Genomic DNA, 62,069 nt, shown 5'->3' on the forward strand with positions numbered 1-62,069 from the left:
TGTCGCATTTTCTGATGAGCTCGACAGCTTCTGCCTTCATTGTTGGCCAGTAGTAGCCTTGTCGAAGTGCTTTTTGGGCGAGTGCTCTGCCCCCCAAGTGTCCGCCGCACAGGCCTTCGTAAGTGTCACGGAGTACAAACTCGGCTTCGACAGGTTGCAAGCAATGCAAGTAGGGGAGCGTGTAGGACCGTTGGTATAACAGTTCATCTATTATGACGTATTTGGCTGCCTAGCGCTGCACCCTCTTGGCCGCATTGCGTTCTGCAGGGAGGGTTCCATCTATCAGGAAGCTCGCGAGTGGGTCGATCCAACTCGGCTCTGCTTCGATGACGGGAGTGACCTCCTCTGCCCCCTCGAAAATACTAGGCCGAGGTAAATCCTCTATGTACACGGTTCTCATGTTGTTGTGACTTGTGCTGGCTAACCGGGACAGAGCGTCGGCCTCAGTGTTCTCTGACCTCGGGATTTGTTTGATGAAGTGTGACTGGAAGTTGAGCAGGGCCTCTTTTACTTTCGCCAAATATGCGATCATGGAGAGCTCGCGTGCTTCATACTCGCCCGTAACTTGGTTGACCACGAGCAGGGAATCGCTGCAGATGACCAAGTGCTTTGCCTTTACCTTTAGCGCTAGGTTCAGTCCGGCTATCAGTGCTTCATACTCTGCCTTGTTGGATGCCGCGAACTCAAAGCGTAGTGTGTATTCTAATTTTGTGCCGCTCGGGCTGCATAAGACTATTCTAGCCCCGCTGCCTTGCTGGTTCGATGAACCATACAGGTGAAGGATCCAGGGCTCCTCATCCCAGTTCGCGTTTCGCCTAACCAGGAGAGATGCCACATTGGCTGCTACTTCATGGGGTTCAGACCTTATTGGCTTGGGAACTCCAGGTTCGCCCGAACTGGGGACCTCGGGCTCGACCTGTAGGGCTTCGTGGCTGAAAGTGCACTCGGCGATAAAATCTGCCAAAGCTTGGGCCTTAATTGCGGTCCGGGGTTTGTATTGGAGATTGTACTCACTGAGTTCGATGGCCCATTTCGTCAGCCTACCAGAGACCTCGAGCTTCAGCAAAACTTGTCTTAGGGGTTTGTTGGTTAAGACAACGACGGTGTGAGCTTGGAAGTACAGGCGGAGTTTCCGAGCTGATATCACTAGTGTGAAGGCAATTTTTTCTATATGCGGGTACCTCGTTTCTGCTCCCTGCAAAATTTTACTAACATAATATATGGGCCGCTGGACCCGATCTACTTGTTTTACTAATACCGAACTGACCATTTCGTCGCTCGCCGAGAGGTACAGTTCTAAGACCTCGCCTTCCTCAGGTCTGGCTAAGGTTGGTATGGTGGCGAGGTAAGTCTTTAGCTCGTCGAACACGAGCTGGCAATCTCGGGTCCATTCGAACCCTTTGCCTTTGATTGCCTTGAAGAAGGGCATGTAGCGGTCTGCCGACTTGGACATGAAGCGGCTCAGAGCGGCTATGCGGTCGTTTAGCCTTTGAACTTCTTTTACTTTCCGAGGTGATCTCATATCAAGGATGGCCTTTATTTTGTCCGGGTTGGCCTCAATGCTGCGCCGGTTGACAATGTACCCTAGGAACTTACCCGATGTGACACCGAAGACACACTTGTTTGGGTTTAGTCTCATGTTGTACTGACGTAGAATTTGGAAGACAGAATCCAAGTCTTTTATTAATTCTCGCGAAAACTGTGTTTTGACGACCATGTCGTCTACATAACATTCGATTTTTGTGCCAATTAAAGGCCGAAAAATTTTATTTACAAGTCTTTGAAAGGTCGCACCAGCATTCTTTAGCCCGAAGGGCATGACCTTGTAACAGTACAGGCTGAATTCGGTAATGAAGTTGGTTTTTTCTTGGTCAGACTTGTCCATCTTAATCTGGTTGTAGCCTAAGTAGGCATCCAGGAAGCTTAGCAGCTCGTGTCCCGAGGTTGCGTTCACCAGGCGGTCAATTCGGGGCAGGGGGAAGCAGTATTTTGGGCAAGCTCGGTTCAGGTCGGTGTAGTCGACGCACATGCGCCACTTGCCGTTGGCTTTTTTCACCAGCACTGGGTTGGCTACCCAGCTCGGGTAATGAACTTCCCTTATGAAGTCCGCTGCGAGGAGCTTTTCGACTTCTTCGTCGACCGCCCTCCAGGGCTCCGGGGCTAAGTTGCGTTTCTTCTGTCTAATAGGTCTGACTACAGGATTAGTGTTAAGCTTGTGAGTTATAAGGTCGGGGTCAATACCGGGCATATCTGCCGCGAGTCATACAAAAATGTCTAAATTTTGGAGTAAGAAACTCACCAGTTCAGTTCGTAAAGGTTCGTTGACAGAGGCACCGATCTGTAGTGTTCATGCTGGATCTGTAGCCGAGGCCGGGATGACAACTGCTTCCTCAGTGGGCGAAGCACGTTCCTTGCCCTGCTCCGTAGGTCGCTCTAGTTCGAGATCGTCGGTTGCCTTGGTTTTTCCCTTCAGGGCGGCAACATAGCATTTGCGGGACTCAAGTTGGTCACCCCGCACTACACCCACATCGAAGTCCGTGGGGAACTTCATTGCTAGATAATAGGTGGAGACCACTGCACGCAGAGTATGCGTAATTGGTCGCCCTATTATGGCGTTGTATGGGGAGGGGGTCGCGACCACCAGGAAATCGTGGTTGAGTCTTACCGCGCACGGCCATGTGCCGACTTCCACATGTACTGTTATTTTTCCCAAGGGCCTGACTTCCTCTCCGTTGAAGCCTACCAGAGGAGTGTGAGCGGGTTTCAAATCGCTTTTCTGCAACTGCAACTGGTCGAATGCTGATTTGAATAGTATGTCCGCCGAACTGCTTGAGTCTACCAGTACGCGCCGGACTTCGAAGTTGCTGATCCTTAGCTTTATGACGAGCGCGTCGTCGTGGGGGTAATGAACACCTCGCACGTCATCTTCAGTAAAAAAGATCGGTTCTTCCTTCTTCGGACTCTTGGGAGGGTTCTGCTCCTCTCGGGCTGCTTCGCGAATTGACGTCCTTGCTGCCGCCGAAGTGCATCCTGCCACCACCGAACCGCCCACTATCACGTGGATGGTTCCCCGGACTGGCCTTTCTTCTGGGGGAGGTCGCTGCAAGGTTTCGGCCGGTCTGTTGCTCGACTCGGGGACATCCTTTCCGTGTTCCCCTTGCCGGCCCGCTTTATTACTATTGTCATAATGTACAAAATTTCTTAAGTACCCGCGACGTCGTGGGGGTAATGAACACCTCGCACGTCATCTTCTGTAAAAAAGATCGGTTCTTCCTTTTTCGGCCTCTTGGGAGGGTTCTGCTCCTCTTGGGCTGCTTCGCGAATTGACGTCCTTGCTGCCGCCGAAGTGCATCCTGCCACCACCGAACCGCCCACTATCACGTGGATGGTTCCCCGGACTGGCCTTTCTTCTGGGGGAGGTCGCTGCAAGGTTTCGGCCGGTCTGTTGCTCAACTCGGGGACATCCTTCCCGTGTTCCGCTTGCCGACCCGCTTTATTACTATTGTCATAATGTACAAAATTTCTTAAGTACCCGCGACGGATGAGTCCTTCTATCTCGTCGTGGAGATTATTACATTGCTCGGTGCTATGACCGTGATCTTTATGAAAACTACAATATAAATTTTTGCTCCTCTCGTTGGGGTTGCTCTTCAGGCGAGGTGGCCACTTCACGTAAGGGAGCTCGGGCCGCCTTGTGTTCAATGGCGTGTAGTCCGTCCGAACTGCTAAGGGAGCTCAGGTTGGCTGGCTTGGCTTCGCCTCTCGGTTGTGGCCTCTTCTGTCGCCGGGGTTGGAGGCTTCACCTTCTCTTTTTCTTTTTTCAACCCCGCCTTCGTTTTTCTGGTTGATCTCTTCTTCTGTTCTCATAAACTTGTCCACGAGCTTGAGGAAGTCGGCCATGGTTGCTGGCTGGCTGGCTACCATGTGCCATTTGAACTCTTTGAGTCACTCCTCTTTTGGCCGCGGTGAGTTGTACCGCAGGGTCTAACCGAGGGATCTGCAAACATGCTTCATTGAACCGTTTGATGTAGCTCCGGATGGGTTCTCCCTCTCTTTGGATCACCCCAAAGATACTTTCCTCGGTTTTCGGACACCTTTTGCTGGTAAAAAAGTGTGCAGTGAAGATCTGCACGAACTGGGGCCAGCTTTTTATTGACCCGGAAGCTAGGTTCTGGTATCAGGTGCGGACCACCCCTCTGAAGGTGGTGGTGAAGGCCACGCACATGCACGACTTGCTTGCCCTAGCGAGGTGCATTTGCGACTGAAACGCGTCTACGTGGTCGTTGGGGTCAAAGGACCCATCATACTTGTCCAGAGGAGGGAGTTTGAAATCTCTAGGCAAGGGGACTGCCAAAAGTTCTGCTAAAAGGGGGGAAGAAACCGAGAGAATGGGGGCGGTTTTTACCTCGCCCGAGCTCATTTCTTCCTTGCCTCTGAGATCGGGTAGCACGCGGGTAGCAGTTCGGCGACTTCGCCGGCGCCTTCTTTGATTGGGCCTGGTGCTGGCGCTGCTTGCCTCTATGTTGCCGAGCTTGATGGGCCCGGATTGCTGGCCTGCTACTAAGGCACTGAAGCGGTTCTCCGTGAGTGGGAACTCGGGCTTGGAGCGCTGAGGTGACTTTGTTGGCGAGGTTCTTGACCCACCCGCGGGCTGCGAGGCTGGTGTGATCTTTCTTGGCTTTCGGCCGCGGGCCGCCAGTGGGACAGCGATTGGTTCCGCGAAGTTCGTTTCAATGGGTAGTGGGAGAGGTGCCACCGCGTGTGGCACATTCAAGCTTGGGATCCCATCCACTGAAAGGGGGATGGTAAACTACCCAATGCACACCGCCGGAGCCTGAAGTTGCTCTCCGGTGTTGGAGTTTTTGAAAGAAGGGTAGGTAGAAGAGATTTAGAGGGAGGCTTTTAGAAGCTTTCCCACAGACGGCGCCAATTGATGGAGCGCAATCCAGTCGGTCTTAGCTGTCAACGAACTCGCCTCTGAGCTGGAGCGTCAGGGAGCCTGAAACGAGAAAAATGAGAGAACTCTGGGGGAACCCGGTGTGATAACTCCAAAGCTCAAGTCGATAATCTCTCAAAGGCTTTAAGAAGCGAAGCGAGCCTAGAGTAGCAGCCTATTACGTTTTTCAGGCTCCGCGCGCTAGCGCGCGCAGTAGTTTTGAATCATGCTTAACGCGCAACGGCTTGAGCGCGTCAGCGCTCAAGCATGCGAAGAAAGCCGGAGTGCGCGTTAGCGCACGGGAGGGGATTACAACCAAGAATAAGTGCACTGCATGGCTACAACTAGAAGACCTAATTTGCTCATTCTGTAAACAAAGTATGGAAACACTGCACCACCTCTTCTTTTAAGTGTCCCTATTCGAGAGCAGTCTGGTATCACAATCACACGGGTCTGAACCCAGATAAAATCAGCGAGAAATCCCCTCATGAAATCTTCTCTTTTCTGCAAGGCTAGCATAACACTATATCTGATATGGAAGGCTCGCAACACCTTGAATTTCGAAAACACCTTACAGAGTCCTCTAGATCTGCTAAATCATATACAAAGTTACCAACAAGCCATCTTCCCTCACCTCAGAAATACATGCATTGAATTATATACAAAACAAATTACAGGTTGATGGCTCCTTTGATCCTTTGACAGGAACTGCAGGAAGAGGTTTTATATTCCAACGAATTACTGGTGAAACCATTGCTGAAGAAAGACCATGCTGGGCACTCTCAAGCTACAAAGCAGAAATAAAGTCGTTAATAGTTGGTCTCGAAGCAGCTTCTACCTTAACTGATCAAGATCTCTATGTATACAGTGACTCTGAAAAGCTAGTACATTTTCTAGGAAGCAAAGGAACACCATCAGAATGGATTGAGCAGCTGCACTGGACAAAACTCATGACACTTATATCTTTTTTTGCAAACATATCTTTTGTTCATGTAAATAGAAGTTTCAACAAAGCTTCTCACACAATTGCATACTCTGCTTGTAAAGGTCAAATGATCATCAACTATGATCCTATACAATCTGTTACTGTACAGTTATTACCTATCAAGTAATTGATATGAAGCTGCTTCTTTTATTTATTTTTGCCAAAAAAATTAAATATTATTAGGGTAATTATCTGAAACTCCCCTTCACTTTTTTTTTTTTTTTCCAATTGTCCTGACGTTTTGAAATCTCCAAAGACCCATGTTAGAGTAACTTTCATATCAAATGTTCACCTTCCGATAGATCACCATTACTGACCATAACAAAAGTTGTTCATATGGGTCATTAAATATTTTTAATGACCAAAGTAACCCTGGATAACAATGCATGAAACAAAACAAGTTTCATTGAACTTCCCGGTGTGATCCACTATTGCACAAACAACGGTGTCCTTGACATCCCTAAAAACCCCGTCAAACCAGATCTTAATGCGGATGAGAGGTCAAACTCTACCACTTCAATCGGTACTGAAATCATCTGAGGTTGCATTTAGGTTGCTTTATTTGAAGGACTTGTCTAAAAACTTAGCGTTCATGGGGATATTTTAACTCCAAAAAAGGAGATAATTCCTTAAAACAAGGAATGCTAAGTTCATCCTAAACTGCTCCAGTTAGGTCCTCCAATAGCAATGCCAATGGAAGCTATTGAAATCGTCAGCTTTAGTGTTTGTTGGTACTCATCTTTCCATTTCTTCGGATTTGATCCTTCTGAAATGAAACCGGAAAACAGGTTCCAACCTAGTCCCAGTAGAGTCCCAAAAGAAATGCATTGTTGGCTACATGGTTTTTGAACCTTTGTTGATCCGAAAGGTAGGACCGTTTGGCCCGGGAACCATCCAGTCAATTGGTTTGTTTTACTTCAAACCTAGTCCCTGGTAAAAAACCGTTGAATCGGTTAACGATTCGTTGATTCAGGCAATCAAATCGTCGACCTGTTCAATAATTTTTGGCCATTTTTTTATTTTTTTTATTTTTGTTGTCAAAATGTGTCGTCCATTCGAACCAGATGATCGAGCCATTAACCCAAAAACCAGTGGCCAGAAAGATTCCATTTCTGGGTATTTTTTTTAAAACCATGCATGATTGACTTGTTTGCTCATATTGGAATTGTAGCTATGGCTTTCATTTGTTTGGTTGTAGAGTAATCTATGGACTTGAGTTGTTTTCTTAAGTATCTAGCTCAGACTCTCAATCACATTACTTAATTAGTGCATCCAATTAAACCTCATGGTATTAATATCTATTGGAATCCGAACAAGTTAAGGGATTTTTTCAGTGCATGGATGGCGCCCCATTTTGAGATGACATTTAGGAGGAATATTTGGAGAAACAAGTGACTGATCATTAGCACCTGAGGATAATTAGACTGTACTCTATCTTAGAAATCTAAAATTACTGCCCCCCTCTTGGTTTACTAATAGCCCCCTATAAACTGCATCCTACCTGTGGATTTAGCATTGATCTATGGTCAGGATTCATCCCACCTGTAAGGTGGGGCTAAGATTTGTTTAGGTGGGATGAACAATAAAATCCACTAGCATATAGTGTATTTGTTTTAGAATGGATGGGAGTTTCTGGAAGGTTCCTCATGTTAACTGCCTAGCAAATGAAGTTAGGGTGAATTTAAGACAAATGATAAATAGAGAAGGTGAATTTTAGATAATAGCCCATATATTATTATCATTATCATTTTTTGCATGAGAATTTTAAGGGGGTGTTCTTTTTTGGGATTTTGAGGGGGGGGGGGGGAGTTGGTCAATGGGATTTTGGTTCCCATTGACCAAGAATCTCATGTTCTTTTTTCAAATTTATGTGGGGATCAGAGGAAGTTTATTTTCCTAGGTATCACTTATCAGGTAAGTGATACCCATCTCCTAGGTGGGTAAATAACTTTCCCACCTAGGGGGAAGTTGTCAACACTTGAATGAGACAAAAATGCCCATTTTAATAATAGATTTTTATGGCTAAAATGCCCATTACATTATTTACATGAGAAATTAAAGAACATGGGTAAATGCACTTACCTAGGTAAATGTTTCCCAAGAAAAGCTTACCCAGGTAACTGCATTTACCCGGATAAATAACTTACCGAAAAGCAATCAGGGACTAAATGGTAACTTACTAATCACAAAGGTGCATGTGGGTTTGATTGGGTTGAATCAGATTCATACAACATTTCAGGCTCCAACAAAAAATAATGATCTTATTGGTTAACTTAGGGTGGGACCTTATGTATATAAAGACTCTGCACATACTTTATAAGCATGAGCATTTAGTGGTACATTGGAAACATTCCCTATGAATTAAACATACATCTACAAGAGAGAATCTTGATGTGTGGCTAAATGTCATGTGTGCGGATTTTTTGCTTATTGGAGATGTGCTCTTAACTAGGTGGTTACCTTGTTTTTGTTGGTTTCAAAAGCAATATCATGTTTTTAATAGTTGATTATTTTATGAAGAGATTTCATAGTAGTTAATTACTATCAGTATCCTATTCCTAATAGTTGACTTCTACACGAAGGAATTTCCTAGTAATTGACTACTACCTCAACAAAACTTAGAATAGTGAGAAGAATAAGTTAGAAATAACAGAAAATATCAAGGCAGCCAAGCAAAGGCAAATGAAACAAGCACTACCAAGAATGCAACGTGGTTTGGCTTTATTGCTTACGTCCATGAGAGAGATGAAAACCGTTATTCACTATGAAAGAAACAAGAAACAATAGATATATCTTTTGGCTTGCAACCCAAACCAACCCTTAACCCTTGTACACTAGTTTTCCATTTATTCTCTCAACCCGAAGAACAAAAAACAAGAGAAAAACTCCACTCTTATATTAAGAGCATTATCTTTCTCTCTTTCTCTCTCAACCCTATATACAAAACAAACCTTTTATATGTAAAACCTTCTTTAACTTAAAGAGGAATTACATCAACCATTAGATTAAAAATAATCCAACGGTTGAAAAATAAAACACAATTCCCAATAGTTTTGATTACGGAAACCATCAATTAACTGAGGCCTGGATAGGTCACTGCTCAATCAAATAGTCCATCATCAATTTGACAATGCTGATTGTTGGTTATTGGATTTTCTGTTCATGAAAAACACTATCAATACATACTCACAAGACATTTCAGCCACACATTAGGAACATGTCCCATAAATGACAACTAAGACATTTCCAATGTGCAGTTGTAGTGTATTGTGGATAGGCTTGTGGCTAACATATCCAAATCCCTTAGTATATGTTTGGTTTTGTTTATGTTTATTGATGGTGCCATATAGGCACCCTATTAGCAAATGCCTCATTAATTGCATTTGTGTGTATTGAAGTTTGCAAAAGCAAACTTTGGTTTCTGTGCGCCTCTCCCATTTCAGGAAGCTTTATTTTGGAGCTTCTTGGAATGGATAGGAGTTTATTGGCATTTTGCTGATGTGGTGCCTAATTGTTACGGTCTAACACAGGCTTAGCCTTGCCTACGCTTGGCAGGCTTACGTTAAGGGACATCACCATCATTTTCGCTTGTAAGATTTTTGGGAGAATTGATGTTATCTTCAAGCAGACCACCAAAAACTTAACGTACTCTTTGAGGAGGGGTGGTCAACCTCCTTGGGTGCCTAACCTTGGCACTCCTAGACCAACTTCCCTTGTGGGGCGGCCCTGGTTAATGGCTTGCATGGCTACCTGGGTTCCTCATGGGCGCACACTTGTTCATGGGGACAATGCATGGACCGACACTGCGCTATCGACACTCAAGGGAGGCTTGGGATGTGGGCCTGGCTCAAGCATGACCCTTCACCACGCCAACCCCTTGCCCAAGCTGAGTGAGCTAACCCGTTGCCTCTAGCGCACGGGTGTGTTCCGGCCCAAGCGGTTGCCTATCAACATGGCACACAGGTGCCTAGCATCATCGGCATACAGGAGACCCTTCACATCTGTGCCAAGTCACCTCTTCGGTGCATAGTCGCCTCACTTCATAGCCGTCCCCCTTTAGCACGTAAGAGGCGCCTCCCATGGACCGGCCAGAGCCAACCGAGTGTCCTGGCCATGCGACTTGAGGTCATGATCCAATGCTACTGACTTTGGTAGAGCCATCTCATCGGACAACTCCTAGCCTCCAAGCACATAAAGGCTTGTCCTGGCCTGCCTTGGCCTGGATGCCGCACGGGTTTCTTCCACTGTAGAATTACCCTTGTGACATAATGGCACTATGTGTCATAAACACCCTCATTAAATGCTTGTCTCGGTTTTGTAGTCACGCAACTACAAAATTGATGTTGCTCGATCAGAGGTGGTGCATGAACCAAGGAAAACAGTCAAATAATCCTTGCCAACAGGGCGGAGCCGAGGTGGAAGGATGAAGTCGCGCTTCAAGACCTGAGATCAAGAAAGGGGAAGTCAGAGGCCCGAGGAGTTATCCCTGGGTAGGTACTCCAACACTAAAGTTAGTAAAAGGTGGTGGATGGTTGGGCTGAGCAATAAGGGTGTTGGTTCGAGCAGAGTAACGGTATGGGTGCTAGAAGTTGAGAGCCTTGCCTTGAGCAGGAGGTACCTTTTTATAGCTAGTGGGATGTGTCCTAATCGGGTTAGGCTTCTGGGGTTGTTGGGGTGAGGTTCCCCGTCGAGGTCTTAGGGGCAATCCTGATCCCCGACGGAATTATCCTCATCCCTCTCCTATTCTTGGTCGTACTTATCCGTATGACATAGAGCTAACATGGAAGAGAGGATAAGGTAGAGAGGACTATGGAAGTAGTGTAGCGTGGCCTGAGCTGCGGGGCCGCCGTACATCATGGAGTTTACTGGGCAGTGTCGACGTGGACAAATGATCGGACGATGATTGGGCAGCTACATGGTTTTTGGAGGCCAGCTTAACCATGACCCAAACACCACTCCCCCAATTCTGAAGTAGAGGAATAAAGTACTTGGCTAAGGTGTGACGCGGTAGGGTGATTTGTTCATCGGCTGAAGAACTCCGAATTAGTCTTGGTTGAGCGTTCTATTCCTTGACGCTTGTCAGAATGCGCATGTGGTTGAGGAGCTTTCCTCTCGTCAGCTACAGAACTTCGTTGATTGCAACTTGAGAATCCGAACAAAAACATTTATTGCATAAACGTAAACAAAATCAAACACCCTCTTAATTTACATTCACTAGACTAACCTCAGGATTGTCTTTGAGAGGACTTCTGTGCTTAGTGTGCATTGTGTTAATCGAGATGTAGTGGTTGAATATCCGTGCAACCGGAGAAATTGCTCACAAGCTTCATATTTGATCAATGTTTGGGCCCTTTGTGGTGCCTAACTCGGAATGGCATCCCAAGAACCCTCTGAACTGGGCACTAAATCTGAGATAAACTTTGGATAAACTTAGGATGTTGTTCCTTGAGATTTTGCACTTACTATCTTCCGCGCACAAACTTTTCCCATATGCCTGCTGCGAGTCTGTAGAGTCATGCGAGTAGGGGACGAGAAAAGAGTATGTGGACAACGGATTCAAGCAGAGTTTTGAATGGTGAAAACAAAGCTAATTTGAACATTAGGCTCAGTTTGAAAAGAGTATAAATATAAATATATAGTATAAATATATATATATATATATATATATATTAAATAATATAAAATATAAGTCTTACTCTGTACATTTGTATTTATTCTCCTTTCAAACTGAGCCTTAATTTTAAAAAGTAATAATTAAAACAGGAAAAACATTTTTTTTTGAGTATTTAACACGGAAAACGCTCTAAACCTTATTAAACGAATGCAATAAAACTAAGCTCGAAATACAAGATGGAGAATGAGTTGTTTTATAGATCAGTGTTCCACTATCAAGCAAGGTTTGGCTGAAGCGATGGCTGACTGGCTGTAAAACCAATAATAAAGTTTTATGTCAATAATAAAATACAAAGGTCCCGCACCTATCATGAGGTGAAACTTCACCGTTGATTCTACAGCCAGTCGATCAGCCATCGCATTCAGCTCATCTCAATTCAGCACTAACTGTTGTAAGCTAACCATGTCCAGATGTAGGTAAAGTTATCTGGAAAACGTATCTAAACAAAGTCGAAAACGATTAGACTTCATGGAACCTTCTGGAAAGCCGGACGGGTCAGCCCAAATTAAAAAATTTAGACTAAAATCCAAAGACCACGGACCACAGGCCACGGTCCACGGCTAGTTGCAAGTTTCGTCAACCTCAACCCAAACCCTAATTTTTGCTCTATCGGGGTAGCAACCTAGAAATTAATTAGTCACCCACCAGCACCAGGGCCACCACCAAACTGTTTAAGGGCTTTGGATTTTCTGAGCCCCACCTAAATCTCGTATTCTGGAACCCTATACGTTCAACCACAGATTGTGATTCTTTCTCCATGATCATCAAAAAAATAATAAAAAATAAAAAAGAGAGATCGTAATTCTTAGGGGACACGGCACTAATGAGAGACCAGGGCCATCGTACGGCTGACGGAGCCCGTTGTATCGTGCAGGCAGGCACAAGATATGAAGCTATTGCGTAAATCTTTTTCTTTTCTGTTGCCTTCTCAGCCAAGAGTAACCAGTTGGCATCGCACATGGTTTTGGTGCCCAAAGGCCAAAACTATTCCTCCCGTATCTCGTATACGTAATTTGGCACACGCGAGCCAATACGGATCTCGGGTTCATTGAACAAGAACAACGACGTCGTATTGAATATTGACTATTGATGGCTGATGCCAGTATGTCACGGGTGACTCCTTCATCGTGCCATCAAGCACCTACAGCGAGCCATCCGAGTGCCAGCCACGTGCTTTCATGGTGCCTACATGTGTGTCATGGGTGGGCTTTGCTTGTATTTTGTAAGGGGGACCGTCAATGGCGTAATTGTAATTACTTAGTATGCTTTTCCATTATTTCGATGTTTCATATTGTCACTCCCCCAAAAGCTTAACGTACTCTTTGAGGGGAGGTAGGTAGTCGAGTGAGCTCATAAGCGTGTAAAGGTTAAGCACGAGATCCCCTCGACACTGTACTGTGTGCTTGTGCTTACCACTGATTAATGCAATACAAGTAGCCTTTTGCTAATTAGTATGCCTTCTTGTTGCCTTTTTGTGTGTGTTTGCTTTGTTTCGTAGGCTTACTCGCCCATTTCGAGTGCCGCACGGGGCCCCAAAGATTACCCCCGTGACAAGTATGCCACCACCATAGTCCATAGACCATATGCGTACTATGGGGTAATATCTTAGTTGATCGGACGGCCGGAGTATGCCTTCCTCTAATCAAAGCAACGGTGATCGTTGTGGCTGTTCTTAACTTACGAGGATTAGGACATGGTCCGTAACGCTTTCAGCCCTTATGCTAGAAATCCCCACATTAACACTTCTACTTTGGGTTTTGGTACTTGGCAGTGGGCACGGTGGGGACTGGGGACCAAAATGCCCGTATCACGTCTAAATTACGCGTTCCTCGTCCTCTCAACGCTGGAACTGGATGCTTCTTTTACCGGTTAAGTTTTATAAGATTAATCAACACCTTATTAACGGACGGTGTATTAATGGTTAAGATGGAATATCCACTCTGAAGATATACGAAGCTTGCTTTCTTTCTTTTGAAATTGAATTGAAGGGGTAATAGGTTTTGGAAAACCACGGGCCCGTCGGGCCGTTTGGCAAAAACAAAACTACAGTGCAACGCATCTCATCATGGATGTCGTGTCCTCTACCTCTCGGCTCCCGTCATAATCCTATCATCAGTTTGTACGAGATTCGATTTACCAACATTTCAAGAAACTGAAGCTCTTAATTCGACGGTCCTGATCTTTAACTTAAGTATTTACCATCTATTTGCGTAGTTGAGGTGAGACTGATAGCACATCGATCATTAAACGGACGCGTTCTTCTGGAAAGAAAATGGGCCTTTGCCTGTTGGCATTATTGAGCACCGCCGCACCGGAAAGCTGCTCTCAGAGTGGCGACTAGCGAGAGTGTGAAATTATTAATAAGAAAGAAACAACATTATCGTCAACTGGAACTCGAAGAACGATTACAGAGGGGGTTACAACTTTACTTACCACTCACCAGTCCAGATCTGCTGTAAGCTTTTGCGCTGCACTTGTTGCATTCGGTGCTTGACACGTGTTTAATTACACGTGCAATCTCCATTATGGTATTTACACATCATAATTAGACAACTGTTACACACTGGTTGGAATTTGGAAGTACACAACAAGTGTAGCGTAGCAAAGTGTAGTAGATCCCCAATCTGATCCTTCCTTATTTGTTTTGTTTTTTTGTTTTTAGTTTTTTTTTTTTTGCCGGGAAACATCACAGGTTCCCGAAATTTCGTCCTTATCTTTCCTCCAAAAAGGAAAAAAAAGAAAAAAGAAAAATTTCGGAGCTGATATAAACCGACTTGTTTTCTCTTCTTATTTCTGATTTGAGTAGAATTCTTTCTTCGTTTCTTTAGCTTCTATCATGGCGTCGTCGGCACAGCTTCGTCTCATGTCTGATCTTAAAGCCATTGTAAACGAACCCCCGGAAGTAAGATATTTAAGGGTTTTGATTGAATTTGAGTTTTTTTCCCATACAAGTGTGAAGATTAGAATTGTTTCATTTATTTTTTAGATCATGATCATGCTCATCTTCTTCTTTGCCTAAATCAGGGGTGCAGCGCGAGTCCGTTGTCCGACGAGAATCTGTTCGTGTGGAGTGCGACCATCTTTGGTCCCGATGAAACCCCTTGGGAAGGTGAGATCGGCTTATTTTAATGGGATCAGAAAGAAGACTGGTTTTACTTCTTCTTGCTTTGCTTTATTTATTTTTTTTAATTATCCTGCTTATCGTCGATGAGGAATTCAGGTGGTGTTTTCGGTTTGCGATTGATTTTCGGTGATAACTATCCGGAGAAACCCCCTCGCGTTCGCTTCACCTCCGAGATGTTCCATCCCAATGGTTAGTATCATTTTCCTCTTCGCATGTATGTTGGTGGGCCTACGAATTGATGATTTCTTTTTCAATTCCAATTGATCTGTGTTACATTTACGTGTGCTTAAGGCTTAATTGGTGAATTGAGTGTTTGATGATATAACTTCCCAATATATTTTTCTTCTCATATTATATAACTTCGACTGATCTTCCATTTATCGAAATCACATTTCTCAATAATCGCCCAACCAGCTAGTTATAGATTACAAAGATGGTCAGAATTCGATATTATGGAGTGTTTGGAAGGAAAGAATTGCAAGAATTTTGATACTAAGAAGCAGGCTGTTAGCTGTAGGCAAGTTAATAGATTTGGCGACCATTAGGGTAATACGAGTCCCCTACAGAGTCAGGTCGGGTATAAACATTGATCGCTGCACTGTAAGCAACTTTGAAGTTTTGTATATAGGGGCGGCTCTTAGACAGGTCAAAGTGCGCATCCTTAAGTTCTGTGGATTTATTCATGCTCAATTGTAGAGGGGAACTCGATAAGGTTCTAGCTCTTAGCTTTACTGCAGGGGTTAATGATTTGGGTTTCTTTAGACTTGGATCAGCTAATAGTTGAAATTGACTCTTAGGTGGTATGGTAATGGACTGGATGACTTTCATTACTGAAGGCCTGCGGATGCATCTACAATTCTATATCATATCAGGGAAGCAAGATTTTTGGTGTCTAGGTTGGACTGCTCATTTAGTTGGGTTCCAGGTTCCGCATAGACTAGCTAGAGAGGGAGTGGAAGGGAGAGTTCATATTGTTTTCTTTTTCTTTTTTCATTTTGGGGAGGGGTATTAGGGGCGAGAAAATTCATATTCTGTCACGATGCTATATTTTTTAATTTGTATGGGGGACAGTTGTGGTCTAATCTGATTCTCCTCAGCTGCGGTGGTTGTAATATTATTCTCTTGTGCTATTTTATTCGTATTCAATAAAGTCTCCTTTGATTGTGCAACCGGCCCGAAAGGGAAAAGTGATCAGGGATTGGTGAATCTATATTACTTTGGTATTGTCCTTGAATATTGGCTTTGAGGCAATATATTCATAGGCTGGGGATAGTTACAAACTTAAAATGAATATTCAATTATCTTATCTTTTGTCAATTTCTTTAACACGTTGATTTTTTGAGGCCTTTTCACCGCTGCTTTACTTACTATATGGATTTCCGTGTTTGTTTTCTGGATGATTACTTATTTGCTTTTTAGCCCTTTACCAATTGTACCGAGATCATTTGAGAAGATTTCTGGTTTTTGCAGTCAATGAAGTTTAGGTTGTTGGTGTTTTGGAGTTTCAGGTAAAAGTGCTGAATGTATTTCTGTATTAATATTTATAAAGAATGAAAATTAAGAATGCCAAGACTGGAGACTCTATCCAGGAAAGTATAAAGGTAAGCTTTTAGCATTCTAAAACTCAAAGGTACAACAACAATATAATTCATCAAGAGTCTGATGTAGAAGTCTGCTTAATCTATTTTTTCTACTTATCCTTAAGGAGAAGTGGTTCTCCATTAAATATTTTTCTTGTTTCAAACCTATTTAACTGAATTTCTGCATAAACCAGATTATTCTTTGATATCTATCCAATTTTATGTGAAAATCAATTCATTCAATTGGGAGGATTAATCTGAAGAATCCTGAACATTTGAATACTCTCAAGTGAATATCTTATTTTCTGTTATCTGCTTGACTGAAGTATTTGACTGGAGGAACTCTTTCAAAATTCCAATGCCAGGTGCTTTACTGAACAGGGCTACCCAGTACTAGATTTTGAATATCATTTTCTCAGGAAAAGGAGAAAAAAAAAGATGTGAAAATTTAGTAATGACCTGAATTGAACTGTGAAAGCTATGATGATTTTTATGTATCTAAGATAAACCGATAGTTTGCCGCATTCTTACAATGTTTCCTGGCTGAAAACTAGAGTATGTTTGGTGCTAGCAAACCAATAGTTTGCTCCTGCCTTCACTTGCTCGTGGGGAAAGTGTTGGTTAGAATTTTGCACAAAAACTAGAGTATGTTTGGTTATAGTTTTGCACAAAAATTGGAGGAAGCAGGCGTCCTAGCAAAGGAGAAAACTAGATTATGTTTGGTGCTAGGTTTTTCTGTGATTGATGCAATGATAGATTGCTGATGCCCTTACAACCATTTCTTTTCTTGTAACTTTTCAGGTCGTATGGTGCAATATTCATGATTCATGAATCACTTTTTTTATATGTTTTTTAGGTTGCGCATGTCTCTAGTGCTTAGCAGGATGAGAGAGTAAGATCATTGTAGAAGGAAGTGACCCAACACTTCAGAATAAAATTAAGTTAGGGGACAGATACAACATCCTAAGCTGACATGTTTGATACTACTAGTACTGTAAATATAAATGGTTCACCAGCAAGAGTATATTAGTAACTCTGTCAAAGCACAAGAAAGAAAAGGATGGCATGGTTGGTCTTTATTTTAATATCCATGACCATCCAACTGCAGTACTTCGAAAATGTATAACATATTTGATGCTTCGCTCTTGTGTTGTGATTGTTTTTCCCCCTCTATGTTCTAATATAGATTTTGCCATCTTTGTTTATTCTTGTTATGATTCTCCAGTTTATCACGATGGCACACTGTGCATGGACATCATTCAAGATGCCTGGTCACCTTGTCACAATGTTTCTACAATTTTGACGTCAATTCAGGTATGTTACATGTATGGGTGTGCCAACTTCTATATTACATGTCCATACTTGCCATTGGCAGTCACAAGCATGGTTCAAAGTATCGGGACGTATCGTATCGCATCTTTTGACAAAGATACGGTCCGAAACGCCTGTTTTCAGGTGTTTTGGACCCCCAGTTTTTTTAATAATAAAAAGCATGCTAAAGGCTTCCCAAAAAACCAAAATTTGACAAAAAAAAAACTAAACAAAATAGAGTTTCGGCCGTTTCTAAGTACCGATACGATACAATCGATACTTTGAACCTTGCTTACAAGCACAATCTCACACATAATACACATAACCCTTTTTTTTCAGTCACTTCTTACCGATCCAAATCCAGCAAGTCCTGCAAATCCTGAGGCTGCTCAGCTGTATCAACATGATGTTCAGGCTTATAACAGGTCTGCAATCAAATCTCAACAAATCGCCATTTCTGTTGTGTTGATTAACATTAACTATGGCAACATTTATCCATTCCATCGTTGTATTCTTACAGGAGAGTTCGCCGATGTGCTCGAAAATCCATTGAATCTTGACCGTTGGCAAGTGCCAATTCCTTCATTCTTAGTGATTAATTATCTTGTTGGATTGGGAAAGAAAGCTTTCCTTGACCTACCTGTTTCACTGTTTGTGTCAAAGTGTCTCTCGCATCTTCTGCTTCCACGTCATTATTGTTTACTGATTCCTTGGTCTCAGTTATGCGTCATGTACATGGAATACGTTTTGAGGGATTTTGGAAGAACTGCATCCGACTCTATACTAATTAATACAAACATCCAAATTTGGATAAGAATTTAAATTTCCTTATTGTTCACATTTTTTTTTCAAGCTTAAATTAAATTCAAGTGAGGCTTAGGCCAACTATCTGGCTTAGGGGGGTGGGTTACGGGTAATGTCGCGTCCCAAATGCTCTCTCAAATGGGCACTTAAACAATGAGAAAATGGTAATTTGGGTGTTATAGAATTTTAGTTTTTGTCGTTGACGGAGGTGGGGCGGTTTACGAAGAATAACCATCTCAACCCTCAATGGCCCGATGCCGAACCCAAGGCCTATGTAATTAAAATTGATCGGATCGAGTAACCCATAACTTCCAACACAACAATGAAGAGTGAAGACTATGAAGTGGAAGTAGGTGTGCGTGGGCTTTGAATTTTAGGAAAACTAAGGAGTGCAACTTGGGCGATTAGTCAGATTGGGTTAGGAGTTTGTTAAATTTTGAGCCTGAACCTGAATCCAAGCTGGAAGTATCGAAATTCATCAAACTGGGCAACCAGACTTGCACCCTTGAGTCTCAATTCAACAATGAAGTGGAACCGCCTTGTTACCACAGCCCTCGGAACTAGGGCTGTCAATGGACTGGATATTGGTTCAATTTGATCCAGTCGAGTGTGAATCCATTATAGATGGATCCAATCCAATTCAATCCAATGAATTCTTTTAACCATTATGGATCGGTCTAATTTCATTTTAACTGTTCAAATTGATTTTAATTTAGATTGGTTGCAACCCAAACCTGGTCCATTAGCATTTATATATATATATATATATATATTCTATCAATGGTTGAGATATTGGTTCAATCCAAATTGATTTTAATTCGGATGTATCTAACTAAAACCCGATCCGTTAACATCCATACTCCAAAGTTTTAATGCAACTATAAGCAATGGCAAGTTACAGGGTTTGACATTTTGACGCCCAACTGGGGTGTTTGCATATGGCAATCGGCATGCGCATTTACAATCAAGACCTGAACGCTTTGCTAACGAAATTAGGGTTGAGATGTCCAAGGTTGGGTTCGTGGTACAACCTGGATCATGGTTATAGCAATACACTAATAATATCAATACAAGGAATAAGGACATGCTAACCCGAGTCTGACTTGAACCCATCACGGTTCACGGGTCGACATTTCATAACCCGACCATAATAAGGGGACACCAAACCCGTTCCTTTTAAGTTTTAACTCCTTTTTTGATGTATCTGCCCCGATTAACTCTCTCCGTTGATATTGCTAGCAGAATTCGATAATATTTTGGGATCGCGGAGGTTGTTTTGGTGATTGTGCAACCTCACCAAACCGGGGCTTTTCTGTTTTAGGCTTAGCCACAACTGTAGGTGGGGTGTTTTTTTTTTTTTCTGTTTTGGTAACATGAAGAAGTGGGCAAAGCCAAACAGGGGAGTTGACACTTGCACCTCAGCATAATTGGCCGTTGGAACATGTTTGACAGGAGATCCCCAACTCAGCGTGTACTTCTATGGAATTAGACAGGAAAGGCTTGGCAGTATGGAGCAAACATCCTGGGCTGTTTTGAAGCTTTCTGCACATGACGCATTATCCCAATTAATTCTTTAATCTTTGTAATTTAAAGAATATTGGTTGTAATTACTCTTTTATCTTACACCTATACTAACAAACATATTACATGCACACAGCTTCAAAATGGCCGAGCCTTTCTCAAATTAGAAGGCCCACCCTTATGGGCGGAGTCAAGCATATTGGTGGGGCCTGGGTCCTTGGCCCCTCAAACTTTTGTTAAAACCATTGTTACTCAGTGGAGGCTGGGTTAAAAATATAATAAAGTGTATTCTTGGCCCTTCAAAATTTGAATTAAAATCGTAAACGATCACTTTCTAAGGTTCCTCCAACTCAAAAAAAAAAAAAAAAAAAAAAAAAATTTATTTTTTCTTTAAAAATTCTATAAAAAGCTCAAACTTTCTGAGGCCATTTTCCCCAAACCTTACAAATCAAGCAATCAGCACTTTGGGGAAAAGGGGGTCAAGGTACATGGCACCGAAAAACAAGAAAAAAAAAGATTAACCGAATTTGATGATTGTAATATTGGGTGTGGGACCAATAAAAAAGCCCCACTCTGATTATAAATGCAAAGAGGAATTGGGTGGTGGTGCACCATATGCAATTTATGGATGGCTTGAGATATTACTATTGAATATTGATCCCACAGGCCACAGCCCTGTAACATAGCCATCCACTAAATCATAAAAATATATTAATAACACTAAATATAAGACCTTAATAAGGTGTATATACATTAAATTAATATATTTTAATAGTTTTATGAAGAAATATATTATAGCTAATTATAATTTCATTAAAAACCCTATGCTTAACTATAATTTATAAATTATAATTATTAAGTTTTAATGTTTTATGGAATGAGAAAAACCCAACTCTCTTTGAAGGGATGGGAGATCCATCATATGGATGGCCGAACCATGCAGGGTGGCTGGGTAAAATTTCAAAAATTTCTTTATTCTATTCGGGCCCTAATTTAGAAAAACTACATTTTCAATGTTCGTTCTTGAAACAAACCGGACCAAATCTGAAACCAAGATTAAGGAGAGGAATACCTGATATGGAATCCATGCAAAAAACTTCTCCCAGGTAGTTGTTCATGCCCAAAAAGGGTACTAAATCCTTGCTCCACTGAAGATAACACAACTTAGGGTGAGGCAGGATCAATCAGTGGATTTTTCAGCAAGAACCCAAATTCTTCAATAAGAATTGTGTAGGGATGTGAGCACAACTTCAAGATTGTTTCTTCCACCAAGAAACAATATTAAGATCCAATCTTAATCACTCCAAGAGGTGGAGATCGAACAGGGTAGGGCGGCAAGAACAAAGAGAGAGAACTAAATGCATAAAAGTCAGTCAAACTGTGTGTCTTTTCCAGTTTGCCCTCCACTTTATATATAACCCTTAAAGAGCCCAATCTCCTAATTTGATTAGGAGTTTCTTTATCCAAATATTTAATTTGATCTGAACTCTTTAAGTGATAAGGATAATCCGTAATCTTATCTGCAGATCAAGATCAACTACTTCTAATCAAATTAGAAGTTTCCTGATCCAAATCTCTATTTGGATCTAGACTCTTTAAGTGGATAAGAGTTATCCTCTTATCCTATTATGCTAATTCATACCCAGATTCACCTCCTTATTTAATTAATCATATTAAGCCTAGTTCGAATTGGGCTTTAGACCCATTAAGATTTCAGGCTCACTTCTTTTAATGTTGACTAACTTGCTATTTTTGTATGGCATAAGACCCTATCAATGATCTCCACATAAGCCACATAGGTTCAACCTAGCCTCTGTTACAAGGCCTGCCTGAATTTACTAATGAATATAGTGAACCCCTGAGTCCATCAGTATGGGCTCTTAATGGGCCCAACATTTACGCTAAATGATCATTAGGTCTGGCCATCTTATGAAAGTCCAAGGACTATGGGCAGCCGTGAGATTAACCCATCTTGTTTACTATCCCTAAATGGTCTTACACTTAACCTCTCATCCTTTAATGGTCATATACTACCCGATAATATATGACATCTCCCTTGGCGCAAGGTACAATGTTGCATTCTCTACTCACATGGATCCCGAGAGTTAAAACATTTTGTAAATATTTTGTTGAACCATAATATATATATATGTATATCTCTGTATAAATATATTTTGCAAGACAAATTTTAATAAGTTTGAAATCAACCACCGACAGTTTAGGTTTTCATCAGAGAGAGTGCATTCCTCGATCATTCACTTTGTTTGACAAATGAGCTGATCTTGTCACTATGATCACCTACTCAGGTGAATTCTCGGACTGCCCCAACATACCTAGGTTTTGACCCCCTTTAAGGATCTCACTGATTGGCATATCAAAGATAGCTCAATCCGACACCTAATGCAATACCATAATCGAGTCTAGGGGTTAAGTGTATCATTCCAGTTTTTCCCATCTGTCTCCAAGGTCTAGGGCAATATTGAAATTTGGTCTGGTTTAGGGTTTCAAGAAAACCCACACTATATGTGCCTCAGGTCTCACCCTGGCAATTGAGACAAGCCACCCCACCCCAATCCACTTAATGGCACATTAGTGTCAACCTTGACAGGATAAATCTCCCAAAATCTATCCAACGGTTGTGAAGATTCTAAACTAACACGAGTCTCATAAGTGTCCAATTTAAGGGTATTACATAGAAACACACCAATATAACATGAATCAAATATGCACTATTAGTCATTTACAATAAATGCACCAGTACATCAATTTGATTGGAGCTAAGGGCATATATTGTCTAACACTCCTATCCAACCATAAAACATGCATATATTGAAAATATAATAATAATTATTTATTATTTAAATAATTATTATTTTTTATTCATTTCCAAAAGTTATAAAAAATAAATAAACATTATATAATATATTAGAAAAATAGTTATTAAAGAAGAAATTTCAATTTCTTTGTGGATATGATAGATCATCCATAGAATTATAATATATTAAATCATTGTGATCAAATGATAAAATATAATTAATTATTTACTTTTTAATTGTAAAAAATAAAAAAATAATTATTAATGAAGAAATTTCAATTGGTTTGTGGATATGATAGATCATCCATAGAATTATAATATATTCAATTATTGTGATCAAATGATAAAATATAATTAATTATTATTTATTTTTAATTCTAAAAATATAAAAAATCAAAAAAAATATTAAAGAGAAATTTCAATTGCTTTATGGATATGATAGATAAATCCATAGATCTAAAACATATTTAGTCTTTAGAAGTAGAGAAAAAATTTATATTTTCAAAGTTTTTCTTAATTTATATTTTCCCCAAATATCCTCATGAAATTTCCATAAATCTACTGATAGCACAAAAAAATTGTGATTTTGAATTTAAGAAATGTAGATCAACATAAATTTAAACATTTAAGAAAAAATCACAAGATATTATAAAAGATTGAAAATTTTACCTAATTTTGTCATTTTTTTTTAAATTTGAAAAATCTTTAAAAAAACTTAACGATTCACACTTGTTTCTTGCAAACTTTTGCAAATCTAGCACTCTAGAAATGAAATTTGGAGTTTTAGAGTCATTTCGAGGAAAAGAAACTTGTTTTTCCCCTTTAGTCTTTTTTTTTTTAAGTTTTTGGCCGTATCTTTTTCGTTGATACGCTACTAATACACCCTAATACACCCCCGATACGCATAAAAAAGATGAAATGTCTGATTTCCATATGTATCCTGTATCAATTTTCAAAGATACAATACGATACACCCCGAAATGCTCCATTCCAGTCATAAATGCAAAGTGAGATTAAGGGGCTCTTTGACATCATTACTGTTTCCTGGAGCAACAACGCCACATTGGAAAAAATGGTGCTCCAAGAAATGGGCATTTGTTTGGAATCGTTTTTCCATAAAAAATGTGCTTCAAGCCATGCCTCGAAAATCGGGAAGCCATGGTTTGGAGCAACGCCAAATTTGGTATTTCTTGAAGTTGCAGCTTGTTGATGCCAACAGGGCAGTGATGTGGCACCGGATAATGGGTATCTGTGCTGAAAACATTTCTTGGAGCAATGGTACCAAACATAAAAAGTTGTTGTTACAGGAAACGTCCTACCTGGCAGCAACGATTCAAAGCAAAAATAAAGGCACCGTTTTCTTAGAAAACGGTACTGTAACTACAGCATTGATGCCAAACATATACTAAGTGGTTGCAAATCCTATGCACTTGTGAGATATTTTCAATGCACAAGTGTATTATGGGTAGAAATATGACTGTTCAACCCACCTCAGAATTCTTAATCTTACCGTATAGGTGGAATGAATGAATCGTGACAGTGGATTGATGCCAAATCTATGGGTACGATGAGGTTTTTAGGAGGGGCTACTAATAAAATATGGGGGAATGTAATTTCAGAATTCTGCAGTGTACTTATTCTGTCAACCCGTGTCTCATCCTAGGATGAACACTGGCATCCGGTAACAAATTGGGATTAGCTGAACACGCTGGTTGTGTAGTGGCCTAGGCTGTGAAATCAATGAACTGTGGTGTTCAATTAATCCCATCTCTAATTCTCTACCATAGCCGCCGGGTTGTTTCATTGTTTGTATATTTTGTAAATGTAACAGGGCGTGAAGGCGATGGGGCCTCCTAAGTGACTCATATACTAAGTATCAATAAGGAGATGATCATGCTGATGCTGTTAAGTTGATCCGTCTCAGAGTTCCTAACCCCAAATGACCATTCTGGCTACAATTGTTACCACATTCACACCGAACCAGATGGTTACTTGCATCATTTGGACCAGAAATTGAAGCCAAAACAGTTATTGAGTTGTTAGATTTATTTCTGGAAATATTGATTTGGTTAAACTTATTCCATATGCACGTTACTTTGTTAGCTTTAAATATTTATTATTTTATGTTTGTTTTGATGTCCAACACCTTTAAGGCCCCATTTTGTTTTTCCTTTCCGATTAAATTAGACAATTGACCATTTTTTCTTCATACATTTTATTATTAAAATGGGTAATTTTATGATAATATTTTGGCAAAATTTTCCATAAATGATATAGTTCATTACCCATTGGGAGACTAGTACTCGTGGAAAGATCAATTTACCATGGGGCCTGTAACTACTGAATCCGGATTTCCTGCTTCAACTAAACTGATGATTTGCTTCTTTAAAAGTGAAACAGAAAAAGGAATCCTTTCTTTTCTAATGCCTTCACCCTCCATCGTCATCTCTGAACCAACAAACCTGAACAGCCATAGCAACAAAGCTACCGAAAGTTCGAAACTGATCAGTTAATTAGCAAACTGAATTGTTGAAAAAACTCAAGCAATCTAAAATGTAAAATTCCCCGATTACCAAATTCAAGCAAGTATTTTCCGCATAGAAATAACCCAAAAGATGATTTATGAATTAATAAGATAGAAATAAAAATCTTTAAACCTACTTTGAAAAGAACGGTCAATAGGCCCAACAACAGATAAAAAGGTTTAAAATATTTATTAAAAACAAAAGAAGACATTACAGAGTAGACTGATAAACCACAAAAGAACCTCAAATATGAAAAAAATGGTTAGAAAAAATAAGAAAAAGAAAAAGAAAAGAAAAACCAAGAGTTGAGAAATAAAATGGTGAAGATGAAAGGCCGGTCTGCAATCGCTAATGGTGTTTGCACAACTCTGAGGTTCGGTCTGCAAAAGAGTTCCTTGCCTTGTTCTCTCCTAACTCTCAAATTGTTTTTTTTTTTCTACTTTTTCTATCTTATTAATTTATTATTATTATTATTATTATTATTATTACTATTATTATTATAAAAATATAATGGGCCGTTTAAAATTTCTAGATAGGTTTGCTGGAGGGTCATACAAAGCATGACGTGTTACAATCTCATTGGGTGTGCACCACGGAACACACCAAGCGAGTGCAGGAAATCCGACCTCGTAATTACCGATATGCAAATGCTGATAAGTTGGTCAACTTATCCCCTCCACTTATTGATAAACAAACATGGTCTAAAAATAATATTAAATTATTTTTCTTAATTTTTTTACATATTTATTTGAGATAGTCCAAAGTTCAAGTTCAATTGTGGAACCGTTTAACTTATGACCCCAGTGATAAAAAAACTTTCATTTGTCTATATTTGATTTGAGTTGAATTGAAATTGCAACCGGAACTTGGATAGTATTAATAAATTTTAATTTTAAAATGACCAAAATATTATATACTATCAATAAAATGAATTAGAAAAACTTTGACATTGCCTATGATGAATAAAGTGTCGGAGGTTATGGGGTACATTTGTAATGTAGATAAGTTTTGAATACTTGTATGTATTTGTGTGTGAAATAAGAGTTTGTATGAAATTCTTATATAATTTGACCTTTTGTTTATTTAAGCCATTGGTTTGTTGGGTTTAGGATTGAGTGAAAGTGAATATTTTGTTGTGAATCTATATAAAATTCAATCATGTATCTCTTATCCTCATAATAGATATTTTTCACTCTCTTCCGTGAATATAGTGGATATTTAATTAATGAGCCAAACTACATTAAATCTTGGTGTTTTCTTTCTCTTCTTTTTTTCGTCTTATTTTTGTCTTGATTAGTTACTGTATCTTATATTAGTTGACAAAAATGAGTTAAAGAACTTGGACATATGACTTTTTTTTTTTTTTTTTTGATATTTGGTGATACCCATCACTAATTACCCCCTCTCCCCAATGTCTAGGTGGTTGTGGGAATTGAATCCATGTGGACCATGTCTGCTAGATTGAACCAGCTAATTAACATACCAATTGAGTCACCCCTCAATTGGTAAACATATGACTAATAAAGAAACAAAATTCAAACCACCTATACTAAGAAATGCAATACAAATTTTAAGAATATATATCATTAATGCAATTCATTAACGAAATCAATATGTACACTATTTGGTCGAGAATCAAATCAAAATGGACTATTTCAGATTAGATAGGTGTGGATCCATATTCAATAACCAATTATAAATGAATTAAATTCGGATCCATCAACTTTAATCGGATTGAATTAGAATTTGAATTTGAACAAATGTCCACTCATTATCTTTGATTCTATTTCAGCATCTTATATGTATATTTCAAAATTTTAATATTTTTAACCAATCAATTTACTATATCATATATGTTTGTGATGAATCTATGATGTTGGAAAACTAGCTATCAAGAGCTTTGAACCTTTGACCAATCAAAACTAGGGGTGCAAATTTAGTGGCTTAGGGTTGGGATTTTGTCAAAATTTCAATGGGTCCAACCCAAAGCCCGGACCTAAAATAGTGTAAACTGTTAACTTGGGCCAACCCGAGTTGCACCCCTAATCAAAACCCCTGTGAATTTTGATGAATACCATCAATTGCTTGCTACTTTTATGATGTCGGTTGTTTGGTTACAGGTTTTTCCAGTATAATGGTCGAATCATTTGATTAGATTTTTGTTGTAAATTTTTATTTTTGAAACCATATGGAATATTACCTTTTTTCTAGGGGTGCAACTCGGGTGGGTTTGGTCTGGTTGAAGGTCAACCTAAACCCAACCCTAAAGGTGCCAGTCTAAGCTTAATCAAATACAACTCAGATTGGATTGAGCCTAGCTTGTCAGATTGGACGAGTTTGAAAGAATTTATGAATACATTTTTATATAATCATCTTTCATTGAGTTTTATAGCCCAATTTAAGAGTAGAATTGAATGAAAATATATACAAATTTTATTTTTTTCACTTTATTATATAAATTTTATTTAAAATGTGTGTATATATACATGTTTCATACACACACGCACACGTATATCACGCTATCAACCCAAGACCAGTCCAAGGCCAGGTTCGAGTTTTTTTTTGTCCGAAGCCTTTGTCCACAGCACGAAAATGCAGGCCCAATATATGCAAAAACTCAGATGAGCCCACCCAAATTGCACCCCTACCTTTCCTCATATCATATTTTTGCCGTATGCAGATTTACTATGTCTATGGCACCAAGAGGTCCAAGAGCATCAACAACATTGACAATTTGAGCACAGTTTTAAATGAATGACATGTCAATAAGCTTAGTTAAATTTTACGAAAATTTGGTTGTGTGGAATCGCGGACATGAAATATGAAATATAAATATAAAATTAGTATTATAGGATAATAATAAAAACAATTAAAAAATACCTAAATTTTCAAAAATTTAGAAAATTTAATCATGACCCAAGGGTTGGAAAATGACCTAAGTTTCCAAAATTTTAGACCTTGCAACAACCTACCATTCTACCAAAAGAGTAGAGAATCAGAGAAGAGCTATGTTAAGTTGTTAACCACCTACCTTCACCTAACCTCTCCCTCGCTGGGCTAAATAGCTGCCTTTTTCATCGTCATGTATTTATTAAAGTTTAAATAAAGGAGGAGGCTTTTGTCATCATCATCAATTCTTATTATTAAATCTTAAGAAAAAGGAAGAAAATGATTCAAGAAAAATAACATTAAGTAGTAGAATACCGAAATCTTCTATTGCAATACAAGCATATAGGAGGAGCAGAGGAGGAGAGATACAGGGTTTACTAAAACTGCAAGACAAAGTTACTCAAAGTATCAAACAAGTTATTACCAAAAATATAGTATCAACCAAGCAAACGACAAAGCTTTTGCAGAAATAGCTCTCTGCGAATTAAGAAGGTAGTAATAACGGTTTGTCAGGATTAGACAAGGTATTAGTGCTTGTGGGGTTTGGATTTACCCGAAATGATACAGCTTTCTCTGCTCTAGAGTCCACGGGATGTTTGATAACTTTGATTGGCTTGTGAGTTTGGACGGTCCCGCGCTTTTCGTAGGCTTCACTTGAATTTCCCCAACATCGTATATATAAATAATGAAGAGGTTCTCGACTTGCTGCTTCACAGGTCGAGCGATCTTCAAGACTCATCGAACACCGGGGCATCAGCAGGTAACCTGCTCCTTTTCCTCTATTTATCCCCTGCCGCACTGAACTCTTCTTCTCATTTGTACGTACTCTTACCCACTTTCATCCTCTTTCTTTGGCCTTTGCTGCATTAGGAATCCAGTGATATTATGGAGAATCCACAGACGAGCAATGCCAACAACTATGATTCTGAGGTACAGTTTCTTCCTTAGGTTTCATTTCACTTCTGAATTCTCGTTATTTGTTCAATTTGTTTTGGAGGTGGGGTCTCGTATTCTGCGTTGATTAAGGTTCCAGTCGGAACCGTTGGGTCCTATTGATGAACTGCGTTGATGGGTAATTCAAGCTCCTATGTGTGGCGTTTTCAGTTGTTTCATATTTGTTTCTTTTGATTTCAGTTTTCTTTTACAACTTAGGGGGTGTTCGACAATATGAATGGTTTTGTTTTCAAAAACAAGACCAACCGTCATGTCAGCAAAAAACAATACATTTTTGGCTGATGCAGCAGTTGCTTTTTGCTTTTGAAGACAAAACCATTCACATTGTCGAATACCACCTTTACAAGCTGAAGTTTAACAAATTTTATATTGCATTCTACCTAATGGTTCAACGTTCTATATACCAATCCATCATGCCAGAATTAGGCGATGCATTTTGTAAACTCCTGTACTGAAATGAATTCAAATGGAAGGCAAGCGAGTTGTGGCCTCATGGAAAGTATTGGGTAGAACATGTTTCACATGTTGGCCTTTTAGACTTGGATTTCAACTAAAGCATTCTCATTCCTCTCTTTGATGTGGGATTGGGGGAGAAAATACTAGGCAGGTAGAGGAAAGCCTATACTAACATGAGGCAGGAATAGTGTCCTGCCCGAACATCTAGTATCATGAGTCCAGCCCCTTGATAAGCAATACTTATGAACCTTGAACATTGAATTTCTTATTACCTGATGACTTTTCCTTTTAGAGTTCTAGTATTACCAATTTGTCTCCAAAGTTTAATGCCAAATGAATAGGGTTTTCATTCCTTAGATTGAGGGGACGAACACACACAAACATACACACCAAAGAAGGGCTATTATTAAAAAAAAAAACAAAAAACAAAAAACATGGCCCCCAACAGCAAAAACTTAAGAAGGCGAAGAAGCTCCACTATACCAAGAATCTGTATAATCCCCCGATTTAGCTAACCTGTCTGCAACACAGTATTTATTTTCAATGCCTTCATTAACTTTGCTTTCCTATGGCAGAAAGTGAATGGGAACATGATCAATACACAGAGTGGTATTGCAGACAACATTATTCTGAACCATGACTTCTCAGGAGGGCTGCATTCTTGGCACCCCAATTGCTGCAATGGGTATGTTGTTTCAGGACCATCAGGTTACCTTGAAGGCGTGTCATCTATCTCAGGGGGAAGTTATGCCGTCATTACGAATCGAAAGGAATGCTGGCAAGGCTTAGAGCAAGATATTACGGCCAGAGTTTTGCCAGGATCTACTTATAATGTCTCTGCTTGTGTTAGAGTGTTGGGGCCTCTTCAGGGATCAACTGGAGTCCGAGCCACATTGAAACTAGAGTATCCAGACTCAACAACTAGCTATTTGTTTATTGGAAGGTACTGCTATTTCCATTGCTTCAAATAGTTTCCATTTGTTTGAATTCAAATTTGAATTTGATCCAGTTAAGGTGATTGGGGTTCATTTTGTTTGTAATTGGGTTGAATATGGATACAACCTATCAAATCCAATAAGTTGCAATCCAATTTCATTTAAATATATATGCTTACATATATTTAAAATTTATATTGTATCTATTAGTAAAATTGGTTTGAATATTGTATTTTTACTAAAATGTCATAGGTTCAAGTTTCATAAAGTTATTTTCAGTTCATTTTGTTCATGATATACAATATCAAAAGTCATTTCTAGTTCATGATGCTATTTAGTATCCGATTGTAATCTGAATTCAGTTTGAACCCAATATAAATCCGATGAATAAGTTTCAATTTGGACCCAAATATTAATGAATCAGATTTGGGTCTAGGTGTATCCAATTCAATCCAATCTGTTTGCAGCCCTAGCTATTTTTTTTTTTTTTTTTAATATCATGGTGTCCTGCCTCTTGGTTTTACATCAATGACATTTGCTGGTTGCAGAGCCCCCGTGTCAAAGGAGCAGTGGGAGAAGGTGGAGGGCACATTCACATTGACAACCATGCCCAGCCGGGTTGTATTTTATTTGGAAGGGCCTTCCCCTGGAGTAGACCTACTTATAGATTCTGTTGTGGTCTCTACTTCCAGTCTCAAAGAGCATAAGGTATACACCTTGTCTAATCTTTAGTTCTTTACCTGGGTCATAAGACATTCAGGCATGTATCCCACCAGGTAGAACAGTACTTTTTTTTTTTTTTTTTCTTTTGAGAAGTTTTCCATAACTTGGTGTGGTGGTACAAGTGCCGCATAATTCACATGTTGCAGCCAGGTCAAGCACATATGGCATAAATGCCACATGACTCGCATGTTGCAAGCGAGTCAAATTTATAGAACATAATTAGTTATTATGCTTTCGCTTGGTTTTTGCTCCCATATCAGCAATGGTTCTTCTTTCTTCTTCATTAATTAAGTGATTGAAACTTTTGACTTATTAATTCCTAATTTATGCTTCCTACTTTATCTTCAAAGAGTGCATACCCAAGGTGCTTAACTGATGGAGATGAGAACATTATACTGAACCCTCGTTTTGAAGATGGACTTAATAATTGGTCTGGAAGAGGCTGCAAAATTCTATTACATGACTCCATGGGAGATGGAAAGATAATGCCACTGTCAGGTAAGTTCTTTGCTTCTGCAACAGAACGCACACAGAGCTGGAATGGAATTCAGCAAGAGATCACAGGAAGAGTGCAGAGGAAACTTGCTTATGAGGTCACTACGATGGTCCGGATATATGGGAACAATGTCAGTAGTGCTGATGTACGAGTAACTTTGTGGGTCCAATCACAGAATCTCCGTGAACAATATATAAGCATTGCCAAGTTAGTTTCCTTTACCTTCTTCAATTTCTGTTATGCCAATTCTTCTTTTGATTATTATCACCATCTTAGCTCTCCTGTGATCAGTCTGCACAAAGAATCCAAAATGCATAATTTCTTGGTGTTCTTTCCTTTGCTGCATTGACTTCTTGACACTTGCCCCTAAATTTCCTCTAATTTCTAAAATGTAGCTGTTTTTTTCCCGAAGTCTGCAGGCATCAGATAAAGATTGGGTACAATTGCAGGGAAAGTTCCTTCTGAATGGTAACCCATCAAGAGTTGTCATTTACCTGGAAGGGCCACCTCCAGGTACTGATATTCTTGTCAATAGTTTAGTAGTAAAACATGCAATGAAAGCCCCTCCTTCACCTCCTCCAGTAATTGAGGTTAGTCATTTATGCAAACCTCTTCTTCTCAGTACATACTATACTTGCATTGATATGAATGAGTTTGCCCTCGAGATTTTTTCCATATATGTGAGATGTCTGATGCAAGCCTTCTTATGAGGGTCATTTTTAATGTTCTAAGTATCACATGTATGGTTCTTTGTTTTGCAGAATCCTGCTTTTGGAGTTAATATAGTTGAGAACAGCAATCTTACTGATGGCCTCAATGGGTGGTTTTCTCTTGGCAATTGTACTCTTAGTGTGGGCACTGGTTCTCCTCATCTACTTCCTCCAATGGCAAGAGATTCCCTTGGGCCCCATGAACCTTTAAGTGGCCGCTACATCCTTGTGAGCAATCGCACACAGACCTGGATGGGCCCTGCTCAGATGATCACAGATAAACTAAAACTTTACTTGACATACCAAGTATCTGCTTGGGTTCGCATTGGTCCAGGAGCAACTGGTCCTCAAAATGTAAATATTGCGCTTAGTGTAGATAACCAGTGGGTCAATGGGGGCCAAGTTGAAGTTAATGATGATAGGTGGCATGAAATGACAGGTTCTTTTAGAATTGAGAAGCAACCATCCAAAGTTATGGTCTATATCCAAGGACCATCTTCAGGTGTCAACTTAATGGTTGCAGGGCTTCAAATTTTCCCTGTTGATCGAAAAGCAAGATTTAAACATTTAAAGAAGCAGACTGACAAGGTATTTCTGTTTGTTTTACGAAAAGCTCAGTATATTTCATCTATCATTTCATTTTTTATGCTGTATTCTATATCTTTGGATTGTGTTTTTATATTTTCCAAGGTTTTGGCGTGTAAAACAGCTGATTATGTGAGATTACGGACACTATAGTGTCACAACTGCTGAGATTGTTCAAAAAATTTGTTCAGTGATATATAGTCAGCTGATTAAAGATTATGAAATTGATTAACCATGGTCTATGGCCATGATCATGGTTAGTTATATATAGGAAACAAAGGCAATTGTTTATCAAACTTTTTATGTGAGATTACTGATTTATCTGGAGGGCTTAATCTATTTTTAATGCTTGAGCTCTGGGTGAGTTGGGTCTTTTCCCTAAAATTCTCTTCTCATGTTAACCATTTGACTATGTTACCCTTTCTGTCCTGCAGATACGTAAGCGAGATGTCATCCTAAAATTTGCAGGATCTGATGTTGGTAATTTGTTTGGCACATTTGTGAAAGTTAGACAAACACAAAACAGTTTCCCATTTGGTTCATGTATCAACAGAACGAATATAGACAATGAAGATTTTGTTGATTTCTTTGTTAAGAATTTCAACTGGGCTGTCTTTGGAAATGAGTTGAAATGGCCCTGGACAGAACCACAACAAGGCAACTTTAACTATAAAGACGCTGACGAGATGTTGGACTTGTGTAAGAGCCACAACATAGAGATTAGGGGTCATTGTATCTTCTGGGAGGTGGAATATACCATCCAGTCATGGGTCCGCTCATTGAACAAAAATGACCTGATGACAGCAGTTCAGAGTCGTCTTAATGGTCTTCTTACACGGTATAAGGGCAAGTTTAGGCACTATGATGTAAACAACGAAATGCTGCATGGTTCTTTCTACCAAGATAGACTGGGAAAAGATATCAGATCATACATGTTCAAGACAGCCCATCAACTGGACACAGATGCCATATTATTTGTGAATGATTACCATGTTGAGGATGGAGATGACACTAGATCGTCTCCAGAGAAGTACATTGAACATATCCTTGACCTGCAAGAACAAGGTGCACCTGTTGGAGGTATAGGAATACAAGGACATATAGATAGGCCAGTTGGGCCTATAGTCAGCAATGCTTTGGATAAACTGGGAATACTTGGTCTACCAATCTGGTTTACAGAGCTAGATGTCTCCTCAATAAACGAGCATGTTAGAGCTGATGACTTGGAGGTCATGCTCCGGGAAGGCTTTGCTCATCCTTCAGTGGAAGGCATAATGCTATGGGGATTCTGGGAGCTCTTTATGAGCAGAGATAACGCACACTTGGTTGATGCAGAAGGTAGTATTAATGAAGCTGGAAAGAGATATCTTTCTCTTAAAAATGAGTGGTTGACTCATGCTCACGGTCACATTGATGATGAAGGAGAGTTCAAATTTAGAGGCTTCCATGGGGCATACGAAATTGAAGTGGTAACGCTTACCAAGAAAATATCAAAGACGTTTGTGGTGGACAAGGGTGAGTCACCTCTGGTGGTCACCATAAACTTATAGTTCCTTGGGCTCGAATTAGTGGTGAATTTTTATTATATTCTCTGTTAATGGTTTTCTGCATGGAACTTAATAAAGGTGATTTTATTTGTTTTTCTTATTGTAACAATGAAGAAAAGAAATAAACTTGTGTTATTACTTTTTTCTTCTTCTACCAAAACTTCTGAGACTGGATAATCGATCATACCCACTTGAGTGAATTGAGTCAGGTTGGTTGGGGGCCAATTCCAATCCCAACTCAAGTCAACTAGGATTCCGTACTCATAACCAATTTAGGAGGGTGGTTCACCTAATCACCTTCACCAAAACAAAAGCAACCACATATTGCTTACAGAACAAATCATGCATGTTTATCAAATAGCCCCACAATTAATGAAGAATCTTGCTTAAACTAGAGTTCAAATGAAAAGGAAAGGGTAATAAATCATTTTAGAATTAAGAGTTTTCACTCTCGATTGGGTTATGGAGCTCTTTGTACACGTATTCTTTGTAGGGGATCCTGCCCCACCAAGGGGTGGGTGGCCATGGATTAATAGGGTGTGGGCCCACATACGGTCTAATCAGAACGAATGATTTAAGATTAATAGGGACAGGCCTAACGCAGATCTCTGATTTTCACTGCAAAACTATGAGTATTCAAAAGGTCAAAGCCCCACACTCAATACACCCATACCCACCCGTGGCTGAACCGTCATTCTCCCATTATTTTATCGAACTCTAAAGAATATCTAAACAACCGTTATTTCACATTGACTAACAGTGCCTTTATTGTTTTAGGTGATGATGTCTGGTACTATGGCTGTTTCGACTTTAAATTCTGCTACATTAGTGTCACTTAAGCCTCTGAGTTTAAATATGAATTTTTTGTTTGGTTCAGACTGTGTTGAGCTATAACAATCAGAAAACATTTCTTCACTTCAAGAAACATAAACCAGGGTGTGTTGGGGGAACATCAAAATATCAAACCATCAGCTGCCCATTTCAAGAAAATAAAAGACCCACATATATATATAACATTTATTTTTGGTTCTGGTTGCAATACCAGTAGGCCCAATACCAAAAAGAATGCTGTTCAAAACGCTCATTAATGCCTAATATAAACATCGACCAAAGAAGTTTCATGGAATTTTCATGTCATGAAATGCCATAATATCTTAAGCATTTGAGCCTAAAGTGGCAATAAATGCTGTTATGACAATTCTGGTTCGTTTTATGCAAGCAATGTATTATTTGATTGGAATGATTCAAGGAAAATTGATCATATTTGGATTTCTATAAAAGTGACTTTTGATTAAAAGTTAAAACAATTGTGAGGTTTCTTGCTCACTCTAGGGGGCATTTTCATCATTGTTGTTCTAAGGTGTCATAAACCAAAACAAACAACGAGATCATATTTTCTACGACAACCCCGAGACCCTCCAGTGAATTTTGAACACAAACACTAACTTAATGTGATATTTTGTCTTTTTCCAAGCACCCTTGTTGCAGGATATGTGTTCTGCACAGTCCAATCAGTGGGGCACTAGGGGGTTCATTGGGATCCGTGCACCATTCAACTACTTTTCAGATTCCAAGATGAAGATGTTTATCAAGAAATGGACATGGTACCGCAAGTAATTCGTGTAAATCATAGCAATAACAATAGCAATTCTTTGCATGAAAATACACTTCGGATAGATGGCTCCTTTGATCCTGATCCTCACACACATGTAGGACGAGCTTTCATCGTCAAACGTGTTTCAGGAGAAACCTCTGCTCAAGGAAAGCCATGCTGGGCGCTATCCAGCTATGATGTAGAACTAAAAGCTCTCATGGATGGGTTGGAGGCAGCTTCGAATCTATTAATACAGACTCTAGTAGTTTATAGCGACTCTACAAAGCTAGTGAACCTCTTTTCACAGCAAGGAAGACCAAAAGAATGGATAGAGTAGCTGCACTGGAGCAGGTTCAAGACTCTTACATCTTGATTTCAGTACCTTCTTTTTGAACATGTAAATAGATCAAACAATCTAGCTGCTCATACTTTAGCTTATATGGCATGTAAAGTCCAACTAAACATCAGTCATCAAGATGTTTAGTGATGTAACCGTTTTCGGCCACGTACCAATGTTTTGTGATGTAAAATTTTTTGGCTAATTACCTCGTTAATTGACCTGGTGGTGGCGTGCCTTAGTGATAAGCTACTTGGTGGTGAACTGCCTATTGGCGAACTGTTCGGTGGAGAACTGCCTGGGGGCGAACTGCCTGGTGGCGAACTGCCCGGTGGCGAACTGCCCGGTGGCGAACTGCTTGGTGGCGAGCTCCCTGGTGGCGAACTGTTTGGTGGCGAACTGCCTGGTGGCGAACTGCTTGGTGGTGAACTGCCTGGTGACGAACTGCTTGGTGGCCAACTGCTTGGTAGCGAACTGCCTGGTGGCGAACTGCTCGGTAGCGAACTGCCTACTAAGCGGCCGGTGACTTAGAGAATGTTGGAACTACCTGGTGCGGCGCAATCTGACTGCCCTCAGCATGAGGTGGTCTTCTTTCCTTTGTAGGCAGCGGGAGCTGAGGGACCTGCGAGAACTTCATCTTTTCCTCCTCTTTGTAGGTGGCGGGAGCAGAGGGACCTGCGAGAACTCCATCTTTTCCTCCTCTTTGTAGGTGGCGGGAGCTGAGGGACCTTCGAGAACTCCATCTTTTCCTCCTCTTTGTAGGCGGCGGGAGCTGAAGGACCTACGAGAATTGAATCAGAGGTCCCGGGGGTATTTTCCCGGTGGGGGCTCTCCGACGCTTAAGTTAACACTCTTATTATAGAGAGCTTTGAAAATAATATGAGAGAGCTAAAGAGCAGGGTTACTTTCCTTTTTTCATCCCCCTCCCCTTTGGGGGTGAGGTCTTTATATACCGGAGTCCTCGCGGGTTAGGAGGGTGAAAAACCTCCAAACGGTAAGACTCGTCGCATCCTGTCAGAACCGGGGTACGGTGGTGAACTCCTCGAGGTTGTCAGGCTGGCGCTTGTGTCAGGCGGCCAGGTCGGTGCCTGGGCCGGGTTGTCAGGGGGCGCCTGCGTCAGTCGGCGGGTAAGTGTCTAGGCCAGGTCGTCAGGTCGGCGCCTATGTCAGTCGGCGGGTCAGTGTCTAGACCAGGTCGCCAAACTGGCGCCTGTGTTAGTCGGCGGGTCAGGGTCTAGGCCAGATTTGTCGGTGGGCGCCTTATGGGGGGCTTGGCCGGATCATGCGCTAGGCTGGTCCAGGTCAGCCAGGTCGCTTAGGCCGCACGCTAGGCCGCGCGCAGTTCGCGTAGGCTGCGCAGGGTGCGCGTGCCAAGCGAAGTTCGCGTAGGCCGCGCGTAGGCTGCGCAGGGTGCGCGTGCCAAGCGAAGTTCGCGTAGGCCGCGCGCAGGTTGCGTAGGCGCGCGTCAGGCCGCGCGCAGGTCACGCCAGACTTGCCAGACTGGTGCCTAGGTGGGTCACCAACTTCGTAAGTTTGTTGGCTGGGTGTTTTCCTAGTTGTCACGAGGTGCCACGTGTCACAATTTCATTAGAGGGCCAAATCTGCCCTCATCAATAGCCCCCCACTCCCGAGCTGATAGTAACTCAGCGAAGGGAGTAGATTTCTTTTGGCCCGTAAGTCGATGAGCTAGTAAGTGCTGATCCAATTACTAGTGTGGCCCGTAGGCATTGGGAGCGACTCGTAGTCTACTCTTCTTTGACTTTTGCCCGTGCCAGAGAGGCAACCAGGTCTTTAGTAGTAATGTGGCCTGTAGGCTTTGGGAGCGACTCGTAGTCTACTCTTCTTTGACTTTTGCCCGTGCCGGAGAGGCGACTGGGTCTTTAGTAGTAATGTGGCCCGTAGGCTTTGGGAGTGACCAGTGGTCTACTCTTTTCTAACTTTGCCCGTGCCGAAGAGGTGACCGGGTCTTAAGTAGTAATGTGGCCCATAGGCTTTGGAGTGACTAGTGGTCTACTCTTTTCTGACTTTGCCTGTGCCGGAGAGGCGACTGGGTGTTAGGTAGTAATGTGGCCCGTAGGCTTTGGAGTGACTAGTGGTCTACTCTTTTTTGACTTTGCCCCTGCCGGAGAGGCGACTGGGTCTTAAGTAGTAATGTGGCCCGTAGGCTTTGGAGTGACTAGTGGTCTACTCTTTTTTGACTTTGCCCGTGCCGGAGAGGCGATTGGGTCTTAAGTAGTAATGTGGCCTGTAGGCTTGGCCTGCATCAGCTTCGTAATGCCGGTCACCTACTCCTACAAGAAGCTGCTAGGGGCTCGACCTTCGGGGGCAGCACTACTAACTTTAGGTTGCCAGCTCACACGGGAGCCTTGGAAGGCTCGACCGGTAAGGGCGCCTATGTAGTCAGTTGGCCGCCAACTTCCGCGGAAGCCACGAAGAGCTCATCTTTGTAGGGGGACCTTGCGGAGAGGACTGATGTGGCATTATCTGAATTGAAAGCAAGGTTGGTAGAGCTACTTAGTCCGTTAGCTCCCTGCATAGTCTCTGAGTTCATAAAAAATGTAAACTATAAAGCGATAGCTTCAATTTCTAAAAAGTGAGGACTTAGTTTTGGCAAGATGAGAACTTAGCTTTTGTAGGATGAGAACTTAGCTTTTTGTAGCGTGTTCCCACAGACGGCGCCAATTGATGTAACCGTTTTCGGCCACGTACCAATGTTTTGTGATGTAAAAGTTTTTGGCTAAGTACCTCGTTGTTTGACCCGGTGGTGGCATGCCTTAGTGATGAGTAACTTGGTGGTGAACTGCCTACTGGCGAACTGCTCGGTAGAGAACTGCCTGGTGGCGAACTGCCTTGTGGCGAAGTGTCTGGTGGTGAACTGCCTAGTGGCGAGCTCCCTGGTGGCGAACTGCTTGGTGGCGAACTGCATGGTGGCGAACTGCCTGGTGGCGAACTGCATGGTGGCGAACTGCCTGGTGGCGAACTGCCTGGTGGCGAACTGTCTACTAGGCGGCCGATGACTTAAAGAATGCTGGAGCTCCCTGGTGCGGCGCATTCTGACTGCCCTCAGCATGAGGTGGTCTTCTTTCCTTTGTAGGCAGCGGGAGCTGAGGGATTTGCGAGAACTTCATCTTTTCCTCCTCTTTGTAGGTGGCGGGAGCTGAGGGACCTGCGAGAAGCTGAGGGACCTCCGAGAACTCCATCTTTTCCTCCTCTTTGTAGGCGGCGGGAGCTGAAGGACCTGCGAGAACTGAATCAGAGGTCCCGAGGGTATTTTCCTGGTGGGGGCTCTCCGACGCTTGAGTTAGCACTCTTATTATAAAGAGCTTTGAAGATAATATGAGAGAGCTAGAGAGCAGGGTTACTTCCCTTTTCTCATCCCCCTCCCCTTTGTTGGGTGAGGTCTTTATATACTGGAGTCCTCGCGGGTTAGGTGGGTGAAAAGCCTCCAAACGGTAAGACTCGTCGCATCCTGTCAGAACCGTGGTACGGTGGTGAACTCCTCGAGGTTGTCAGGCTGGCGCTTGTGTTAGGCGGCCAGGTCGGCGCCTGGGCCGGGTTGTCACGGGGGCGCCTGCGTCAGTTGGCGGGTCAGTGTCTAGGCCAGGTCGTCAGGTCGGCGCCTGTGTTAGTCGGCAGGTCAGTGTCTAGACCAGATCGTCAAGCTGGGCGCCTATGTTAGTCGGCGGGTCAGTGTCTAGGCCAGGTTTGTCGGTGGGCGCCTTATGGGCGGCTTGGCCGGATCATGTGCTAGACTGGTCCAGGTCGACCAGGTCACGCAGGTCGCACACAGCTCGCGCAGGCCGTGCGCGCACCGCGCAGGTCGCGCCAGGCCGGCCAGACTGGTGCCCGGGTAGGTCACCAACTTCGTAAGTTTGTTGGCTGGGTGTTTTCCTAGTTGTCACGAGGTGCCACATGTCACAATTTCATTGGAGGGCCAAATCTGCCCTCATCAATAGCACCCCACTCCCGAGCTGATAGTAACTCAGCGAAGGGAGTAGATTTCTTTTGGCCCGTAAGTCGATGAGCTAGTAAGTGCTGATCCAATTACTAGTGTGGCCCGTACGCTTTGGGAGCGACTCGTAGTCTACTCTTCCTTGACTTTTGCCCGTGCCGGAGAGGCGACCGGATCTTTAGTAGTAATGTGGCCCGTAGGCTTTGGGAGTGACCAGTGGTCTACTCTTTTCTAACTTTGCCCGTGCCAGAGAGGCGACCGGTTCTTAAGTAGTAATGTGGCCCATAGGCTTTGGAGTGACTAGTGGTCTACTCTTTTCTGACTTTGCCTATGCCGGAGAGGCGGCCGGGTCTTAGGTAGTAATGTGGCCCGTAGGCTTTGGAGTGACTAGTGGTCTACTCTTTTTTGACTTTGCCCGTGCCGGAGAGGCGACCGGGTCTTAAGTAGTAATGTGGCCCGTAGGCTTTGGAGTGACTAGTGGTCTACTCTTTTTTGACTTTGCCCGTGCCGGAGAGGCGACCGGGTCTTAAGTAGTAATGTGGCCCATAGGCTTGGCCTGCATCAGCTTCGTAATGTCGGTCACCTACTCCTACAAGAAGCTACTAGGGGCTCGACCTTCGGGGGCAGCACTACTAACTTTAGGTTGCAAGCTCACACGGGAGCCTTGGAAGGCTCGACCGGTAAGGGCGCCTATGTAGTCAGTTGGCCGCTAACTCCCGCGGAAGCCACGAAGAGCTCATCTTTGTAGGGGGGACCTTGCAGAGAGGACTGATGTGGCATTATCTGAATTGAAAGTAAGGTTGGTAGAGCTACTTAGTCCGTTAGCTCCCTGCATAGTCTCTGAGTTCATAAAAAATGTAAACTATAAAGCGATAGCTTCAATTTCTAAAAAGTGAGGACTTAGTTTTGGCAAGATGAGAACTTAGCTTTTTGTAGCGTGTTACCACAGACGGCGCCAATTGATGTAACCGTTTTCGGCCACGTACCAATGTTTTGTGATGTAAAATTTTTTGGCTAAGTACCTCGTTATTTGACCCGGTGGTGGCGTGCCTTAGTGATGAGCTACTTGGTGGTGAACTGCCTGCTAGCGAACTGCTCGGTGGAGAAATGCCTGGGGGTGAACTGCCTGGTGGGACTGCCCAGTGGCGAACTGTCTGGTGGCAAACTGCCTGGTGGCGAGCTCCCTGGTGGCGAACTGCCTGGTGGCGAAATGTTTGGTGGCGAACTGCCTGGTGGCGAACTGCTCGATGGCGAACTGCCTACTAGGCGGCCGATGACTTAAAGAATACTGGAGCTCCCTGGTGCGGCGCAATCCGACTGCCCTCAGCATGAGGTGGTCTTCTTTCCTTTGTAGGCAGTAGGAGATGAGGGACCTACGAGAACTTCATCTTTTCCTCCTCTTTGTAGGTGGCGGGAGCTGAGGGACCTGCGAGAACTCCATATTTTCCTCCTCTTTGTAGGTGGCGAGAGCTGAGGGACCTGCGAGAACTCCATATTTTCCTCCTCTTTGTAGGTGGCGGGAGTTGAGGGACCTCCGAGAACTCCATCTTTTCCTCCTCTTTGTAGGCGGCGGGAGCTGAAGGACATGCGAGAACTGAATCAGAATCCCGGGGGTATTTTCCCGGTGGGGGCTCTCCGACGCTTAAGTTAGCACTCTTATTATAGAGAGCTTTGAAAATAATATGAGAGAGCTAGAGAGCAGGGTTACTTTCCTTTTTTCATCCCCCTCCCCTTTGGGGGTGAGGTCTTTATATACCGGAGTCCTCGCGGGTTAGGAGGGTGAAAAACCTCCAAACGGTAAGACTCGTCGCATCCTGTCAGAACCGGGGTACGGTGGTGAACTCCTCGAGGTTGTCAGGCTGGCGCTTGTGTCAGGCGGCTAGGTCGGCGCCTGGGCCGGGTTGTCAGGGGGCGCCTGCGTCAGTCGGCGGGTCAATGTCTAGGCCAGGTCGTCAGGTCGGCGCCTATGTCAGTCGGCGGGTCAGTGTCTAGACCAGGTCGCCAAACTGGCGCCTGTGTCAGTTGGCGGGTCTGTGTCTAGGCCAGGTTTGTCGGTGGGCGCCTTATGGGTGGCTTGGCCGGATCATGCGCTAGGCCGGTCCAGGTCGGACAGGTCGCGCAGGCCGCACGCAGCTCGCGCAGGCCACGCCCAGGTTGCGCGTGTCGCGCGCAGTTCACGCAGGCCGCGCAAATCGCACGTATCGCTCGCTGTTCGTGCAGGTCGCGTGTGCCGCGCGCGCGCCGCGCATGTCGCGCAGGTCGCCTGTGCCGCGAGCAGGTCGCGCAGGCGCGCGTCAGGCCCCGCGCCAGGCCGACCAGACTGATGCCCGGGTGGGTCACCAACTTCGTAAGTTTGTTGGCTGAGTATTTTCCTAATTGTCACGAGGTATCACGTGTCACAATTTCATTGAAGGGTTAAATCTGCCATCATCATTTAGTATATTAAGGGAGTTGCCACAGAGCTTGGGAGGCTCTTCACACAGCAGTTTCTAGCATTAGACGAGCTGAAAAGCGTGGAATGCTATGAAGCCGTACGTATTTGGTAAAATAAAAACCAGAAAGTTGAAAATAAGCTTACATGAGCCACAAAATCGACTTGGTGAAGCTATTTCTTAAAACTTCTCTCAAGCGCCTCAGTTCAATCAATGCAAAAGTCATCCCAAACGGACTATGACTAATCACTAGTAAATTGTTCAAAGTTCAAACTGTTGGGAGGTGCTGAGTCTAAGTGTGTTTCGTAAACAGTGTTTCTTAAACTCATAATTGAAAGATAATGATCATAGCTTTGCTTTATGCTTTAAAGCAATGAACATGAGGGCTCGGGATTATTGCTACCTAAAATAAATTCATCAATCCCTTTTCTGTTTCTTCATTAGTCTCAGCAAAATTATTTCATTAATTTATAAAAGAGTAATTGATAGGGTAAATCTGTTAAACTATTGGGATTATAGTTGATAATATTTTTATTAATTTTTCAAAAATAAATTAAAATTTAAACAAAAATAATGTAAAAACACTGTTTCTTCCTACGAACCATTCACCATCCACCAGTGCTGGCTCTAAAGTGTAGATAAATTCTCTGCCTTTTTAAGCCAAATTCTCTGCCTTAAAAAACCGGTGGCTCCAAAGGTCCCCATCACAAACACATGAGCTATAAAGCCTCTTGTTTACGTTCTGAAAACCGGTACAGAGGTGTCGAAGCAGAACGCTGCTTGTGATCTGCTTAGTCTTTCATTCATCGAAGACAACAAGATCTCTATCGGTGCGTGCGGCACCATCCCGCCTTTGGTTTCTTTGCTCCTGAATTGATCGAACGGAAGAAAGACGCGCTTACAACGCTCTACAAGCTTTGCTCGATGAAACATAACAAAGAGAGGGCCGTTAGCGCGAGAGCAGTGAAATCACTAGTGGTCTTGATTCTGGAGCAGGGGAGCGGTTTGGCGGAGAAGGCGATGGTGGTTCTGAACAGCTTAGCTGCAATTCCAGAGGGAATAGAAGCAATTGCGGAAGAAGGAGGGATTGTGGTTCTAGTGGAAGCGATCGAAGACGGGTCAATGAAAGGAAAGGAGTTTGCTGTATTGACGCTTCTGCAACTCTGTGCGGACAATATGCGCAACAGAGGGTTGCTGGTGAGGGAAGGTGGAATCCCTCCGATTGTTGCGCTCTCTCAGACGGGAACAGCTCGAGCCAAACAGAAGGTTCGTTTGTAACGCAAATTGCCCATAGGGTTGCTGGTGACGATTTCTCCCACGGTAGAGTACTCCCCCACCGCCCTAACGTCGGCACCGCACCTCAGGAATTGAGAAAAGAAGAGCTTGAAGCTAGTGCCCATAACGAATGCAATCGTCAATGAGCCCGAAACAGTCCGATGTAACCGCCACCAGCTAGCCAAAGCGTTTGTCGTTGGGATCTCTAATGCTAAGCAGAACCTATGGAAGATGAAGAACCACGTGATCTCCCATGTGGGCTCTAAACGCCCCAAATAAAAGATGATGAGTTCGTGTATCAGCCCCGACACCACGAACGTCGCTAGTATGGCTGGTAGTGCGGCGAGGCTTCACGTAGGCTTGTATACAGTGGAGCACAGGATAATGGATGCCATGATGTTCCGTCTTCCGTCTTCGTCCCCAGAAGTCCTGTAGTAAGGTGGAGAGGTAGGGATCCTCGAACTGTGCTTCCAGCTCCAGACCAAGCAGAGCACGAGCCAGGTATGCGACAATGGAGAGAATGATTTCCAGGAGGAGGTAAATGTGGAGGCAGTAAAGTGAGGATGACCTTGGGATGCTGCAGATATGAAGGTGGGGAGATTCTGTTCGATGGTCTAAGGAGGAAGGAGATGAACAGTTCTTTTACCCTTTTTTGATATATTTAAAAAAAAGTTACTTTATTTTAAAAAGGTTATTTTTATTGATAATAAATCTCAAAAGTTGCTCTTATCGGATATAATCCTTAAACTACTCCTCCTACTGTTTAGCGTTTAGCGTAATGACACGCGATACTTATACACACGTGACACCACGTAATGTATGAATTTTTTCAAAACTCAATTTTGCCCTTCGTCCCTCACCCTTCTTCTTCACCATCCATCTCCCCGGTGGTAGCTGCAGTGAACCACAACCGCTCCACTCCTTGTGCCACCACTATCGTCGTCTGTATCCGACCACGGGAATCATTAGTGCTTTCGACAACCTCAGCTTCTTCACCGTCTTCTCCAACCTCATCTTCTTCACCATCCTCTTCCCACCAGCAAACGAGTGGCCAGGAAAGATGGATTTCACATGGGTTCCAATACTGTCGCCCTTCTCAACAGTAGTACAAGCGACAACTGTTGATCGAAACCAGTACCGCCGAGGGTCATCAGCCACATCGTTAGATTGAAACCAGATCTCGGTCTGGGATGGAGCGTTTGTTCAGTCCCTATCCTCTCTGTACAATAGCAAAAACAAGCTCATCCAATTTCTGATTAAATCTATGAATACGATCCAAAGACGTTCTCATGCGAGTGTAGAAAGTTCCAGGATCTTCACCTTCGGATGCCATCCATCTCCACCCTCAAAGGCCATTCCTCTTACGTTTTCTCCCTCGTCCTCGCGAGGAAGTTCCTTTGTAGCAGCTTCTTTGATGAAGAGAAGCTGATGCCCAAGAGCCGTCTCAGACCAACAACGTGGTTGCTGTCGGTAAGGGCACAGTTAAGTCTCTTATAGTCTCCGGCAACCAACTATTCAACGCCCACCAGGACCACAAGATCCGTTCTGAAATCGAAGAAGATCAATTATCTACGTTGAACCCACCGTCTTCCGCCTCCTCATCACTACTGTTGCAATAGCATCTCTATCTCCCTCTCGCTCCTGTTTCATCACTATCGCTGACAAGCTTAGCAAATAGCAACCACCAATTCACAAGAAGCCATAAAAACACAAAACAGAAAAACTTTGATTCCACGACAAATATTAGTATCTGTTGCGGTATACACCACTAGAGCTAGCACAATCCCCACGGCTGGTGAAGTGGGCATGCAGAACCGAAGCCTTCTGTGAACTTGATCTGAAATCCCCCAAAGGGATCTGACCTTGGCCCTGGATGATTCAGTATTTGCCATGTAATTAGGATAGTCACTGTACCTACTCAATAAGCTTCTAGAGCAGTCACTCCTACTTGGCGTGAAGGGGCCTCTCCTAGCACTACCAGGCCGCGAAGACATGGAGAGAAACTAAGGACTGTTACTAGCACTGTCATCAACCTCGTAGGAGAACTTCAGAGGGCTCAAGGTCTGTACCACGAAGCCAAGAGAGTTGTGCCTCTGTTTCTTCTCAAGAACAAGGGGAAATCGATAACTGCAACTCTGTCGCTTTTTCTGTGAAAGACGATTTTGGGTCTGTTTCGGTAAACCGTTTACCCATTAAAATAACTGATAATAGAACCATTCTCTTCAAACTTTCCCTCTTTTCTTTTAGTTTTTCTGCATAAAAATTTCAACTTGTTGAACTCATTTAGCTTAAGCTTGCCGATGCTGGAGACGGAAACCGCAGGTTATGTTGTACTGGATTCCGAGTCGGAAACCGCGGACTGCCGTAAATGTTCCTTTGCAGCAGCTTGGAAGCCAGTATCCCATTAGACTTGCTTCCTGTTGCAATAATCACTGAATTAACTCGTAAATCTCGCCGGTAGTGATTAAAACCCCCGCTGCAATTAAAGATTCACCGGCAGAGGAGCTGAGGGTCGCCACTTGCCATGGGTCACCGTAGTTCTCAGTAAATTATCGGAGGTATGAGCGAGAGAAATTGAGAAATAGAGAAAAAAGAAATAAAATGGTTTTCGTGAGAAACAGAGAGAATGAGAAAGAACCTTCATTTAGTACTTAACAGAGAGAATGATCATTGTCGAAAAATTTTTAAGGGTACCGCAAGACAATAAAGGAGTACGGCGTATCGTTAAGCTAGATAGTAGTTCGAGGCTTTCTAAAGTTGACCCATGGGCTTCTGCCTTCAATTGAAGATGGGCCAGGCCTCGAAAACAAGTAATCTGGTCTGGCTTACAGAAAAGACCATAGGAGAGAAAACGAATAAAAACGGAAATCCTTCAAAGCTCAAACTTTTCATTATTCTAGGAGAGGAAGCTCAGAGGACCAAGTTATCCTGAAAGAAAGGCACAAGAGAGATAAAGCAAATCTTCAGAGAGTTGTTCTCTTTCTATAACTTTCTGCTCTGAGAAAACACCTCCAACCAGGACAAAAAGCTTCAAGCTATGTCTAAAGCATGGTATATATTATAAAACATATATCCTTACATACTTAAAACACGTGCAGAAGGAAAAAAAACCTATACCACTAAGCTCAAGCCGTTGCATTCTGGACTCGGTCGAGTCGATTTTCCTTCTCATCTTGAGTTTAACTTGGATCGGATGGTCACAAGTCATACGAGTTACGTACACAATGTCTGACTCAACGAGATGGAATGCGACCACGTCTATTTTATGGCCCCACAAGTCAACTGGGTTTACAGCTGAGTCAGCACTGAGTGGCTTTATCTTCAATTATATTTTATTCAAAAGAAAGTTTCCATCTAATCAATTCATCATGATTTATGAGACCCTTTCAACGGCCAAACATTCCTTTGCTTCCCTCTAAAGGTATTTCTTGCTTCGACATGAACTTAACTTCCTTTTGTTTTATTTTTCCTCACAATTTCATCATTCTGGGGTGTCAGCATGCATTACCTATATATATATATATATATATATTTGCTATCCTTATTCCTTCAATTCATACAACACGGTAGACAGAAAAGGAACCATGACTAAGAATTGCAGACTAACTGTCTTCATTGGGCTTCTTGTCGTGAATTTGGTCCAAAATTCACTCTCTTCTGTTGTGTCTGTTGGAGACTTCAACAAGGATTTCTACGTGATGTGGTCTCCTAATCATGTAAACACTTCTGCTGATGGGCGAACAAGGAGCTTGATTCTTGACAAAGACTCGGGTAATTTGAACCAGGAAAAAAAAAAACACATACACCAAGACAAGAAGCTTATTTAATTAAATCAATGCATATTTTCTGGTTTGCTAATTGAGTAGAGTATTTCGTAGGTGCTGGTTTTGCTTCCAATGAAATGTTCTTGTTTGGGGAGATTGACATGCAAATCAAGCTGGTACCAGGTCATTCAGCAGGCACAGTCGTAGCCTTTTATGTAAGTGAAATCCATTTAAATTTCTTCTTCTTCTTCTTCTTTGATTGAATATACTTTGGTTATGGAAATGCAGCTAACCTCGGATCAACCTAACCGAGATGAGATAGATTTTGAATTCCTGGGCAATGTGACGAGGCAGCCATATATCCTCCAAACCAATGTGTTTGCTGATGGGTTCGACAACAGGGAGGAAAGAATCCATCTGTGGTTTGATCCAACCAAAGACTTCCACACCTATTCAATCCTATGGAACCTCCACCAAATTGTGTAAGTCATTTCCGTAAGTTCGGCACTTGGATTATATATTCTAGTCCTTTTTATTAAGTTATTTCGCCAATAATATTGAGTTAAAAGAGATGGGCCCATCATGGGCCAACACATTGAGAACCATCCTATCCTACCCGAGGGTGAGGCTAAGATCCATTACGCCAGAATGGCCCATCGCCACCCAAATCCATCATATCCTATACCCTTGTTTCAGAAGCAACGAACATAACCGAAATTCCCCATCTGATCTAATATGTATAATCATGAGACTTGATTGTGTTGTGTTTGCAGATTCATGGTGGACTGGGTACCCATCAGAGTGTATAGAAACCATGCAGACAAGGGAGTTGCTTTTCCAAGGTGGCAACCAATGGGCATCAAAGTCAGCCTATGGAACGGTGACAGTTGGGCAACACGTGGTGGACGCGATAAGGTTGACTGGTCAAAGGGTCCCTTCATAGCCTCATTCAGGAACTATAAAATTGATGCCTGTATTTGGAAAGGGAATGCAAGGTTTTGTAGGGCTGACAGCACCACCAATTGGTGGAACAAGGACCGCTATAGCACTCTAACATCAAAACAGAGGAGGCTGTTCAAATGGGTTAGGAAGTACTTTCTCATCTATGATTATTGCCTAGACAACATCAGATTCCAAAACAACTTGCCAAGAGAATGCTCTCTTTCCAAGTATTGATCAATTATCATCAAATCAATTAAAGGGAATCTTTCGGCTTTAATTACTTTTATCATGCATATTTCTTCTTTGGGTGTTCATTGGGAGGGCAACCTTTTGGCCATTACTTCTGTCTATGGTCACGGCTGCAATAAAGCTTTCTTTCTGCATATGTGATCCCATGGATGTATAACTTAAACATTAAGCGGAATCCATTTTGTGAAAGCATGTTTATTCTTGGAAGCAAAGAACAACTTCCTATCATGTTTGCCACTCAAGAAATTTCCATTAAAGTTTCTTGTCTCTGTTGCGCAGGGAGAGGGCTCTAATAATAATAATTATATATATATATATATATATATAGGTTATTTATTTATTTTTATTACAGCAACGGCCGGGCAACCTCTGGTATTTATCTCCAAAACTAGGGTTTTTTTTAATGGGTACAACTCTCTCTCTCTCTCTATCTCTCTCTGCGTGTATAATGTGTTGTACTGTATTTGAGAAAAAGAACAAGATTGAGAGAGACAGAGGCAAATTGGTGACAATAAACAGAAAGAGATCGCATGGCTCATAAGTCGTCATAGCTGGCTTGTATATGTACTGTTTTGCTTTCTACAGACACGTGCCATATGCAGATCATATATATATAATTTGGTAATGGAATCGTTTAGAAATTAAAGTACAACCAGAAATCTTCAATGTGATGGCACGGTTGGGCCAAGAAAGGGCCTCATGTCAATGAATCCTGATTTCATCCTTTACTCACACGGGAGTTATTCCTAACGTGGGGTGGGACTGCAACGTGCTGTAACGTGGGGAGTTGGGATTTCCTGCCAACAAAAATCCCTCCCAACACGTTCTAACATGATTTATATCTGAAAATCACATGTCTGGTACATGGTAGGTTTCCGTCATATGTGGATCCCACAAATGATGTGCGGATACGAGCCATGTAATTGGAATGTGTTGGTTAGGATTTTTGTTGGCAGGTGATCCAAAATCGTGAGGTGGGTGCGACCGTGCCAGAAGGATCCGAACTCCCTCTCAACTCTTTATTCATGGATAGTTAAATAAATAAATAAATAAATATGCTTATATATTAGAATTTTCATTAAAATTATATTTAGATTTTGAATTATTTAAATATACAAAAAAGTACAGAATTTTCTTTCATAGAAAACTTATACTACATTCACTTTTTATAATATATATATAGAGAGAGAGAGAAAGAGTATACATGCATTATAGTATTATATTTGTATAATATTGTATATTTTTAATAGATTATACCTGCATTCACGTATAAAATACGTCAACTTTTTTAGTTCTATTTTTTTTTGAAGATAACGTATTAAATACATATACATTAATTCCCTCAATGTTCTATATGTCTCTCATTTTTTATCAAATCAAACATACCCTAAGTTTTTGAGGAGGTTATGAGGCCCTTAATTGCTTGCTTTGGCTGAAGTTGGGGTGATTACTATGACCTCAAAATATTTATTATTTGATTATTTTATCTATTAAGTTATAAAGCAATAGATGATTCAACTCAGCAACTTATGATCAAAGGTACCCTTAGTTAATGATTCAGCCCAAAGTTGAAATTTTCGTCATGTATCAAATGTGTATCATATCATGTCAGCGCCACCCCAATATACTAATTATTAAGTTTAATATTTGATGTTTTTAATATTTTCAGGGTCGGGTAGGCCTTGCTAAGACCGGCTCTTGTCAAACTAAAAAAAAAGAAACTGAATAAGGTGTATCGATATTTTGAATTACGATTCATTCATAAATCATTTTAAATTCAAGGTTTTTAAAACTGAATTGGACAATAAACTGTTCAGGGGTCCAGTTCTCGGGTCAAATGGTTCGATCGTTTTAAATCGAATGGATAGCCCATTCTGACAAAAAAAATAATCAAAACGGTTGGATGGTTCGAACAGTTTAACTGTCTGAATTAATGGTTTACTGACCAAATCAACAATTTTTGGCAAAATAACAGTTCGAAGATATCCTAATTTTTCTGATCCGGTTTTGAAGAGCATGCTCAAATCATGAAATCACCATCTACAAGATTACAAAAAACCAGATGGAAGTTCCTCCGGATGCTCTATTATTGTACGTGTACCATATACTAACTTCATTATGGGCCACGACCCACTAATATTATTCAATTAATTCAATCCGTGTGGGACTCCCTAGTTCAGTCAGGTACGTGGATAAGGAAGGGAAGGGACTTCACTTATGTGCCATTGTCATCAATATAACTACCCTAAATTAAGACCAAGACCTCTCATTATTTAATTCAACCCCTAACCCAAACTATTCAGTTCATTGCTTCTACTGTTGTACATTCATCCATTATATATTACTAATTCATTCTTTCCTTTAATATTCATATATCACCAATTTCAATCTACCTGGCACACATGAGCATCTAGTTGTTCATACTTCATTCTAACAGTCAATCCACTGGGCGTCCCTCATATCGTCAGAACTTTCTATCACATTTTACACGGATGGGTTTGGGTCCGGTCAGAATTCATGAAACCCTCCCTTCACTAGAAAAAGCCTTATGTTGACCTGGACCCTGGTGGGCCGAGCTGGGTTCAGGTTGAATATACTGCCCATCTGAAACCGACCTGATCGTTACTTTGGCAGATGGAGCCAAAGATTACCACAGCCCCATATGCCTTTGCTATTTGCTGAATCCTTGTCCACTCATTAGGCCTGGATTACCATCATGGGCATAAACAACCATTCTAAGGGCTGAGGCACCCGATTTCTTTTCTCTATATGCATCTTGGGTATCCATCTATCCCTCTCCTACGATAAAGGGATGAAAGAGGCTTTAAAGGAGTCTAGCTCGAAAGAATCCAAGAAACATTAATTGGAAGTGAAGACGAGAGGTTGGACCTTTCAATTTTTTTTTTCTCTTATAATTATACAAATTTTTGAGTAGGGGTGGAGAATCCTCCAAACGGCTCCTTTTCTTTCTTCCATCATATATCTATCACATAGACACAGGACACAGTTCTTTCCTTGTGTCTGTTAGATCTTATCGTATAAATTATAAAAAGAACCCAAGAAACGAACGGCCACAAATCTAATGCAGATAAGGGTTTAGTAATTGGTATTGTTGGGTAGTCAAATCTCGAGAGACCAATTCTTATTTCATTTTTAAGCGTATAGCGCTGTTTCTCTCTCTCTCTCTCTCTCTCTCTCTCTCTCATATGGGGTGTGCTCTTATTAACTGTCATGCTTTCTCATGCCTAGAGGGACTGGCGACCTACCATTAACTCATTTTTTTCTCTTAACAAGAATCTACAGATCATGTAGTTAATAACCATTTGATCATACTTGTTAATGGTGGGGCACGCAATCTCTTGATTTACTAATACCTTACTCGCTATGGGTGAAGGGAAGTGGGCCAGGAAAACTGGCCCACCTAACACCGCTAGATCGGACGGTTGACTGGCCGAGTATCGCCTTGGTTTTGCAATTCTAGAATTGCAGTATGAGTGGATTATGAATCCTAACTCCAAATAAAATCAATAAATAGGCAGAAAAAAGAAAATTGGACAAGGCCACAAGCCCACAATCGTCGTTCTCGTTCACCACTCACTAACGGCTAGCGTCTTCACTTCACTTCAAAATAGCCTGATCAGTCATCATGTATGGAAGCCAACCAAAATTGAACACGTGGCTTGGCTTAATGTGCATGATCCAGCTGTTAGGGAAAGAAACTTAAATATAATATAAAACGTAAGAGCGTCGGCAGTGGACCACTTGCAAACGACGTGTCGATGATTGGGCAGGAGAAAGGATTCTTTTCCTCGTAATTATCTTTTCTCGTTGTTTATGAGATCAAAGGTTGTAGGGTTTAAGAAGAGGATGAGGAGGGGAGGAGTGATGGATGGATAATAATAGGATGATAGCGACGAGGGGTTGGAGGTGGGGTGATAGATATAGAGTAGGATTGATAGCTCTTCTCATCAATTATTAAATTATAATTATTCATATAAAGGAATATGTAGATTGACAACTCATTATTCTCCCTCTCTTCGGTTAATTACCTTTTTTCCACTTTTAATTATACGTTAAGAGGTGTTTTAGTGTGGATGAAAAATTAGTGGATGTGAACTGGTCTATACTATATCATGTGATAGAGATTAATTCGTACCACATCACAGTCCATAGTTATTCTGAACTGTGAATAAACTATATGGATTCAACCAGTCTACACCCACATTGGTGTTCTGTAGTGTAGTGTAGATCAGTCCATACCACACTTTTTTGATTCCATGTATCTCATGTACATTTTATGAATGACCTATACCAACATTTTAAAAAATGACCTGGAAACAGAACCGTTCTACCCACTGATTTCTGGGTTGATGGTCCGACCGTCCGATTCAAATGGATGTTCTGTTTTGACAAACAAATTAAAAAAATAATTAAAAATAAAAAACGGTAAAAAACCGTTGAATAGGTTGATGGTTTAACCGCTCAGATCAACGGGTTGCTAACTTTTTCAACGGTTTTTAGCCAAAAATTGGGTTTAGGGTAAAATGGAACCGCTTGCTTGGACGGTTCCCGGGCTGAACGGTACAACCGTCCGGGTCAACGATGGTTCAAAAACCTTGATCTACATAGTTAATCATAAATAACTAATTTTTGGATTTTATATGATAAATATATTAAAAAATGCATCAATGAATTAATATTAACCAATAAATATTAACTATTTTATAAAAACAATAGTAAAATAATTAAAATTTTAGAAAATATATTTTAAATATTTTAAATATAATTTTATTGATAAAATATTAAAATTTAAAAAAAAAATAATTAATATTTTATTGATAAAAATATTAAAATGTGAAACAAACAATAGGTAGCCTTTCAGGGAAAGTGTGAAGTAGGGGATCAAAAATCAAGTGTGGATGGTCCCCAACCATGAAATTTTGTCGTGGAAGAGAAATTGAGGTGTGGACGGGACCTGTCCACGCTATATTGGGTTGTGGATAGGACCGGTCCCGTCCACACCTAGCCGAACACGACCAAATCTTGTGGATGGGATTTAAGCGGTTCCGAACACCACCTAAATTGCTGAAACCTTCTTAAAGTTTTCGATTGTTGCTGAAATTTTTCCTGAAGTTTGATAATTACAATTACCTTCATTGAACTTTGTGACATGGTTGCAAGTAGACCCCCTTTTGTTAAAATTCTTTGAAAAGGGGCATAAAAATGGTCAATATACCCATGCAGTTACTTTTCATCAAAATGTTTATCTTTTATATTTTCTCTTCATATGAATGGTTAGCTCAAACCCTTTCAATCTCTTTCTTTTTCTGAAATTGATTTGTTTTACAAATTTGACTTTCATATCAATCATTAAGGTTATGCTTGGTTTGAAGGAAAAGGAAGGGAAAGACAGACGAACCTATACAAGGTTTGCAAAGGTTTTTCTACCTTCTTCTTCTTTTCCTTGTATTTTCCTTCAAACCAAACATAGTCTAAAAAGATAAAGCTACAACTTTAAATTCTCTTTTTTTTATTGATATTATTTTTATGTAGAAACCAGCCTCAATAGTAATTGCATGGATACTTTAGACATTTTCATGCCTCTTATTAGGGGATTTTAAGAAAAGGGGTCTAGTTGCAATAAGTGTGTCAAAAAGCCCAGAGGAAGTAATTGCAATTACCAAACTTCATAGAAGATTTCAACAATTTATCTAAATAATAATAATAATAATAATAATAATAATAATAATAATAATAATAATAATAACAAAACAATTTTTTTTGGGAAGTCTCGATAAGTCCACACCATTTTATTTCACGACAAAGAAGCTCTACGTTACTTTTACACGGGCCATTGCTTGATCAGATTAAACCCTCTGTCTGTCTGTCTCTCTCTCTCTCTCTCTCTCTCTCTCTAATCTGAAATGGTGCGGATCCTCCCAAATCTCGATAAAGGATCTCTTCTCTCTAAAGATCACCATTTTTACCTCTATCCATAATAAAAAGATTAACCCTCTCTTTCTCCTCATCTCTGCACATCTCTCTCTCAAAAAACCATCCCAACCTAAAAGCTAAAGCTGTTAGGTAAGTCATTCAACCTAAAATCTTAGGTTTGAAGTGTGGATAAGCACAAACCTATCCTTACCTTGTGCTAAAATTTAAACTACGTAGTCCAACAGGCTCAGGCTTTAATATCATTATCTCAAAAAATTATTCAATCTAAAAGTTTAAACCATGAGGTGAGGTTCTTGAATAGATTTTTACTCTCTCTCCTCCTGTAATTGAGTCATCCCATAGATTGAAAAACGCAGAAGTTGTGCATCAATCATGTTCTCCTCATCTTCATTGTTGGATGAGGGAAAGAGAGAGAGATTGATAAGCCACTTTTGAGTGACAGCATATGTTTTAAACTTGTTGGAATTTTTATTGAGTTGAAATGCAATCAATCAAAAGTGATTAACATACAAATCCAATGAAGAGAACCAAAATTATGATAACATGCCAAACAGGAGTATAGGGAGCTTTTTCGTGGGGTTAGGACTTGATAGGTCCCATATTGGAAAAAAAAAATCCCCATAGCCAATCAAATGAGATGGATATTCTCTCAACCATCATAACATTTACTACTTGTCTATACTTCTATGTTCTACTTGAGCATTTTTGTTCCTAGCACAAATACTATTATTTTAGCCACAAATGATGAAGATGGATGATTTTAAGCAGTGCTTTAAAAGATAACCTGGACGTTGATCCATTTTTTTCCCCTCTCTCTCGCAAGCCAGCGGTTCTACCGTTAAGGTCAAATGAATCAACTTATAAAATTAAAATATAACTATATATGCAGAAAATATAATTATGTATAATTATTCTTGTAGAAAATAATTTTCAAATAAAAGCCTCACACACGATCCATTGTCAGGGTCAAGCGGGTGAGAGTTCGACCATCTGGGTCAATGGGATCTCTGACCAAGTCAATGGTAGTTTGGGGTTAAAACGAACCAGAATTGTTACCCGGCCGGTGACGGTTCGAGTATGACAGTAATGATTCTTTTAGCCAAGTGATGTTCACTGTGTAGATCAAGGAACTGGCCATATATACCATTTTAACAAAAGAGTAGGGTACCCACCAAAAACAAAATGCACCCCACTCAAATATCCAGATTGTAAATTAAAATGGGTCAAACCCATTTTCCGGTAGATGTCTTCAATTGTATCCAATCACTTGAATTTGCAACAAGCTTGTTTTAACTTTATATTCCATCCATTATAGAAACAGTAAGTTCGTTAAAATCATCTGTACTGTACTTATCAATGAGAAGAAACAGACGAGAGAGAAGGGTTGTAGACAGTTGGGTAGGGAGGCGATGGTGGTAGGGCCAGGGACGGCTTGCCATTAGCTGGACGAAGAGCAAAGTTGATATGGCGCTTTCAACTTAATGCAGCAGTCTCCATCGCTTCTCCTCCTCCACTCTCCACTGTATAAAAAGCCCCCACGCCCACCACTCTACTCAAATCATACAAACACACACCAAGGCTTAGGCTTAGGCTTCAGCTACCCAAGACCTTTTCGTCTCTCTCTTGATCCATCGATCCACCCCCACCCATACATTTTGTTTAAATATTTTGGTTTGGCGTGGTAGGGGTTGGTTGGTTCCATCTATACTACATCATTACCAACATGGCCACAGCCACACGCAGCTTGTTAAAACTAATGTTAGTGCACATCTTTAGTTTGGCTGTCTCGGTCTGGGCTCGCCCCGCTACCTTCCTCCAGGATTTTCGTATTACGTGGGCTGATAGCCATATCAGGCAAATCGAAGGAGGGCGGTCCATTCAACTCATCCTTGACCAAAATTCAGGTATATATCTTTTCTTTATTAGCTAGTATAGTGATGATGAGGTCAACCTGCTGCTGGGGGCCGGGTATCGTCGTTCGATTCATGAACTCAATTCCCGCTTTAATTTGTGTATTGTATTGGGTTTTTCATGCATTACAGGATGTGGGTTTGCCTCCAAAAATCAATATTTGTTTGGGCGTGTCAGCATGAAGATCAAACTCATACCTGGCGACTCCGCCGGAACTGTCACTGCCTTCTATGTGCGTCTCTTTCTGGGTTATTACTTCACTTTCATTTCTTCCTCTCCATATATGCGTACGCTTATGAATTTTGTTGACTTCTTTTCTGTTCGACTAGATGAATTCAGACACCGATACTGTGCGCGACGAATTGGACTTCGAGTTCTTAGGCAATAGAACTGGGCAGCCTTACACTGTCCAGACCAATGTCTATGTCCATGGGAAGGGTGACCGGGAACAGAGGATCAACCTCTGGTTCGACCCTGCTGCAGAATACCACACTTACTCTATTCTATGGAACCACTACCATGTTGTGTAAGTTCAAAACTGTATCATATTTATATATATGAAAAGTTGTATTAATTATTTATTGCTTGTTTGTTTTTTCTTTTCGCAAATGAATGACTGGATCGATCCATGAAATTAAGATGCCCTTTTAATTAATGGCTACTGTTATAAAAATTAATATTGAATGATGGGTGGGTGGGTGTACAGCTTCTATGTGGATGACGTGCCCATTCGAGTATACAAGAACAACGAGGCCAAGGGCCTCCCCTTTCCCAAATTCCAACCCATGGGAGTCTTCTCTACATTGTGGGAAGCCGACGACTGGGCAACGAGGGGCGGACTGGAGAAGATCGACTGGACCAAAGCTCCCTTCTATGCCTACTACAAAGACTTCGACATAGAAGGATGCGCGGCGCCCGGAGCTGCGAGCTGCGCCTCAAATCCCAACAACTGGTGGGAGGGCGCTGGTTATCAGAAATTGGACGAATTGCAGGCTAGAAAATACAGGTGGGTTCGCATGAACCACATGATCTACGACTACTGCGTTGATAAGTCTCGTTACCCGGTCACCCCACCAGAATGCTTGGCCGGCATCTGAATGATCATGAATGCATCAAACAACTGGACTGGACATATGCCATTCAATTCATCATCTCTCATGAAAGCCTATGCCATATATATGTATATATATCAATAAATGCGTAATTAATTAGAATATAAGCTCTCTGGATTTATGTGTTCAAATGTGGCCCAACCTATATATAGGCGTAGGTCGATATCTATTTGTGGCTCCACGTGTTTGTTTGGCATGAATTTCTTTATATATATCAATGAAGGCTTTGGAAGGAGTGTGAAAATGATAATGACTTACAAATTAACTCATCGTATATATATACTGGCAAAATAGCCCAACGGCCTTTGGAAGGAGTGTGAAAATGAAATACACGAGAGTTAGATGATGACAGATGACAAGATCGGTGGAACAACACAAACTAACTAGCTAGGTAAATATATAGAACTCGGCTTCACTAAGTGTAAGGCCCGTTCCAACGGCTTTGTTGCCTTGCATTGATAACATCTCTCTATGAAATATATAAATATAGAGATATTCCTAGTGTAAGGCTGTAAAAGCTGTTCAATCGGCCAACGAGCCTTACATTGACTGAAGCCGATCTCGAATATATTTTGTGAGACTCCAAAAGTTCACATTCCATGGGAATTGCATAACTTAAAACTATGTTTGGATAAGTTTTACTTTTAAGTTTTGGAGTGCTGGGAGAAACAAATTAAAATGAATTGCAATATGTTTGTAAGCGTTTTTTTGGTAGGAATTGCTTTTTAAAGACATAATAATAATCTAAAGCAAAACTGTGCACAAAGCCTAAATTAGGGCTTTATTTATGCTTTTAGGCTTTAAAAGCTCAAAGTATGAAAATATCCAACACAACCTTAATTAATTAACCAACTACAACACGGAATTATTGTCTAGGAAAGTTAGAAAAAGAGGTTCCAGCATTTATCTCAAACAAGCTAATTGCTGGCTGCTAATACTTATACTAGTCCAAAGGGGGCCAAGGGACCGGTGGGTATTTAAATATCTACCTTGTCGTTTTCATTTTTTTTTTCTTTGGGGGGGGGGGGGGGGGGCGCATTAGGGTCAATTCTTGCCGGTTTAGATTGAGAGTTTCTAACCCAATTAGTTGCCAATGGCAACCTCTAGACGGGTGCATATGACCGCCGGCAACCACTACGCCTAGGGCTGTCAACGGGTCAGTCTGGGTTGGAACCTGATAAAACCAGTTTCGAACCGATAAAAATATCTATGGGCCCAGAACCAACTCAGACCCTGGTCTGTAATTTGGGACCCAGAACCGAATCGATCGGTCTTGGGATAATCAAGTCCAACCCGATGGAGATGGATCCAATTATAATAAGTATTTTGAAAAAAGAAAGAAAATAATATCCTTATTATTGAACTAACAAAGAAATTAAAAGCAACCAACTTATTTCCCAATAGAAACCCACTGTTTTTCTTGAAATAAAATAAGAATGGGAGGAATGATCAAAATGGGGGTGGGGTCCCTTTTTTTCTCATAAGAAACCGAAGGAGAAAATGACACTATTGGTATCGTATGAAACTATAAGCAATGGCGGAGAGAGAATGAAGATACATACCTGTGCTGACTCACTGATTTTGTGTCTCTGTGAGGAGAAAACAACGGTGAGGCCTTGATCATGAGAGATTGCTGACAGGCGAACAGACGGACAGCGTCGGCCTTTCCTTCTTTGTTTGGCGTCGGTCTTTCTCTGTTTACAGAATCGCAGCTCTAGACGGAGAGTGTCTCAGAATTTCTGCAATCCACTCATCCAATCAGTGCAATATAAGCAGCTTGAGATCATGGTGGTCTCATAGACGAGTGTGCAATTTCGTAATGGGATGATGAACTGGTGATCAAGACAATAGGTAATCAATGACTGGTGAACGATGGATATAAGCTTGTTCCTTGGTGGAGTATAATTGAGTAAATGAAAACTGAAAACTCATCTTCAAGAGGACTGAACAATATGTTAAAGAATACCAGGAGAAAGAGCTAATCAGATTGAAGCGCAAGGCCAAGCTGAAAGATGATTTCTATGTCCGTGGTATCAATGCAATGTGTTTTTGAAAGTAGACAAAGCAACTATGAATGTGTTGCATAGGGTTGAATAAACAGTATATTGCTTTGACCGATAATTGTATAATTGAACAGGCCCTAGGAAAGTATGGGATCATCTACATGGAAGATCGGATCCATGAGATCATTACAGTAGGGTCCCACTTCAAGGAGGCAAACAATTTTCTTTGGCCTTTCAAGTTAAGTGCTCCGTCTAGAGCTTGAAGAAGAAGAGAAACCATTATGATGAAGGTGGGGATGCTGGAAATCGGGAAGATTATATCAATGAACTTGATAAGAGGATGAACTAGTGGCGAAACCTTTCTAAAGCTATAATCCTCTTGTTGGTTCTTAATCAATTTCCAGTTTTTGTAGAGACTTTGATTTGGTTTTAGCCTTTTAGGTGATGTTTTGTTAATGAAATGCCTGTGTTTTCAAATTCTCCTTAAACGATTCAAAGTTGCAGAGCACCCCACTGCTCTGGCTCATTGGCTTGCTTCCAAGTTCTGGCGTTAGAGGTTATGCATGTCAACTTATTAAAGCCCCAAAGGAAGGTAGACTACAGTTACGCCTAAGTGAGGCCGGGGGCCAAAGTGATGAGATGAACATCAACCCTTAGATTCTGACGCTAGAGGCTATGTCAAGTACTGCTGAAAGACCCAAAGTAGGTGGAAGAAAATTTTCTAGAAGTTCACCACTTAAACCTGTTAATGTCAAGTGGACCTCACCAATTACCATGGAACAAATCCTCAACAAAGGATAGTAACCCAAAATAGGCGTTTATATGATTAGCTAGCTTGATGCGTTGGTTCAAGATCAATGGTCAAGGTGGCTAATTTGATTGATAGCCACCAAACCAAATTAGCCAATGTGGAAGTGGAGGAGGGAATATGTTGGCACAGTACGTGGCGTTGGGCTTCTTTTTGGGACCTAGGAATCAAGTTTTCATGTAAAAAATGAAGTTTTTTGTTGTTTTGGTTTGTAGTTGCAGTTTGCAGGAGATTTTTTTCCTTTTCTGGCGAGATCACTGGTGAGAAAGTCAGATTTTTCACCAAAGAAAATTGGATTTTTTTTTCTTCGTTTCTGAGGATGATTAAAAGTATTTTTGGGTCAGTTAGGTTTTAAGAGAGAATGGCAAAAGAGAAAATAGAGAAAGCTTAATGGGGTATTTTAGTAATTTAACACTTTCTGTCATCTGATTTAACGGCCGATGGATCTTTGTCTAACGGCCAAAATTCAAATGGGCCATTGTCACAAAAAAAAAAAAAAGTGCAGGGGTCTTTGTCAATCGTCAGTAACCCCCAGAGTACAGGGGTTTTTTTATAATTTACCAAAAAAAAGTGGTTGAAGAAAATGAATTGAATTGGGCCAATTAGTTGGGGCGCCTAAGTCCTGATGATGTATGTGGCGTACGTAGCGGGAGGGGCCCTGATATTTGACTCGATTCGATTCATGTCTTCCCTCTGCAAAAAGCCAAGGACAGGGGAATCTATTTACACCACCAACGTGAAAATACTCTAATTTGAAAATTTTGGACTTTGGACGTTTCCATGACGAAAACAAACAAATAAACAAACATTATTGTTCCAACCGTTTCCACGTCAGTGCTCATTCAATTGCATGAAGAAAATCTTGTCGTTTGAAAATCACCACAAGTGCAAAAATAAATATAAGGACGACAAATTAAGATTTCTTTTTTTTTTTTATAATTTTATTTTTACCATGGTAAAATTTACATGGAAGCGACAGCTTTCAACGGCAAGTATTATTTGTTGGAGTAATAATTACCAATGCGATGTGGTGGTGGCCTGGTGCTGGTGAGTGGTGAGTGGTGACTATATATATTGAGGTTACAGTACTTGACCAATCCAGAGGCTCCTCTACCCAATCAACTCTTTGGAGCTGCCACGTCATCCCTCCACGTGACATAACATT

The 62,069-nt window shown here is 41.3% G+C and overlaps 4 protein-coding genes, 1 long non-coding RNA gene and 1 pseudogene across 5 annotated transcripts; 5 read left to right on the top strand and 1 right to left on the bottom strand.

Moving 5' to 3' along the window:
• The first annotated feature begins 13,980 nt into the window (after nt 1-13,980).
• Nucleotides 13,981-18,433, top strand: LOC148850000 (ubiquitin-conjugating enzyme E2 2-like). Its single transcript, XM_088943922.1, has 6 exons — nt 13,981-14,497; nt 14,620-14,704; nt 14,816-14,908; nt 17,525-17,613; nt 17,950-18,035; nt 18,131-18,433. The coding sequence occupies exons 1-6, from the start codon at nt 14,432-14,434 to the stop codon at nt 18,168-18,170; spliced, it is 459 nt and encodes a 152-aa protein (XP_088800048.1). The 5' UTR covers nt 13,981-14,431; the 3' UTR covers nt 18,171-18,433.
• A 10,194-nt stretch (nt 18,434-28,627) lies between these two features.
• Nucleotides 28,628-34,730, top strand: LOC148850001 (endo-1,4-beta-xylanase 1-like). The gene is made up of 8 exons (XM_088942890.1): nt 28,628-28,924; nt 29,035-29,094; nt 30,150-30,517; nt 31,058-31,217; nt 31,583-31,935; nt 32,141-32,318; nt 32,490-33,026; nt 33,458-34,730. The coding sequence occupies exons 1-8, from the start codon at nt 28,850-28,852 to the stop codon at nt 34,571-34,573; spliced, it is 2,847 nt and encodes a 948-aa protein (XP_088799016.1). The 5' UTR covers nt 28,628-28,849; the 3' UTR covers nt 34,574-34,730.
• Nucleotides 34,731-36,165: 1,435 nt separating this feature from the next.
• Nucleotides 36,166-44,246, top strand: LOC148850002 (U-box domain-containing protein 39-like; annotated as a pseudogene).
• Nucleotides 44,247-44,836: 590 nt separating this feature from the next.
• LOC148850003 (uncharacterized) lies at nt 44,837-47,156 on the bottom strand. Its single transcript, XR_016098898.1, has 2 exons — nt 45,481-47,156; nt 44,837-45,379 (listed from the first exon to the last, which is right to left on the bottom strand). It is a non-coding gene; the product is annotated as an uncharacterized LOC148850003 (long non-coding RNA).
• Nucleotides 47,157-47,654: 498 nt separating this feature from the next.
• Nucleotides 47,655-49,376, top strand: LOC148850004 (putative xyloglucan endotransglucosylase/hydrolase protein 10). Its single transcript, XM_088943253.1, has 4 exons — nt 47,655-47,931; nt 48,039-48,139; nt 48,213-48,406; nt 48,698-49,376. The coding sequence occupies exons 1-4, from the start codon at nt 47,745-47,747 to the stop codon at nt 49,098-49,100; spliced, it is 885 nt and encodes a 294-aa protein (XP_088799379.1). The 5' UTR covers nt 47,655-47,744; the 3' UTR covers nt 49,101-49,376.
• Nucleotides 49,377-56,428: 7,052 nt separating this feature from the next.
• XTH6 (xyloglucan endotransglucosylase/hydrolase 6) lies at nt 56,429-58,337 on the top strand. The gene is made up of 4 exons (XM_088943599.1): nt 56,429-56,974; nt 57,113-57,213; nt 57,311-57,507; nt 57,688-58,337. The coding sequence occupies exons 1-4, from the start codon at nt 56,794-56,796 to the stop codon at nt 58,076-58,078; spliced, it is 870 nt and encodes a 289-aa protein (XP_088799725.1). The 5' UTR covers nt 56,429-56,793; the 3' UTR covers nt 58,079-58,337.
• The last annotated feature ends 3,732 nt before the right edge of the window (nt 58,338-62,069 follow it).

This window comes from Nelumbo lutea, chromosome 5 (assembly GCF_056320005.1).
Source record: "Nelumbo lutea isolate HS-2025 chromosome 5, American lotus-T2T, whole genome shotgun sequence".
In the NCBI taxonomy this organism is placed as follows: Eukaryota; Viridiplantae; Streptophyta; class Magnoliopsida; order Proteales; family Nelumbonaceae; genus Nelumbo; species Nelumbo lutea.

Bases quoted from the DNA above. Each gene is read 5' to 3' on its own strand.
- LOC148850000 (XM_088943922.1), top strand. From the start codon at position 14,432: ATGGCGTCGTCGGCACAGCTTCGTCTCATGTCTGATCTTAAAGCCATT. The intron at 14,705-14,815 runs GTGAGATCGGCT...TGAGGAATTCAG, and splicing joins CGATGAAACCCCTTGGGAAG to GTGGTGTTTTCGGTTTGCGA. The intron at 17,614-17,949 runs GTATGTTACATG...CTTTTTTTTCAG, and splicing joins CAATTTTGACGTCAATTCAG to TCACTTCTTACCGATCCAAA.
- LOC148850001 (XM_088942890.1), top strand. From the start codon at position 28,850: ATGAAGAGGTTCTCGACTTGCTGCTTCACAGGTCGAGCGATCTTCAAG. The intron at 28,925-29,034 runs GTAACCTGCTCC...TTGCTGCATTAG, and splicing joins GAACACCGGGGCATCAGCAG to GAATCCAGTGATATTATGGA. The intron at 31,218-31,582 runs GTATACACCTTG...TTATCTTCAAAG, and splicing joins CCAGTCTCAAAGAGCATAAG to AGTGCATACCCAAGGTGCTT.
- LOC148850004 (XM_088943253.1), top strand. From the start codon at position 47,745: ATGACTAAGAATTGCAGACTAACTGTCTTCATTGGGCTTCTTGTCGTG. The intron at 47,932-48,038 runs GTAATTTGAACC...AGTATTTCGTAG, and splicing joins GATTCTTGACAAAGACTCGG to GTGCTGGTTTTGCTTCCAAT. The intron at 48,407-48,697 runs GTAAGTCATTTC...TTGTGTTTGCAG, and splicing joins TGGAACCTCCACCAAATTGT to ATTCATGGTGGACTGGGTAC.
- XTH6 (XM_088943599.1), top strand. From the start codon at position 56,794: ATGGCCACAGCCACACGCAGCTTGTTAAAACTAATGTTAGTGCACATC. The intron at 56,975-57,112 runs GTATATATCTTT...CATGCATTACAG, and splicing joins CATCCTTGACCAAAATTCAG to GATGTGGGTTTGCCTCCAAA. The intron at 57,508-57,687 runs GTAAGTTCAAAA...GTGGGTGTACAG, and splicing joins TGGAACCACTACCATGTTGT to CTTCTATGTGGATGACGTGC.